Source organism: Protopterus annectens, chromosome 10.part0 (genome assembly GCF_019279795.1).
Source record: "Protopterus annectens isolate FY-2018-M chromosome 10.part0, PAN1.0, whole genome shotgun sequence".
Lineage (NCBI taxonomy): Eukaryota > Metazoa > Chordata > Ceratodontiformes > Protopteridae > Protopterus > Protopterus annectens.
Window position 1 is genome coordinate 1639806784 of NC_056744.1, and position 72089 is coordinate 1639878872.

At 39.9% G+C, this 72089-nt stretch overlaps 1 protein-coding gene across 1 annotated transcript in view; it reads left to right on the forward strand.

The window, feature by feature from the left end:
* The first annotated feature begins 71362 nt into the window (after positions 1-71362).
* Positions 71363-72089, forward strand: part of LOC122814356 — a 608759-nt gene continuing 608032 nt past the window's right edge. The window contains exon 1 of the mRNA XM_044086942.1: positions 71363-71540. Within this exon, the coding sequence (XP_043942877.1) occupies positions 71504-71540 (37 nt within the window). The 5' untranslated portion in view covers positions 71363-71503. The remainder of the gene's footprint in view (positions 71541-72089) is intronic.

Below are 72089 nucleotides of genomic sequence, written 5' to 3' on the forward strand. Positions count from 1 at the left end.
GGACTCATAATATCATTTTGACAACCCTCAGAGATGCACCAAGAGTTGTCGCCATCAACAAGACCCATGATGCATCTTCACAGAAATAGACTCCAAAGATAGCGATGTTAAAATGCCACTGTGGCAGGTCACTGGTCTGATCACAGTTGGAATACCACATGCAGGCCCAATGACTGTTCAGAGAACAGGATATCAGGCACCCAGACAGGATGCAGAGGAATATAATGAGGGTGCCAAATGGAATGAATGGGAAAGAACGTGGGAAAAGACTCAAGGAGTTATGAATTCTTTCACTAGAAAGCAAGAAAGAAAGGAGAGCATGATCAATGCACAGAATTATGACAGGATGACATGAGAGGTTGCATTTAAGGAGACAAAGACTGGGCAGAGGATATGGGCTTCAAAGAGAAGGTACCAGCTTTAGACTTGACACTAGGGAATATTTTTTTTCTTTTCAGAGTGCACTGTAGATACATGGAATGCCTTACCAGACTGGGTGGTTATAAGTAGGGCAGATAGAGCCTTGAGGTGGGCATGGTTTGTATGGGAGCTGGACATGGGTTAATTGGGATGTAGGCATGAGTTGTATGGGAGGTGGACATGGGTTAACTGGGAGGTGAGCATGGATTGTAAGGGAGGTGGACATGGTTAATTGTGAGGTGGGCATGGGCTGTATGGCAGGTGGGCACAGGTTGCATGGGAGATGGATACTGGTAAATTAGGAGGTGGGCATGGATTGCATGAGAGGTGGACATGGGTTAATTGGGAAGTGGGCATGGGTTGTGTGGGAGGTGGACATGAATTGTATGGGAGGCGGGCATGGATTGTATGGTAGGAAGACATGAGTTAATTGGGAGGTGGACATGGATTGTATGACAAGTGGACATGGGTTGTATGGGAGGTGGACATGAATTACATGACAGGTGGACATGGGTTGTATGGGAAGTGGACATGGGTTGCATAGAAAAGAATGGGTGGAATGAGGGGATGAATGACTATGATATCCTAGCCACACTAGCAAGCAGACTAAACAGGCTAATAAGTTCCCTTCTCCCAGCAGAAGACATCTGTGTATGTATGTATGTATGTATATATGGCTTAAATGTTGATAACAGCATATCAACTGTACATTACCTATACAAAATCAAAACATACTACTTATTATGTGACCTCATATAATTCTATGCAACTTTGCTAGAAAGATTTCTATGGGTCAGCAATTATAGTATAGTATAGTTTAGTAGAGTACAGTATGGTGCAGCGTGATACAGTGTATCATGTATACTGCGTAGTATACTACAGTATAAATTAAAAATATTATATATAATGTAGTAACTTCAGCATAGTAGAGCATAGTGCAGCATGGTAAAGCATAGTTTAGTGTAGCATAGTGTTAAGTACTATAGTATAATGTGTAGTATACTACACCATAACATAAAATAGTATATATAATATAGTATATCACAGTATAGTAGAGCAGAGTGTAATGCAGTATGATACAGTGTAGTATACTGTAGCATAGTGTTAAGTACTAGAGTATAATATTGTGCAGTATAATACAGTATAATATAAAATAGCATAGTATAGTATAGTAGAGCAGAATATAGTGCAATATGACATAGCATCGTATAGTGTAGCATTGTGTTAAGTACTACAGTATAATGTGTAGCATACTACAGTATAATATAAAATAATATATATAATATAGTATAGTACAGTATAGTATAGCAGAGTATAGTGCAGTATGATATAGCTAAGTATCATGTAGCATAGTGTTAAATACAATAATATAATATTGTGTAGCATAGTACAGTACCAAGGTATGAATCCTAACCAATTCCTACTTGCATAATGTAAGAAATAGCTTTATAATATAAGAAATAGCTTTGTTACAGCAAAAAGCTGCTTCAAAGAAGTCCCTGGTTTTGGTGGCTCATGGTGGTTATCATGACTCGTGGTGGTTCTCAGACTGAAATATATGGATTCTAGTAAGTGGGTGCCATTAGAAGTGACATACCTGTTCAAATTTCAGCTACACATAAATTATACATGCTTAAACTACTGAACTAGGCCATTTTATGAAACACACCATGAGTGACGTTATACTTTTCTTACATTTAGAGGGTATTCTGCCTTACCCAATTGTCATAAGTTTATCGTATAATTTAAATCTTTACATATGCTCATTATGGTTTGCTAACAATAATAGAGGTATTAGCAGCACAACTACAGAGTCCCAGTACAGAGAGTATATTTTCCTTATTATATCCCAAAATAAGATTTGATGTGTGCTCTACTGCTTTTAGTTAATTTTGCATCTTGTTTTAGACAAATTTTTTGATTTAATCATTATGGAGCAACTGCTTTAAACTGGTTTCATAACAAGTGCAATAGCTGAGTGCTACAACAATTAACATTTTCTCTGGTAAATGGAACATTATAATGTAATGCATTGCATACCAGAAAGCTAAACAGCCTGTATTTCCTGACTGTGTAATAAATGTCTAGGTGAGGTTGCAGTGACATTTGGGTAATTCCCCCCTTTGTGCTGAAGTGCTTATTCTACATTTTATTGCAAAAGCTATTTTTTCTGATTTCTTTTCAGCACTTTGTTGCCTCGGAGCTATCCTGCAGGGATACTTAATTTTAGCTACAGTAAATCTTCTTCTGCATGAAAGCTATTTCGGGTAGTTCTGAGGTCTAAGGATCTTTTAACTTCAGTATCATGTCCTCTTGCTTGCTTTAGTGATTACATATGAAATGTCACTTGGGGTGTGGAAAATCTTATTTTCCCTTTGGCTATGTTTATAAACCAAGTGGTAAGTCAAGTGTCTGTTTTGTGAGTTGCTTTCATCTTCTGTTTCCAAGGAGTTCCTCAATTCTGCTTTTCTGATATCATAGAGCTATATAATAAGGAACTGGTTACATAAGTTTAAAAAGATAAATCATATAACTTTCTGTTAATATAGCGCCCCCAAAGATAATGAGTTAGCTACAGAGAAAAAGCATATCACAACCCTGAACAGTCATCAAAACAGGGATACATTTTTTTTTTCACTTAGTGACGAGTCTTTCCCATGCTAACATTCAGCTATAATAGACTAATGGTCTCAACAAGTGTGTATGTGTGTGTGCGCACGCATGTGTGAGAATGAGTAGGTGCATGAATATGTGTGTGTGTGCAGGTGTGTGTTTGCATGCATGCACGCACGCGCGCACGTGTGTGTGTGTGTGTGTGTGTGTGTGTGTGTGTGTGTGTGTGTGTGTGTGTGTGTGCATGTGTATGTTTGCATGTGCATGGTATTTGCATGCATGTGTGTATGCATGTTTGTGTGTGCATGTGCATGCTTGACTTTGTGCATTCATGCATCTGTACATGTGTGAATAAATGTGTACATACGTGTGTGTGTGTGTGTGTGCGTGCGTGTGTGTGTGTGTGTGTGTGTGTGTGTGTGTGTGTGTGTGTGTGTGTGTGTGTGTGTGTGTGTTTCTAAGCATGTGCGTGCATGATTGGGTGCATGCATATATGTGTGTGTGTGTGTGTGTGTGTGTGTGTCTACCTGCTATCTGTCATTTTGTCATGTTGGTTCTTATTCAGTGCAGCTGAAGACATTATTGTACTACTCAGTTTTGTTTAAATATTTTCAGAAGGTTAACCCACCCATAGTGGTTCCCATATCAAACTTCTTAGGTTCATTGTTCTTTACTAAGCTTACAGCCAAAGGAAAACATCAAGAAGCTCATCCACATTACCCAGTACTGTGAGAGGCTAACACTGCCCCCCCCCCCCTTAAGTAGACTTTCTCCCTCTATCCACAGCAAAAATTTGCAGTCACCCATCCAGTCATCCAGCCTGGTTTTAAAGGTTGCTATGGAAGCACCATCCTTAATAAGAAAGCAAAACCTATTCCAGAAATGGGGTGTACATTGGTGGTGGAGTTGATGTAGTAATTTCTTACCTCTCAATTCATCAAATGATGCCCCTCAAGGATCCATATTTAGTAACTTACTACAAACTATGCAAGCCTTTCCCTGGGTGTGTTGAAGCCCTTGTACTTACCATCATTGTGACAGGGAGGACCTTTTCTACCTTAGGGCTCCCCATCCCACATCTGTAATGGAAGTACATCACAGTACCCACTTCTGTAATGGAAGTACATCACAGTACCCACTTCTGTAATGGAAGTACATCACAGTACCCACACCACAATGTTTACTTCCATCTAGCACATCTGATCTAGCTGAGACTAGTCTTTCATGGGATCCTGCCTTGCTGTCCACCCACAAGTCCACATTTGGTTTACCTACATATAATTTGGGAAATATTATATGTTGATTGTCAAACAAGTAATGTCATCTATTTAACTAGCTGTCCTTCATGCACTTCATTTTATGCAGGTAAAACTAATTGCAAATTGAAACAATGAATTCTACAACACCTTTCAGCTATACGTTTGGAATTAGAACATAATGCTTTATACCAACATATTAGTAATTACAGTGGTCATTCTTTTACTTTTATGGTTTTGCAAGTAATGAATATTAATCCTAGGGAGGGGATCTCATCAATTACACAGAATCTTGTGAAGTACAATAGATCATTGAGTTAAGGGCAGATAGAAGCCCCGGCTTAATTGCAGTTGTCCCATTAAAGGTTATTTTAAAGGGGTGCAGTCAATTTATTTCATTTCTGATTGGTTGCATCTACCTTTAAAAGGTACATTTGAATTGATGCAATTTGTCTGATAAAGGGAGTTTACCTGAAAGCGCTTACCACTTGCATTACTGTTCCTGAGCTCCATTAATGTTTTGTTATTTTAGCCTGGTGGACCAAGTAATTTTTATTGTCAATTTTAAGTTTTACATTTTTTTACTACTATGGACCTTTAGTGCCTACCAGCTTGCTTAAGCATTTTTTATAAAAACAAAGGATCATAATGGGATGTTTGCCATGGTGGTAACAGAATACAATAACATAATTTGAACATTGGTTAACATATACTGGATTTCAGGAACAGGAGAAAAAATGTCAAAAGCATCTTGTAATAATATCGAACACTGTGTAAAACTGGAACAGTCAACCAAATAACAAAATGAGCACAAATGTCTGTTCACAGTCTCCGCATATAAAATGGACTGGCACGTCAAACAATCTCTGATCCTTCAGTTTATTATAAAAAATTAAAACCAATACTCTTATACATATGAAAGTTGAGCGCTTTCATCTTCTCCCATGTAGACTTCATCAGAACAATTCTTTTTTACTACAGCTGGTTTAAATATAATCTCCAGCCAATCTCCCACTTGAACTCATTAACATTTACATATTTTAATTCAGTATTTAAAGTGCACAGTGCATGTTTACCTTGATGAACGCCCTTATGTGACATGCCATATCTTATTATTTATATCATCCGATATTTAGTTCATATGGCTTTAATAATAGAAAACCCAACCATTTAAAATTCTGTATTACTTCCTAATCTATTAGTAGTTCATGAAATTATACATAACCATACAACCTTATGATCCTAACACCATTCTAAAAATATCTCTAATATAATGTATAAAGATATGAGTGAATTTCTTTACAATTCTTGCCATGTGTATAACCCTCAATACAATTCTACCTAACTGCTGTTTTCCAATATAGGTTTAATAGAAATGGTTTCATTAATACCTGGGTGAACGGAGGCATTTAATTTTATCTGCGACCTAGCCTCCTTTTCACACAGTTTTTTCTTTATACTTCCCCCTCTCGGATTCTCTTTTATACACTGCAAGATGCCAAAACAAAAGGAGTCACATTGTCTACTAATGTCCAGGTGCCACCATAGAGCATTTTTTACATCTTTTTTCCTTATACTATAACTATGATCATAGATTCTATTTCTGAGGCATCTGTCCATCTTGCCCACATAAAAACAAGGGCATTTTGTACATTTCGCCAAATAAACAAGATGTGTTGTCCTACAATTACCTTTTTGAAACCTAACTTCTGTCCTATTTTTGTCTTCCAATATTAAGGTGGAACCCTTAATAATTAGACTACGCTGATTACATTTACCACATCTAGTGGTACCAATACTTTTTTCATTGTGATCCTTATTCATTATTTTCCTTTCTAACTCTTTTTTCAAATTACTCCCATTTCTGGATACAAACTTGGGTTGCTCCCCCACCATCTTATGCACATTATTATCAGTTTTCAAAATATTCCAATTATTCACTATTATTTTCTTTATATCCCTTGCATATGGGGCATATTGTAGTATACATGCCCTAGTGAATTCATTTGTATCCTGGCCTTCCACATCCATACTAACACCTACCATTTTATTTGAAACCGTCCCAAGAATGGGTTTATATTTCTTCCCCCATTCTTTCTTCACATATTCCTTAATGTCCGCTATCATATATATATATAGGGTATCCTCTATTCTTAAACATATTCCCTATAAAGTCTAATTCTGTAACCAAATCAGAATAGTCAGAAGTCATTCTGGTGGCCCTTATACACTGGCCTTTTATAATACTCCTTTTTTGGCTACTAGGATGGCAACTAGAATATTGCAAATAAGAATTGCTAAAGGTATCTTTTCTAAAAATATTAGATTTAAATCTACCATTCTCCACACTTATAAGAGTGTCCAAGTACAATATAGACTTCTTTTCCACATTAAATGCTTGTATTTAAATAAATTTTAAAATAATTTGACTTTCTCTCTCATCACCCTTCCAAATTAAAAAAATATCATCCAAAAACCTAAAATAACATAGGATATTTTCTTTCCATTCAGTTTGTAATATATATTCTGTTTCCCAGTCCAATAAAAATAAATTGGCAAAGATGGGGGCATCACTATCCCTTTTCCTTGCATGTAATATTCTCCTTTATATAATATGTAATTATAAATCAAAACGAGTTCCATAAATTCCAAAAGTAGAGATGTTTTATCCCAAATCAAACTACCATATTTATCAATACTATTGTTGAATCTACTCATCCCTTCCTCCTGAGGTATACTCGAAAAGAGGTCCACTACATCTATAATTACTAATATCATATCAGATGTAACTAATCCTGGCACTAGTCTTCCTAGAAAATAACATGACTCTATCACTATGTGCATTATTTTGTTATATATGGGTTTCAACCAGGTGTCAATTACTTTTCCAAAGGGAAAGGTTTTAGATTTATTTCCTGATATTATTGGCCGAAATGGAGGATCACTTATGTCCTTATGCACCTTTGGTATACCTACAATTGTACTGATAATAGGATATTCCACCTTCAATAAATCATACATGTCAACATCTAACCTTTCATCTAATAATAATTCCTCCAAAAATAAATCAATTTTGTGGTATCCAATATTAACCTTGTTGATGGATGATATTTCATAATTTCCATAATTCAATAAAATACTATTGATTTTATTGGCATATTCAACAGTTTCATAGATGACTACCCCTCCCCCTTATCGGGTTTCATAATCCGTATATTTTTATTCCTCTGTATTTCTCTTAATAATTCAAATTCATTATAATCTAAATTATACTTATTATTAAATAATTTCTTTTTATTCCCATAGTCATATATTTCATCTATAACTACCTTCTCAAAAATAGCTAAAGTATTATTCATGGGGTTGTAAAGGTACTCTTCTTTTTGAACTTGTTTAACTGTGATGTCTTTTTTCTATTAAAATGTATGGCTAAATAAACTTCCTTAAATACTTTTTAAAATCCACTATATAATCCACTAAATTAATATCATTTTTAGGAACATATTTCATTCCTTTGGAAAATAAATTAAAATGCTCCTCTTTGAGTTTTATTTGTGTATAATTAAAAATACTAAATTCCCCTAAACTATAAGGTATATTGTTATGCCTTATAATCTCTAATTTCTCCTCCAGTTGTTTCCCCTCCTGTGGTCCGATTGATTTTCCCACTGATTTGTCCTCCACTTTCTCTGACCCCTGTATTGCCACCTGTTTGTGGCCTGCCAATCTGTGTCATCCCCTAAAAAATCAGGATCATATTGTTTCCTTCCTTGTCGTACTAAATTACTATGTTTACCCTGATTCTGTCCATGATTATCGTCCATTTGAAAATCCTGATTGGAATCACGTATATTAGGTCCCCATCTATACTCCTCACCCCTTTCATACTGTTTCATGTCCCTTCTCAATTTTTTACACTTTCTATCATATTGTTTTTTATTTGATTCTCAACCTATGCATATTGTGTATTGAGAAACAATTCACATTCATTAAACAATAAATCATTAGTAATTGTATTATCCAACTGTTATAACTCAGCCATTAAACAACATATTTTTGAAAAAAAAAGAGTTGGAAAGGAAAATAATGAATAAGGACCACAATAGGACGTGTATTGGTACCACTGGATGTGGTAAATGTAATCAGTGTAGTCTAATTATTAAGGGTTTCATCTTAATATTGGAAGACAAAAATAGGACGGAAGTTAGGTTTCAAAAAGGTAATTGTAGGACAACACATCTTGTTTATTTGGCGAAATGTACAAAATGCCCTTGTTTTTATGTGGGCAAGACAGACAGATGCCTCAGAAATAGAATCTATGATCATAGTTATAGTATAAGGAAAAAAGATGTAAAAAATGCTCTATGGAGGCATCTGGATGTTAGTAGACAATGTGACTCCTTTTGTTTTGGCATCTTGGAGTGTATAAAAGAGAATCCGAGAGGGGGAAGTATAAAAAAAAAACTGGGCGAAAAGGAGGCTAGGTGGCAGATAAAATTAAATGCCTCTGTTCACCCAGGTATTAATGAAACCATTTCTATTAAACCTATATTGGAAAACAGCGGTTAGGTAGAATTGTATTGAGGGTTATACACATGGCAAGAATTGTAAAGAAATTCACTCATACCTTTATACATCATATTAGGGATATTTTTAGAATGGTGTTAGGATCATAAGGTTGTATGGTTAAGTATAATTTCATTAACTACTAATAGATTAGGACGTAATACAGAATTTTAAATGGTTGGGCTTTCTATTATTAAAGCCATATGAACTAAATATCGGATGATATAAATAATAAGATATGGCATGTCACATAAGGGCGTTTGTCAAAGTAAACATGCACTGTGCACTTCAAATACTGAATTAAAATATGTAAATGTTAATGAGTTCAAGCGGGAGATTGGCTGGAGATTATATTTAAACTGGCTGTAGTAAAAAAGAATTGTTCTGATGAAGTCTACATGGGAGTAGATGAAAGCGCTCAACTTTCATATGTATAAGAGTATTGGTTTTAATTTTTTATAATAAATTGAAGGATCAGAGATTGTTTGACGTGCCAGTGCATTTTATATGTGAAGACTATGAACAGACATTTGTGCTCATTTTGTTACTTGTAATAACATAAAAGGTTGTTAAATAATGGGGAAGGTAAATGTATTTTTGACAAGACAGAAACCAGTACATCCAAAAAACCTAGAATATCATCTTCAGCAAAGACATTAAAGAAATTGATGGACCTGGTAGATATAAAAGACAGGTCTATATTAAAATCTCGAAGAGGCATTACATCGAATGCCCCTTCAGTGACAAATAAAGACTGAAGTCTGAAAATAGCGAAGGCTCAGGCCATAAATTTTTTTTTCCCAGGGAAAAAAGTTGCTTGGCCTGAGCCGTAACATTGGCCTTTACTCCACTGTAGTGTGATCTCGAAGTTGGTATGTTTAGTTGGGGGGTGGTGGGTGAATCCCATCAGTTATGTTTTAAATAGTGTGTGTGTGTGTGTGTGTGTGTGTGTGTGTGTGTGTGTGTGTGTGTGTGTGTGTGTGTGTGTGTGTGTGTGTGTGTGTGTGTGTGAGACTTGTACTAGCAATTTCTTTCCCAGGTAAAGAAATCACTGTTTTGACTGTTCATTGTTTAGTGTGTTCGGTCTTTATGTGTTGGTGAAGAGGCATTCGATGTAACACCTGTTCGCAATTTTAATATAGACCCATAAAAAACACATTTCAGCAGAGAGATAATGATTCTTTACATTATTTACACTGTTCTTATGCTTAGTCTAGAATTGGCAAGATATTTAATTTCTAAGATAAACATTAAATAAAATTTAAAATAGTACCTTGCCTTCTCAGATCATAACACTTTGACTAAGATATTCAACAACTATAAGAAAATAGACTTGGTTACAAAACTTATAGCATATATAGTCAAACAAGATGATTTTAAAATATTGTTTGAAAAAATGAAACAGATGACTTTATGAAGAATAATAAAGATGATATACGTAAATAATGGGTTGGGATTCACTGAAGATCTACTTACATGGCAGAGTAATAGCTTTGTATAAAAAATTAAACAATAGGACAGTGAACTATAAGTTATACAAAAAGGTAAACAATCAAAGATTTTTTTCAAAGAGGAAACAAGTCCTTTCTTTCTCAAATTATGTCTTCAAAAAGGAATATCAAACCATACTATCACATGAAATGGCTTTAGCTCTAGAAACATTAAACTTATCATCATATTCAATGGTATCCAGAGAGATGCATGATTTAATTACGAGAATATACATCTATCTAATACATTTTATAAGAAGTAATAATATCAGATAATTTAGAAACACAAAAGATAATAAATTAAATACAGGAACAGAAGAAATCCTGATGTAATTTAAAGACTATTTTAGCAAAAGAAATCAGAAAAGTAATGAATTTGAATTAATTTACTGTTACTTTGAGAATTTTGAAAACAAAATGACAAAAACTCCTGAAATAGCCAAAAATAATCTTATTAAAACCACATGCTTTACATGAGTCATAAATAAAATGAAAGAGTTAAACAATAGCAAAATCCTGGAATATGATTTGATTATTTCTGAGTTATATAAAATTGCCCCACAAAAAGAGAAGTTCATTTTTTCCATAAGATTGTAAGAGAAAATCAAAGAAAAATATAAAAATAAAAAAAAAATTAAAAAAATCTCCCTTCATGGAAATATTCACTGGTTTCTGCAATTTTGAAAGAAAACAAATAACTCTCCAATTGCTTAGCGTATAGACCAATTTCATTATTAAACAGATACTGCAAAAATTCATGTCTATGTTTACAGATAGACTAAAATGGTCTATTCTTTATTTTTATTATTTAATTAAAATAATCAAACTAAATTTATATTCAAGAGGAATACCCAAGATAATATTAAAAGATCTCTAACTTTGATAAAATATAGTAAACAACAAGAAACAAGAAACTAGTCTCTAAGCATTGACATTGAAAAAACATTTGAATCCATTAGATAAGACTATAGGCTGGATTCACAAAGGCTTGCACGGAATCTAAGAGTAGTGTAAGACTCCATGCAGCCTTCGCGATCCAGGAACAGCCCAAAGTCCGTGTAAGAGACAAGCTAAAACAGCTCTTACACGGAGTGGGCGTGGATAAGCTAATCCCTCACTTGCAGCCGAATAGCATGCAAATGAGGATGATTAGCGATCCAGGAAGCCCAGAACAGCCCGTGTAAGAGCCGTTTTAGCTGCAGAAATGTACTCAGTTGACAACTGAGTACGTTTCTGCAAAAACTGCAATGGAGCCATGTCAGTTCCAAATAAAGGGTGCATATGTGTCAGGCAGCATGCCAATGGCCAAATATGTGGCCATTGGCAAAGTAACCTGATGCAAATATATTCAAAATATATATTTATTTTCGGCGATTGCCGATGTTTAAACCCAGCGCAGCCCTGCACAAATGGGCTGCGCTGTATAAAACATAAAAACGAAGGTTTTAAACCTACAAATGTAGGTTTTATGCAATACATGGAATGTCAATGCAGGGACCAGCAGACCAAAACCAACATGGCCACCGTGTAGTGGTTGCTAAGGGGGGAAGCTGAGTCTAAGAGATGTAACTAAGCATTTGTAGGCAATCTGATGCAAATGAGTGTAAGGATACTGAATTCCACTGTCACATAGCAAATGAGCACAGTCTGAGTAGTGTAGGAGTTACAGAAGGGGGAGGAACAGAGTAGGAGATAGGTGACATCACAGGGGGAATGGTAGAAAGAAATGCAGTTCACTGGAGGTCAGAGTGACATGACAGATGTCAGACAGATATCATGGAAAGAGGTGTGCCACTAACTAAGCATGAGAAAGTCAAGAAATTCTTGCTGGGCGTGCATGCGCACGTGTGCGCGCCATGAAGCGCGAGTAAGGCAGTGTGCGCACGTGTAAGACAGACTGAGCATGTGGGAGCATGTTGAGAGATGTTTAACACTGTTTGCGCGGATGTGCATGCGTTTTAATCCGAATAAGCAGATTCTGAACCGTGTAAGTATGTGTGCGCGCGTGTAAGCCACTGTGAGCGTGTTTCTGCTGGTTTACACACGGCTCCACCCTGAGGAAACAGAAAGGAAAAAGGAAGCAACAGATTTAATAGGAAGCTAGCAGGGAATACTGCTGGAGCTAGCAGGTGAAAACAATTAGATGCAGGCAATTACACAGGCAGAATAGTAGCCCAGCCCAGCACTTAAAACTCTGCAAACAGCAGTGCAGGATGTTTCTCTCAAGAGACACTGCAAGACAGGAGTTAAGTTATCAGAAGTGAAAATTGAAAAAGCTGAACTCAGAGCAGAAATGTTAGGGGCTGCCATAGCTGTCATAATGAGACATAGGCGACTTGCTGAGGGTGGTGACAATGCAGATGGTGCCAGACAACCCACAGTGAGGAGACGGAGAAGAGTGTACAGGCCCAGGGTCACCTACCACGGGTTACATGAGCTGGAGATAGTAGAGCGCTATAGAGTGGACAGAGACCTCCTGCAGCAAATAGTGGAGCTGTGCAGGCCACGCCTCACACACAGAACCAACAGAGGGGAACTCATCCCAGTGGAAACCAAGGTATGTGTTGGCCTAAGAATACTAGCAACAGGTACCTTCCAGAGACCAACTGGTGATATGATGGGGATATCACAGGCATCAGCCTCCAGGGTACTGCACCAGTTCCTGGATGCCATGTCAGCACATGTCGGTGATCATGTATATTTCCCCAATGCCCGTGAGGTATTGGCCAGCAATATGCGTCTCTTCCAGCAAATAGCGGAATACCCTGAGGTAGTGGGTGCAATAGACTGCACGCACATACGCATCAAAGCACCAGCCAGTGAGCGGGGTAGGGCATACATCAACTGCAAGGGCTTCCCCTCCATCAACTGCCAGGTCGTGTGTGATGCCCAGGGCATAATAATGAATGTTTGTGCGGGCTGTCCTGGGAGCTACCATGATTCCCACATCTGGCATTTGACGCAGCTGTACCAGACATTTGCCAATGAGGACATCCCGCATGGACACCTAGTGGGGGATGCAGGTTATGCACTGGAGCCGTAGCTGATGACACCCATCAGAAACGAAAACACACCTGAACAGGAACGCCATAATGAGGCACACGCACAAACACGTAATGTAATAGAGCATGTGTTTGGGCTGCTCAAGTCACGGTTCCGGTGTCTGGACACATCTGGTGGAGCCTTGCAGTACACACCAACTACATGTACCCAAATTGTCATGGTATGTGCTATGCTACATAATATGATCTTGTGAAAACAGCTGCAGCAGGACCAGCATATGGCCGGGCCAAACAGCCCCCCACCATTGCCAAGGCCATCACAGGCAGAGCATGACTCAGAGGAGGAACAACCTGAGCCTGCCCCAGTAGGCAGAAGGAGGCATGCCCAGTATGCCCTGGCCTTGGCAAAGAGGCAACACATAGCACATACACTGGCTCAGTAGGAACCCTGGGAATGATACCCCTCTCTGACTCACTCATATAGTAACAGGGATGCCTAACATGACACAACCTGCTCTCAAACATGTACAGGGAAGTGTAATATGCACATCTGACAGAGGCAGCCCTGCAGCACCACCTGAGGCATCAATGCTATGTGTTAAGTAATGTAACACCATGTACTATATGCACACCTGAGGACCCTGACTAACATCCTACCCTCACCAAGCATCATGCCACAACATGACAATGAGATGATCAAGTGCAATAATTGACGGAAGTATCGCAGTTAGTCAAAGGGGATCCAATGTGTGCCAGTCTGGGATGACATGCTGAGCATGACATGATGCACCACCTGCTAGGACTGGCGGGCACCTATCAGTGCAGGCCGCATGGATACTGGCAAAGGCTGTTGTTACCCACAGTGTGCCCTGAATAGGTAAGGCTCAAAACACAAACCTATCTCCATAGGTATCAAAAGGGATAAGAATAAGATAAGGGATAAGTCGAAACAGCAAGATGCATGCAGTCTAAACTCACCCAGTATGGAGAATGGTGATATCTGTGCTGTAACAGAAAACTGAGCCAAGGCTCACAACAGCACCCTAACACTACCAGGTTACACCTCATACTGTGTTGTACAGCCTCAAAACATGGAACAAGCTACAAAAGGAGGGTGACTAGCAAGAATTGTCAAGGATAACCACACCCCCATGTTGGTACCACAACAAAAAGCAGCATGGACTAGCCATGGTCAAGTAACAGTGGCTAAAACTGCCCCCCCCCCCAGTTTATAGCCTGCTACAGACTACTGTCCCAACACCAGGAACTGCACCTGGCCCATGCTGGAATACATGAATATATCAAGTCCTCCAAACCACATTATATTGGGTGACTGAAAATACCCAGACATAGACTGGGAGCATTATACTAGCTCCAACAGTGTAGGACAAAAGTTCATAGAATCCATAAACCAAAAGGCCCAGGAACAACGTACCACTCCCACAAGAGGGGTAAGCATACTGGATGTGATAATCAGCAACATGGGTACTGGATGGCAAGATGAGAAGTGTATTGCTCACTGGTAAAACCAGACCATAGAGTAATCACACTGGATATACAAATCCTGACCACAGTCCCTGGCCAGAAAACCACAGTGGAAAACATGTGTTAAGCAATATTTGCACTCCTCCAAACTGATGTGGAATCCATTAAAGGTCCTGTGCAGGTGCAAAATATGGGCCACACCTCAGAACCTGTAATACAGCCATTCCATGAACACTGCCAGGAATGCTTGGATTATGCAATCCTAAATTAAAACGAGACACAATGCCATACACGCAGGAATCTGGCATGGTGGACACCAGCCATAACCAAACCATGCAAGAGAATGAGGAAGCTACTACATGATAAGAGCAAACATAAACAATGAAGTAATCACTGATCAGTAATATGGCAATAAAATCTGTCCACACATACAATCCACTAAGGCCAGCCACAACAAGTTGAATCTGTGAATCCTGAGGCAATGTTACACCTGCCCCAAGTACACAGACAACCCCCAACTCCACCCAAGAAATACAAATATATGTGAGAGATGCAACCATCTATCCAAACTGGAGGCTGAGCTCCCTCAACTCAGTACTCCCAAAACTAGTCAGGAGGAGAAGGTAACCACACACACCACAAACACAGTCCCACATAGACCTATCACAACTGCAAACCAAACACATAAACACAGAAAAACATTCCCGGAGGCACAAATTACAAACACAGCACACCAAGAGAGGCCTCTAAAGCAGACACCCAATCAAACAACCTCCAAACATAGCACATGCAACACATAGTACACAAAGCTGGTGTGCCAAACAGTCACAGGCCAGAAGGAGAAACAACATGCCTGATACAGTTGTAATAGGTGACTCCATAGTCAGACACACTGCTGTCCCGCACACCAGACTGAACAAGGGAAAGGGTACAGTAAGCTGCCTGTAGGCTGCCACAATACGCCACATAACAGAAGTATGCAGGTCACTCCAAAGCAAGTAGAAATATGATGCAGTCATAGTCCATGCTGGTGTGAATGACCTGAGATGTACCTCCCTAGACTACATGAAAAGAGACATAGATGAGCTCTCTGATTATGTAGTCCAGGCCAGTATGACACTCACCGTTTGCAGCATCCTACCCTTACCAAGAATAATGCCACAGTACAAACACGGAATAATCAGTCATAGCAAGTGGCACACTTACTGGTGTCATTCCAAGGGGATCCAATGTCTGTCTGCTTGGGATGTCATGCTTGACAAGCCACGCAGCTGTTCTTGGGATGGCTTGCACCTGTTACCCCTGGGCGTCTGAATATTGGATAAGGCCTTTGCCACCTCCATAGAGCCTTTTGTAGGCAAGGCTGAAAAGACTGACCCACCACCCTAGAAAACATAAGTGGAAAGAAACATAAGGGTAATGCTGACCAATGCCAGATGTGTAAACCCCAATATGCATGCTCCCAAGGCCATCCCCAGTATGGAGAACATCGATGTCTGTGCAGTGACAGAAACCTGCTGCAAGCCTCCTGACAGCACACCAGCACTACCAGGTTATACCAAGTATCATGTGTCATGGCCCCAAAACCTGGAACAAAACATAAAAGGAGGGTGAGTATCCATATTCAGCACAGACACCCATACGTCCAGGTAACTGACAATGCACAAGGCATTGGAGTCCACCCATGTGCAACTAACTGTAGGCAAGACTGCTGTACAGTCTGTAGCATGCTACAGACCACACTCTCACACACAGGAACCCCACCCAGCCGTCCTGAAGACACTGGACAGTATGTATGTCACACCAAATACCAAACAAGGTACCACAAATTACCACATAGGTGGTAAACCATTATGTATGGAAGGAGTAACTGGGGACCTAGGGACACAAGTGGACAGTAACCTGTTATGTGACACCCACATTGCCAATGTGGCTAGGAAGACTGTCTACATTTGACACCGTATCAGGAAAGGATTCACATCTACGTCAACAGAGGTCATTGTGCCCCTATACTGTTCTCTAATCACACCCATAATCTAGTACAATGCCTCATATGGGATGTACCTTACCTGACAACTGCAGCAGTTAGAAAGACCTCAAAGGTATCTCACCAAGAGGATAAAGGGTCTCAAATATATGTCATATGCTGCCTGGCTGTAGACACCCCAGCTGAATGCAGTCACATACTGCCTACACAGAGGCATTGCATGCCTGTTGTAGAAGGCCATGCTCAACACAGGAGTAATGGACATGCTCCACCCCAGAAAACTCAAATCCATCGGAGCTGTGAGAGTGAGAGATGTCAACCTCAACAAATAATGAAATAGGATGTGCTGGTGGGACAGATACATAATCCAGAGGCTCCCCACACCCTGGACCAGAATCCCACTCCATGTTAGGCAGAGCCCCTCACTGACACTCTTCAACAGGAATCTTGCCAAAAGGATGGATGATTGTAGAGTTACACTGGGGTCTTTACTGTGTCATGTCCAGACAGAGGCACAGCAAAGCAAATCATAAATGGCCATAATATTCACATAGCAAGGGGTGGCAAAACCCACACACACTCTGGCTAGGCTAACAAATGCCCTAGGATGGATAGCCTAGTATGAACCTATGAACCTATGAAGATACAAATTGTACAGGACACTAAGGATAATCCCAAGGCTTTCACAACTGATGGTAGGAACCATGTTGGGAATTCACAGATATGCTCTGAATCACACAAATATCACAAACACACACACATATTGCCAACATACATCCTGACAGGTGCAGTGCAAACCCCCGAATGCAGAATATCTATCCCAACAGACTGCTGGCCCCCTGACATTGCAGATGCTGAGGTAACAGCCAACATCTACAAAGCAAAACACACAGCAGCAATGGTATGAGATGGTGTCCTGGGCTTAGTGCAACATGGACTCCAAGATGAATGGAATGCCAAACCACACTACTGCCCAATGTCATCCTTACCACAGAATATGTACCCAAAGAGCAGTGTACAACAACAGTGGTCCTTCTCAACAAAGGTGTTGCCTGAATGGATACTGAAAACTACTACCACAGAATCCTGAGAAGCTCGGTCTGCACAGCTATGGAAAGGATCAGCATGTACCACAGACATAAAGATATTGGGGACCTACTGACATCGGACCCTACCCAGTGTGGCTTTCTTAAGTACAGATCCTGCCCCTAAACATGTTTGACTCAATTGAAACAGTCATTAAGGTCATTGATGAGGGCAATGTGGTCCACACAGCGTAGCTGGACCTTGCAAAGGCTTCTATACAATACCCTACGTGTTCATTATAGATAAGCTCACCAGCTTAAATATAAACCCCTATGTCAGTAGAGGGGTTGCAAACCAGACCAAGGACAGAACAGACATGGTCAGATATGCTGCAGCCATGTCAGACTACAAACCAGATATAACTGGCATCCCACAAGGCTTGGTCCTGGGATCTCCCTCGTCTGGTATATATGTCCCATAGGTACAGGCAAACATGGAAGGACTGTGTCCGAACATGTTTGCAGAGGACTACAAACTGCTCACCACATATGATCCACCAGCTGACACAAGCATCCCACAAAAGGGCCACATAGAAACAGACAACTGGTGCCATAGCCATGTCAGCAAGCTAATTGCAGAAACGTGTATAGTCAACCTCCGTGGATATACAGTAAGTGCCCACCAATTACCACATAGGTGTTAACCCATTATGTAGTTAACATGTAATGAGAGACCTGGGGACACAAGGTGATAGATATCCTGCATTGGACAAACATGTGCTGTAGTGTTTACAGAAACATACCATATACCCACCTAATCATGAAGGCTGTCAGATCTAGATAAGGGGAGGTCATTGTGGCTCTGCAGTCATCCTTCATCAGTGGTACAATTGACTACAATAGCCCCTGTGGGATGTACCTCAGCAGACACCTCCATCAACCGTAAAGTCCCCAACAGTACCTCACCAGGAGTATCAAAGAGCTTGCACAGATGCCATGTGTTGCCTGTGTTGCTGGTATCAATAAACATGCTGCACCTTGTACAATCTGAATGGCAGTGAGCTATGCACATGAGAGACCTGAACCCCAGCACTGACTTACATAGGACAAGCTGTACTGCATGATCCATAACACAGAAGCCACCCCCACCCATAAGTGAACCCCCAGTACAGGCTACCCATAGAGTCACTTATCAATCTTCCTCAATAGGAATCTTGATGAGTGGATGGGAGATGGTAGCTTTATCCTGGGTATCACTGTCATGTCACCGGTAGACAGAGGCACAGTATACTAACCATGACATATGTCATGGCAAACTCCACTTACAATGTGTGTTGAAGGACAAACACACTCTCCAACTAGCATTAGACATGGACTAGGGCACATCGCTAGTGTTTGCAAATGTACACCTATGTTGTGGAATACACAACCAATGTTGGACAAGCCTGGTTTAAGTAGTTCATATCTGAACAGAATGCAACATGGTCAGATGTACACAACTGGCCCCTAACCAGGCTGTTGTGCCCACTATCGAAATGTAAAGCAGTGATAGCACTAAAGCCCAGGATACTGTCCACCACAGTCAAAGTACTACCAGTACACTATACAGTACTACAGTGTTAGGTCAGTGTGAAAGGATGTTGACAACTATATGCAAAGTATCCCATGCAAACACTGCAGGCACAGTATAATCCTGTTGTGTTCACACACAAAGCAGTTGTACAGTAACTACACAACATGACACACAACACACAACCATAAACGGGTGATATTTGTTGAAGTTCACACTCATCCACAAATGTGGTGGGCTGCAGAGTCCAACATATGGAATGCTCACACTGGGCATGCTCACACACTTTGATAAATGAGACATATGTCAGACAACATGCCATAGGAAGGCTGAACTGGGCCTGCTCACACACTTAGGCCAAATTTCAGTTTAGCAGTTGGACACACATATCTGGTATTTTTATGTGTTATTCCAGGAACCAACCACATTACAGCAGTCTGCCCAGTGCACACAGTTAAATGACTACAGAGACATACGTGATATAGTGGATCCCTCCCATATGCAAACATCTTCCACAGATGCACAAGTTGTTCATACAAGCAGGGAATGCTATGGCAATAAAGATGTGCAAACAGTCTATCAGCAACAAATAATGTGCATTTGACAATTAAACATATGGGTGTAGAGGTCAACACTAGGCTGTTTGCCCTAGGGAATGACAGCTTAGCCAGAGTGTGCTTGGTGTCTGCCTCCCCACAGGATGCACAGTCCCCTTTCTAAACACCAATGATGTCAGCACCCTATAAGTACAGCAGGAGAAAAGAAACTTCACAGTAATGTGAATAGCGCGCTCCGCTAATGCGTCCATCACAAGTGTCATAACATAGTTAGGTAGGGGTTTGAATCCTGCAAATGCTCAGTCTGTGTGTGAGCGGGGTTGGTGTGTGTGTGCGTGTAAGTCTGTGGGAGAGAAATGTCCCTTTTGGCAACTGGGAAAACACACTACAGGATGCACATTCCCCTTTCTAAACACCGATGATGTCAGCACTCTATAAGTACACCAGGAGAAAAGAAGCATCCCAGTAATGCGAATAGCACACTCTGCTAATGTGTCCGTCTCAAGTGTCATAACATAGTTAGTTAGGGGTTTGAATCCTGCAAATGCTCAGTGTGTGTGTGTGTGTGTGTGTGTGGGAGGGAGAGAAATGTCCCTTTTGGCAACTGGGAAAACACACTACAGGATGCACGTTCCCCTTTCTAAACACTGATGATGTCAGCACTCTATAAGTATAGCAGGAGAAGGGAAACCTCCTAGTAATGCGACTAGCATGCTCCGCTAATGCGTCCATCTCAAATATCATCACATAGTTAGGTAGGGGTTTGAATCCTGCGAATGGCAAGTGTGTGCGTTTGTTTGAGGGGGGTTAGTGTGTGTGAGGGAAATGTCCCTTTTGGCAACTAGGAGAACAGACTACAGGATGCACATTCCCCTTTCTAAACACTGATGATGTCAGCACCCTATAAGTACAGCAAGAGAAAAGAAACCTCCCAGCAATGCGAATAGCACACTCTGCTAATGTGTCCTTCTCAAGTGTCATAACATAGTCAGATAGGGGTTTGAATCCTACAAATGGCAAGTGTGTGTTTTTGGCTGAGGGGGGTTAGTGTGTGTGAGGACAATGTCCCTTTTGGCAACTAGGTGAACAGACTACAGGATGCACATTTCCCTTTCTAAACACTGATGATGTCAGCACCCTATAAGTACAGCAAGAGAAAGGAAACCTCCCAGTAATGTGAATAGCGTGCTCTGCGAATGCATCTATCTCAAGTGTCATAATATAGTTAGGTAGGGGTTTGAAAGTGTGTGTGTGTTTGTTTGAGGGGGGTTAGCATGTGTGTGAGAGAAATGTCCCTTTTGGCAACTAGGAGAACAGACTACAGGATGCACATTTCCCTTTCTAAACACTGATGATGTCAGCGCCCTATAAGTAGAGCAAGAGAAAAAAAACCTCCCAGTAATGCCAATAGCACACTCTGCTAATGTGTCCGTCTCAAGTGTCATAACATAGTCAGACAGGGGTTTGAATCCTGCAAGTGTGTTTTTGGCTGAGGGGGGTTAGTGTGTGTGAGGACAATGTCCCTTTTGGCAACTAGGAGAACAGACTACAGGATGCACATTCCCCTTTCTAAACACTGTTCAGCTGAAGGCCATGGCTCTGGCACAAGTTGTCTGTTTCTATGATGCCCCTTTGGAAGATGCTTGTGTCAGCTAGAGAGTCAATTATGGTGGCCAGTTCGCAGTCATCTGCATATCTGGTCAGCCACAGTCCATCCGTGTTGGCCTGTACCTCCAATAAATATATACCAAACAAGAGAGGTCCCAGGACTGAGCCTTGTGGGACACAACTCATAACTGGTTTGGAGTCTGGCATGGCTCCAGCAATTCTAACCATGTGGGTTCTGTCCTTGAGCCACTGTGCAATCCATCTAGTGACATAGGGGCTTATATTTAAGCTGGTGAGCTTCTCTAGAATGCCCAAGTGGGGTATTGTTGTGAAGGCTTTTGCAAGGTCCAGGTAGGCTGTGGGAACCACCTTCCCCTCATCAATGGCCTTGGTGGCTGTTTCAAAGAAATCAACCAGGTTAAACCTGGTAGTGCTGGTGTGCTCTCAGTAGCCCTGAACCAGGCATCTGTTACTGCACAGATATCGATGTTCTCCATGCCAACGAGTGTTTTGGATGCATGCATCTGGAGGTTTACACTTCTGGCGTTGGGTAGCATTACTCTTAGTTTCTTATCCCTTGTGATACCTATGAAGGTGGGTTTGTCATTTGAGCCTTGCCTAACATAGGCACTATGGGTGTAGCAAGAGCCTTTGCCAATATCTGAAAGCCCAGGGGTGACAGGTGCAGGCCGTCCTTAGCGAAGCAGGTAGTTCAACAGAAGATGAATATGTGAAGGTGTAGTGCCTGTGATTAGTTAGCAGTAGCATATATGACTGCTCATGTGGACACATGCCAGGTAAGTCATATGCACTGTGTCACAGGCAATGTAGATGTGAACAGGACAAACAGTGACATCCTGTCAAGTGGGACATGGACATACATATAGTAAGCTATGCAGATGGCACTAGAAGTCCACAGAAGCTCTATAACTATGCATTGCAGGTGTGATCAGTATTCCAGGGTAATTGCAAGCAAACATGCATGCAAACAAAGCTACAGTAAACAGGGCTGCATGTAGTCCATTGTACAACAAACAAGCTGTACCAGTTCCAGTAGGTAACACTGCAAATATGCAGGCACTATGCACATGTACATGGAAATACACGGGTCAGATGGCTAGGGTCCAGTCTCAGTGCACACAAGTGTACAGACCATGTACTGTTAGGATGTACAATAACTGGATGGAAACCCATGTGCTCATACCTGCAGTAATACACATGTCAAATAACAGACACTGAGCCTTCACTCAGTGGTTCCATACTTAGTAGGATGTATGCTACTTGGCCTGCCACCACAGTATCCCTGACATATATGGGGACTCTCCCTCCTGTGACAGTTAGTTATGTGTGTTGGGGCTGTCTAGCATGGTATGAGATGTGAGCATGCAGTGCTAGGGTGCTCCTGTGTGTCCTGTACCAGTCGTGTAGTACTGCACACATATCAACATCCTCAAACATCTGCATTGCAGAGTCCAGTGTGGGCAACATGCCACTTGCAATTTACATGTCCATCATTGTGTATTACTACATTCATTACCTTATCCCCTGTGCTACCTATGTATGTAGCCTTCTGTTGACATCATTACCACCAGTATGCCAACATGTGCAGATGATACACTATGGTACTTACCATGGGTGTAGACAACAGGACATGACAATCACACACTTACTGCATCAGGCATGCTGTGATATACCTACAATTAATTCAGCACACAGTACTGTTAACAACATGATACTATTACTACACATCTATGTGGTCACCCTGTGCATCAGCAACATGTTACCCTGTACCTGCACAGTTGTTACAGATTGCAGGAGGTGGCACAGTTTCATCATATGCACAGGGTGTGAACTTGGTATGCCTGAGTCAGCCACCGATACCACCAACTGACATGTATGTGTATGTGTGTTGGTGAGGGACAGCAGTAGAAGGTGGGGCAATGTTGATGTAGTGCGTGCGTGTATGTGGTAGCCCTAGGTGTTGTCAATTCGCATGTGTGTATGGATGCACACAGTTCCACCTCATGGCTGCCATATACTGGTGTTTGTGGACAGCCACAGACTGTACCTGCCAGGTCATACAGATCAGTGACTCTGGCCACGGACACGGTACCTGCGCCTTGCAGGGGTGCTACAGACCGTATCCAGTACCAACCCAGACTGGGTACTGTCATCAGAAGCAGGTGTTCGTTGACTGGACACAGATCCCTGTCGGGCCTGGCCAGGGCCACATGCACGTGGTCTTCTGGGGCGGTCTGATGACAGCACAGACCCAGCATTGCTGGGGCTGCTGCTGGCACTATGGGGATGGCCGCGGCCCTGCTGTCGTCCGCGACGACTGCCAGCTGCTGCTGTTGCTGGCATACGGCCACGTCAATGCCTCAACCGCCCACCAGCACCCTGGCTCATGGACATGTAGTTGTGGAACCGGTCTAATATGTCCCCACAACGTCTGTCTATGACATCAGTGAAATCACGGATGGCAGCCGCAATGTCATGCATACTGTCAGTCATGGCTGTGCGACATGCTGTCAGCTCCCTCAGACCCTGTCTGGTGTACCATTCCATACGTGACTGTGCCTGCATGACAGCCCGAAACATAGCTGAGGTTGTAAGACCTCTGTGGGCACGTCTGACAGGGGCAGTACGCCCATGGATGCTCCCACGAGAACCCCTGGACATCTGTCTGTGTGGTACCATCTCTGGGCCATGCCCATGGCTGCTGTGTGGGGAGGCATGTGCCACAGATACCACATTACCCTGGTCAATGCCGACTGTATGCTGTCCATCACCTAAGGACATTGGTGACAAAGGGTGTATTGGCAGGATAACTGTGCACATTGATGGGGTTGACAGCTGTGTACTGTCAATCGGCCGACCAATGGCAGACCCTGGCATACTTTCCTGTGCCATTACACAGATGTCATCATTATCAGTACCCACGGCACCTGATTCAGGTTCCCTGCTACATGACACCAGAGCAGCAACAGAACCTGTGGGAGGGAAACAGGAAACACAGTTTATAATGTCTACACATTACCAGTGATGCACACATGCACACATGCACAGGTGCACACATGCACACATGCTCAGGTGCACACATGCACAGGTGCACACATGCACACATGCACAGGTGCACACATGCACACATGCACACAGTTTCACACAATTGTACAGTACTCAGTATGCGTGATATCAACACACAGACACAGACACACCTACATGCATACAAAGAGCACTACTAAGTGAGCCAAATAGTACTATTACTATCAACACTATTACAGGAATTGTTAATACACACTCACCAGCATGGATAGGCTGCATTGCTGTTATACCAGATGCTCCTGCAGACGTGAAGAAACTAATGTCAGTGGGCACAACTGTGCCATTGTTACTGAGTATGATACAGGTCAGTGGTACAACAGTCGCCTTTCACAGGTCAGCTGCTAATACTGAGGATATCACACTTGCACATTAAATACTATGGTGACAGCTACAAACCAAGGACACACCTCACACATGCATTAACTACCAGTGTACACAACAGTCAACTATACATATGGCATATTACCTGCATGTTCACTGTCTTGCTGCTGCGTGGCTCCAGCCTCCATCATAATGCATGTCTGCTGCTGTTGTTGTTGCTGGTGGACTGGAGCCACTACACTCATGAGTAGTCCCTCCAGTCTGGTGAGTGGGGATGTGTAGCCACCCCACCACCTGTGGCGACCTGTTGCCTGTGGATATCCGACGCATGCTGACGGACATGTCTGATTAAATCACTGCAGTGATGTCGTACCTGCTCATATGTCCTATTATGCGTGCCTATGTCATTTACCCGACGGACAAGGTCTTGCCACAGTGCAGCCCTCTCCTGCTGATTCTGGCTGGTGTGGGAAAAGAGTATTGCATAATCTCGCACCAGGCTCTGGTGTATCTCCTCATCCTCAGCTGTGGAGTAGGTGGGATTCCGCGGGTGGGCCATGTACCTGAGAAAGAAAATAACCTGGTATCAGCAATATATGTCAGCAGAATTTGGCACACATACTACACATGCTACTCGACTGTTATGATACAACATATCTCACATATGTAGCATCTGTCTGTCTATTGGTGGATACACATGTAGATGGCCAGGTATCAGTGCTCAGCCAGCAACTGTGCAACAGTACCTGGCACACTCCATACGACATACTACCAAACCCCAGCAGTCAGAACACTGATTCAGGTCAAGAGCACCTCCTCACTCTGGGGGTTTGTATATAGGTACTGTATGGCCTACATCAACTACTGTGAGCTGGCCACACACTGATTGCCCTGGATATACATATCCCACCTCCACCACCAGCACAAACGACTATAGTGCATAACATTACAGATACAAACTTTACACTTTGTAACAGTGACATGGTATCCTTTCAGCCCACTGGGCCAGTGGCAGATACAACCCACAATGCTGACCCCTACACAATTGCTTTCTACAGACATCTCCGAGAATGCATGGATCATGCAATCCCATATATGACCAAGACACTCTCCACAAAGGGACAGCATCCTGTCTGGTGGACCCCAGCCATAGACAGATTGTATTACAGAAGATGGAAGCTACTGCAAGACAGAGCATAATTCCATAAAGGGACGGCATGTCTGAACAGCACTAGTAAGGATCTATTTTCCATCATACAAAATCCATGGGCAACTTTTAGAGGGAAATCAAGAGGGACACTACAGATAACCAGAAGGCCTTCTTCAGTTATGTTAGCAACCTGGTCAGGATCCATCCTCTATGCCCATAGTTAGTACACAACAACAAATATTTCACTGACACCACAGATATCGACAACATTGTGGCAGACAGGTTCAGTGCAGGTGTCATCCCGCCCTCTCCCCCAACATAAGACATAGTTATCCCAGCTGACTGTAACCTCCCTGTCATCACAGATGTCCAGGTGAGAGCCACCCTCAGGACAGCAGAATACACAACATGAATGGGACCTGATGGTATCCCCAGTTGCATGCTACATAAACTCTGACAGGAGCTAAACACACATATAGAAGTGATACGTAACACTAGCCTGACTACAGGATATGAACTTGTACACTGGCGCACAGCAGCAGTGGTTCCACTCCACGAAGGAGGCACCTCAACATACCAATACAATACAACACAATACATTACATTACAATACAATACTATACAATATGCTATTGCCCCTGGAACTACAGCAGCGTACTGTTCTGCTACCCTGACCATTGTGACACATGTGGTGTGATGGTACCTGCTGCTGTCACACAGTTACACAGGGTGACTCATATGGCATATTACCTATCTGACTAACATTCAGCAGGGGTATGTGTGACATGTACTCATGGGGAGTCTTGCTTCTTAACACTGTGCGGTTTATTGCAGGGTATGTCTTATCTGTGGGTAGGAACTCTTACCTCCACATGTGCACTCTATTGCAGTGGCATGGACGACACACAGCAGACATTTAGGTTGTGGATGGTGTGAGGTGTTACTATAGTTGTTGGACATCTGTCATGGGTGTGACTTACATATGCAAATCCGGGAGTGGTAACCTCTATGTGGGTAGCATATGTGTACTCTGTGGTGTTGTCAGTCACTGTGCATTGGTAATGTGTTTGAGTGCATTGTCACAGTGTTGTACATGTTACTGTGTCCTTCTCCATATCTGTAGCTGTCATGTGAGGTCCATACCATGGCATCCATTATGTGGTGTGGAGGGGTACACCGACCTACATGTCCATAGCTGACACACCATGTCCGCTGACACATACCATGTGCAGGTATTCCAGGGATAGTGTGCCACTGTGAATATCATTGGGGCCACTATTGTACACATTTATGACCCTGTTCACCCCTGACACATGCAGTGGTGGGCAGCCAATCACATATCTGGTGGTTACTGGTGTAGGTGATATGGAATGTGGTATGGTACTCCGGTTTTGACACTGGTGTTCACTCCATGCCTTTGTCACCAGGCACCTGTTGCAATACATCTGTACACATGTGCCTCACTCAGAATTTATATACATCTCTCTCTCTCTCTCTCTATATATATATATATATATATATATATATATATATATAAAATATATATATATATGTATATAGATATATCTATATGTATATATATATATATATATATATATATATATATATGTCTGTATACATATACACATATATATATTGATGTACATATATTGCTATAGATGTGGAGAGGGGGGGGGACACAGAGGAGGTGTGAGTGACAGAGGGGGTGGGACAGGCTGTGTTGCAGGTCATCATATACAGTCATACCTGTAGATAGTCAGATCAGTCTGTCTATGTATATGTATCTACATATATCTGTATCTGTATGTGTGCATTACATAGATATGTTTGTACAATATTCTATCTACATATGTCTATGTATTCCTACATCTCTCTCTCTATGTATGTATACATATATGCATATCATAAATATATATATATACATATATATATATATATATATATATATATATATATATATATATATATATACACCCATACATATGTTGACATACATACGTATCCATATGTTAGCCAGGTATATCAACATATTTGTCTACCATACTGTATACACACACTAACATACTGCTAAACATACATAACTGTGAAACCTATTTTGTACATGGCACTACAACCTACAATCAACCAACATTGATATGTGCACATAGATGCTGTCACATACAAATGTATGTACAGCCTTCACTGATAGTTTCTGTATGTCCCCTGCCCTTTACACATCTTCATATACATATGGATACAGACCAATGACACATATGGAGGGTTCACAGTATGTAGACCTTTATAGTATTACTTTACATTACCTGTGTTTGTCACACCTGCTTGTGTTGCCGTCTGGTTTTCTGTCCTGCTGCTCCACTTCCCAGTTGTCAGCTTTCAGGTAGCTGTTGCTGAACAATTTGTTTGTGTCTGCTTAATTGCAGTTTTCTCTGTCTCTGTCTCTGTCTCTGTCTCTCTCTCTCTCTCTCTCTCTGTCTGTCTCTCACATCCTTCTCAGGGTGCAATGAAAGTATTGCATGTGTGGACTGGGAGTACAGCATACTTTTGTAGGTATCTGCATATACCCATGTGATGGCCTCTGCACCAATTGTTAACCAGCATTTGCTAATTGCATGCAGCCAGTTGTGTACTGATTGCAGTTCTCACTGTGATTTCATAACAGTGCTATAAAAGGGTATGTGAGATAGGCGTAGCCCTTTCAGATTTTAAGGGCAGGGACCATGATGTTATGCTGTGGACAATGTTCTGTGAGTGTAAAGGTTGGTATCTCTCTCATATTTCCAGGTGTGTTGTAGATTAACATTCTTCCATTCATTTCTCCAGTTTCCTGTACTAACTGTGTATGTACACTGACACCTACAACTACTACTACTGTTAATGTGTGTGTGTGTGCTTTCCTTTCAATTTTGCTTGCACTTTGTTGCTAAGGCTTCAATAGTTGCCCTTTACAGTCACTGCTTGCATGCCTGCTAGGTGTCTTGACTGTAGTGTGCTGCTGTAGCTTTCCTATTTTCCATGTACATTCACACCTTGGAATGCTTGCTATATCTGCTAGGGTGTTACAGCATCCAGTGTGGTCTGGCCATGGTGTGGGCCTTGACATCTACTAGGGTATTTGAGTATGTTGCTGAGCAGGCCCCAGAGACTTTCAGGTTCATCTGTTATGTGCCTCATGGAATGGTACATATCAGTGGGGTACACCCATTAAAATGTCTGGTATGCTGCAGTTGTGACTGTGGGTTAGCATGAGCATATGTATTACTACACTTTTTCTGCCATGCAAGTGATGAATACTTTCAGGACTCCATAGTTACCATTGCATGTGTTACACCTTTCTGCCTACTGTTTGTACATTTCACATGGGGTCTGTGGGGCATCCCTGTAAGTCATTCACTGTTGCTATGTCTAGGCTCTTAACTATTCAAATATGGTGGTGTCAGACCCATGATGTGTACAGATATTTGCAGGTTGTCCACATTTCTGCCTCATATTTTGGTCAATATCTCATGCACACTTTTTTCTGGCAAGTCACTCTGGCCTCAAGTCAGAATATGGTGACAAACATTCAAGTTTCAGACTGCATACCCTTCCAAACATCCCACAAAGTGCAGACCCTGTTACTCTCTGAACTGTCTGCGTTTGTTGTAACATTATTTGTAATGTGTCCCTGGTTTTGGGCCTTTGCTCCACATATTTTATTACTTGGTCCAGATGTGTTCCTGTAAGAGGTTGTGGGGTATGGGCAGTGTTTATCCTGCTGTGAGTATGCGTGTGGCTTGCAAGGTGCTATAGTGACATTATTACCTACTAGCTTCCAACTAGCATGGCTGTTTCTGTTCACACACTACTATTATAGAAATCCACTAGTTTTGATAGTAATTCTAAATGGCATGCTTTGTGTACTACGCATCTATATTCCCTTTACATTCATTCCTACTATTACATGATATATTTATTTTAGCACAATGTTCTTGTATAAGAGTCATGGCTTAGTGGTAAGTCATACAGACTACTGTTTCCAAGGTCCTGGGTTCGGGACTCACAGTGGGATTTTATTTTGCTTTTGAGCTGAGTACAGGACCTGTCAATCAAAGTGACTAAGGCACTTTTAAGCAGTTGTAACTGGGTTAGCGCTGGTTTGCGCGGAGCTCACGCATGCGCACTGGCAGTTAGCTCCGCGCACACCTGCTTACAACCGCTTAAATGTGCTTACTCTTGCGCACACCCGCGCTATTTTCTTTGAAATAAAAGAAAATGGGGAGACAGGAAAGTGGTGAAAAAGGGGTCACAAAGAGGGTAAGACAGTAGGGAAACAAGCTTGGGATGTGCAGGAGGGACGTAGGTAAGGCCCATAGCTGCCCATTTCTTCATCAGCAACAGCTGTGCATATGTATGTAATTTGGTGTGACATTTGAAACCTTCCACCCCTGAGAGAGGTGTCAGGACAACAATAATACTTGTTGTACAGTCAATTGTAATTGATAGGTTCCATGTCCAGTAGACATGTGTGCGGAATGGGCAGCTATGTATGGGGCATAATTTTTTTGTGAGTACAGAGTGCCCTTTTTTTTTTTTTTTCAGGTGAGAGTGGTATGTCAGGTGAAGGAAGTCGGTACAGCTGGGGAGGTAGGTTGGGTAGGTAAACAGACAAGACAAACAAGACGCATACAGGGGTGGTGTATGACATGTGTGGGGGGGTTACACAATTGACGGGGACAGAGGTTTGGATATCCAGAGCCCATGAGCCCACAGATGGCAACAGTGGTACTGATATCCCCACCCATAGGCAGTTGCCACTGTTCCTTCACTGCCCAGGACGGGGCTGTGCTGGGGGCTGTGTAGGCGGGGCAACAGGCATGCCCGTTAGTTGCGCCACCTGTGCCTCGAGCTGGCGTAGGGGCTCGAGAACAGAGTTCTGAATCTCCCTATGCACCACAGTCCGGACGCTATGGAGGGTGAGTGGTGGTCCTCCTCTGGCCAGACTTGCAGAGGGGGGGCGAGCCCCATCCCCTGCAGTGCTTCCACCTGCAGGTGGCACAGGGCCACCGGAGGAGGGTCCGGACTCGGCACTAGTGCCAGGTGCACTCGCCAGCTGAGGTGGGAGAGGTGGGTCCGCTGGAACCCACCTTCCCTGTCGTACTATGTTTTGCATTATGTCATGACAGTTTGGGTTAGTGACATATAATACCATTCACAATTAGTTGTAACAGCATGCATTAGTATTCCCATTAACCAAACACCCAGATATTCACACCATTGAACAGCGTGCATAACACATGCATAATGTGAACAGAAATACACAGTCCAACAACATGCAGGATTAATTGATGGCAACAGGCCATCAGGTGTGGATGTATGAACAGGGCAGATGCATCAACAGACATGCAAATATATATGACCCAACAGGACAAATGTCCAGGGGTGTTAATTGTGATTGCACATACCATTTTCACGTGGAATGGGTTATATTTGGTTATAGGGTGGGGTGAAGAAAGTAATATTAACACCTTCGAATAACAATACATATGCTGTACATTTCTAATAGCTACAGTTATATACACACTACTGTTCTAACTACAGTTTCCTATATGATAACTATTTCAACTTGGTGATAGGACTGTTACTGCAACATCAATATACATTTTATGCTTCTTCATACACATTCATATCTAGCTTTGTTCAGCTACATCATCCTGCTACATTTGCTTTATATAGCTGTAGACAAGTGTGGATGTTTGGTATATCAGACAAACATCCTATCTGCATATTGCAGACTGAGAGCAACATATCCAGATTTTGGGATACACATTCCAGATGCAGCAACACTTTGAACAGATTTTGCTGTTTGGTTTTGAATCTCACATGCATTTCATTCTGTCTTGACTGCAGTATACTTTATTCAGGGGTTATTACTACTGTATTGCTGGATTCATGACACTTTCTCACACTCTCTCACTTGCTTTCATTTTACTATTCAGGATGCTACTTCTAGGCTTTATTGACATGTTTTACCAGTAGTTATTACAATCCTTTCCAGCAGTCTCACCTCTGTCATGTTTCAGTATTTCCACAGGGATATATTTCACACGTGATTTCATCATCTTCTGCAGCTATACTTTTCAGCCTGCTGCAGGTTGTGTACTATTTTCTTACAGGCAGGGCATTTTTATTTCAGAATATATGTTGGACAGTTTCATTTTTAGGTTAAACTTACAGGCTGAAAACACTTTTGTAATCAAGCAATACTTGCATACACTTTCACACTGTTACTTGCAGATTTTATTCCTTACTGACTACACTGCACTCTTTTGCTGTCATACTTTTATATTTCTTTACAGTTACTGGTAGTGGATTACTGACCTGCCTGGTGGCACAACCACACCAGCCTATCGCCATAGGCTCTGCGGTTCGCAGAACGGACACCTGCAGCTGTAATATAAATGAAGTAATATTGGAATACACATCTCCATAATATCAGTTAGTTTAATTTCTTACATACATAATTAAATGTTACTTACTCAGTAGTGGGGCGTTGGGTGTTTGCCGGGCCTCCTGGATCCAAAGGTTCAGTTGGTCCTGCTTGCGTCTCTTCAGGTCCGCATGGTGGTGACAGACCTGCTCACCAGTCCTTGGAATCCCTGTGGCACTGGTGAGATCATGAGCCAACCGGTCCCACGCCTCAGCCCTGTATGCTCCCCAGAGGACCTGGCCCTGCATGAGTTGGGCCTCATGATTATGGACTAGGAGCCAGACCATGTACCTGGACTCCTCAACACCTCACCTCTGCGCTCGAAAGTGACTACCCTCTCCTACTCCTGTCATTCTGCCTGCAGGTCAGTTCTACAATCGTTTATGCTGTGTATTCCCGCCTATGGGGCTTATATAGTCCGTTTTTCCCACACATATCTGTGATTGGCCATTTTGGAATTTTATCAACTTCAGTAAACCTGCATTGTCATGCTCTAGTTTGTATTCATTCCTATATATTAGCTATTATTGCATTTACAGGTACTGCTGTCATGGGTTAGTGGTTCTGTACCTTGACTATGGTGTATAGTATCCTGGGTTTGAACCTGGCCACTGCTTTTTATTTTTCATGACTGTCTAGACATGCTGAGGGGTGTGTCTGTGTAAAGGCAGTTTTGATATGGCTTGCTCAACGTTGCCCGTGGGTTAGCTCATTTGCGCGGTGCGCAGCTCCGCGCAAACGAGGTACACTGCTTTAAGCCTCATTTGGCTATCGGCATGCATATTACACTCAGCTCAGTTAGGGGCACATAGATTTAGCGTGTTAAACCACTACTCAGCTACGGGCACTCATTTTGCGCCAGTTAAACCACTGCTCATCTACGGGCACATGCACTCACTCTGTTAAACTGTAGCTCAGCTATGAGCACATCTGGCATTTTTTCTTCTTTTGTTACCTCACATGTCTTCAATATAAATGGGCTATTTCATTACATTTTACATATATTGGGGTTTTATGTGTACATATTTGTCAGGGACTTGTTTCCTGCTTATTTTGACAAAAAAAATTGGTGTTGTGGGGGCTCGAACCATGAATGCCTGCTCTTCAGCCAACATCTCTACTGCTACACTATTGCTTCCTGGCTTATTTTGCATATTTAGTTCTTATATGCTTTCCCACTGACTGCTAACTGTAGCTGCGCTATGGGCACGCCCGAGCAAACGAGCACACTCACAGTTAAACATCTTTATAATTTAAAAAAAATATATAACATGTTCATTTATATATATTTTATGTTCATAGTCTGTGGGGGCATGTGTTGTGTTGTGTTTATTCACATTTCCGTGGACTCTGTTGTGGGTGTTTACTTTGGGCACTTTTACACTTCTGGGGGCGTGTCCGCTTGCAGGGCTCAGCCTACGGACATGCCGCCTACTGTTTTACATGGACCGTGTTAGACTTAGGTGTGATTCAGCATGCTCTCATGAATATGCAAAGCATGCTGACATCACTCCGTTTAACTGCAGCCTCCGTGTAAGAGTTATAACTCTTACACGGAGGCTTCGTGAATCCTGGGGAATATATTTAGAATTCTGGAATTGTATGATCTTCCTGTTAATTTTGGCTCTTTAATAAAAAACACTATGATAATAAAACCGATGCAAAAATAGGCAGCTTTCATATGTTCCCATAGAAATAAAGAAAGGTATACAATAGTAGTGGCCTTTATCTCCTCTTTGATTTGAACTGGCACTAAAAAAGTTGACAATTGCAATAAGATCAAGCACAGCATATATGGAATAAAATTTTAGAAAATCATGACTCAGAAATTTTTCTGCAGAAGTCTTTGGATTAAAATAAGACAAACACGCTTAATATCTGAGTTGATTATTTTATTCAAATTATTTTGAATCTCTACTTTAACAATAGGAAAACTATTTTTTTTTCATTTTAAACAAAATATAAGAAAAAATGCTAGCCCTAGAATGCAATCCAGGACATGAATTGCATAATTTAAAATAATTAGGAATTGTATTGAAAAAATAAGATGAGCATGGGACAAAAAGTATGAAAAAATGTTCTGAAGAAATAAAACAAGACTGAAACTTGGAATAAACAAATTTTTTACTTTTGAATATAGACTCCAACTTATTGAACTGATGTTGTTACCCACAATATTATATACAGTATAACCAACAGATCTAATTCCAAACAAAGTTGATTTAAAAAGACTTAACAGAACTTAAATAAAAGTTCTACAGTTCCCAAACAAGCCAATAATTGCTTACAAATATCACTTTAGAACTTAAAGTAGAGGAGGTATTAAAATAAATGACTTAGAAACATGGGCAAGACTATGGGCCAGATTCCATAAAGTTCAAAGAATCCAGAGCATTACGAGATGTTAATGTATGACAAGAAGCTCAGAATAGCCCAGCACACAATGGAATGCCACAGTTATACTGGTGCACTACAGAAAGAAGCAAGTAATCTGTAATTAATAAGAAATGGTTGTCTAGTCACCTTGTACACTACCAAAGTTATGAAAAGATGACCACAGTCCAATAATCCTGATAGTTGCATAGAAATATAACAAAACATGTACAGTAACGTTAAGGACAACTATGGAATGTAACTGACTCCATTATGATAACAAAAAGAAAAATAAAAAGCTAACTACCCCAATGTAATCCATAACATAAAATTGAAGGAGTAGACACAGAAACATCTCAAGCAACTATGAATATTTCTGTATGTCATTCACTAACTTGTCTCTCTCTCTCTCTCTACATATATATATATATATATATATATATATATATATATATATATATAATATTTACATCACTCTTTACAGTAAACTCAGAGGCAACTCGGGATATATACAAAATACATGTTCCACTAAAAGATACTGGCTTGGAATTACATATTCTGATGGAATCCATAAATTTTCAAATAAAAATTTAGAAGCAAGAGCAATCATAGCCACATCAGCATAGCTAACTTTTGCTATCAATAGGTTTGAGACTTGTGTGGGGAGAAACAAGTAACACACACACACACACACACACACACAAGGAAAGTGGAAGATAAAAAAGAAGATGTGGGTTATGGGTGAAGAAGAGGGACACACAACAGGGATGTCAGAAGTGGAAAACCTGAGGGAAAGTCAGTGGGGCATAGGCAATTTTTTTGGTGGGAATAGGCCCCATTTTTTAAGAACAGAAGGAAAGGTAAACATAGGGGAAAGAGAAGGTGAAGGTAATCACAGTAGGTATACACATGGAATAAACAGAACAACACAAGACAGGCAAGGGTTGGAAGAAAACATTAAGGATAGGTACATTACACAGACAGCATATTGTACATTATGGGCAATGAAAAGTTGACAAACAGGAGGGGATGCATATCAGCCATGATGAAATGCAGAAAAACATATTTACCTATGCACTATCACATTGTGACATATCACAGACTGTGTGGCAGTCATACCTGGATTTGTACTATGGTACATGTGCATTCCAGAGTAATAAGGTACATGTATAAGCCAAGCAATGTCACAAATGAGCAAATGTAGGTCTAGCAATAGTAGATAATTCCAGAGGATAGAACCAAACCTATAACCATGCATGTGAAAGGCAAACAACCAGAGTGCCAAACAGAAGTACTGCAGGAGAGCAACAAATACATAAATGGAATGTACGTGAAATCAAATTCAATACACATACATACACTAGTGACTTGTAATAATATCTTCAAAAATGTAACAGTACAGCATAATGAACATAGCAGGTTGTGCACATAGATGTGAAATAAACTACATGGGGTATCACACAATTATAATGAGAACAAGGATGTCATGCAAGCATTAGCCAGCAACTTGTGTGCACATGTCCTGCATTGCACAATTCCCATACATATGTCACATGTTCACTGTGTCAAGTTAATAAATGGCAATGGACAGCAGTTGCAACAAAGGCAACATACCTGCAAAAAATGATAGGGAAATATGAAGATGGGAGGGAGGTGGACAACCTGGGCCTGTATCAGGGTAAAGCAGGGCAGGGTAAGTTGAAAGAATACAAATTCATGTGTAAAGCACACAAGGTGATATAGAAACCATCCAGACATGCCTTTAACCAAGTGGAAAATGTATGTCAAATGGCCAGATGGATTGCTGATGTCCACTGAACTGGACTTGATAAAACACACATACACAGTAATGTGCAATCAAGTCACATCAACATGCATAGGTAAGCAAGCTAAAAATTATAAGTTCATACACATATACTGTTATGCAAACGTCAACAAAAGAAATGCAGGTGTATGCCAACTACCCTGTTCATTTTGGATTAGAGAACACTCCTGTGAGTATCATTACAGCATATTAGCAGTAAATCACCGAATGCTCACATATCAAAGGTATATTTCTGTGCCAGTATGTATCCGACTATGCGTACACACATGTACAGTCATTTAATGTGTATAACTATTTATGAAATGTGTTGCATCAATGCCACTACATTATGGGTGTAGAAATTCTACATACAACAAACATGGTGTAATGTACTGTGAAAGGATATGTTATCTGTAACAATGTGTAGAGATTAACATTATATTGCTTTTTGATGTAGTCAGAAAAGGAAGGCTGCAGGTAGACAGAATATACCTGTGTACAATCCCACATGGCATCAGTATTGCCAAGCATACCTCTCAACCCGGAAACAATGCTGATTAACATAACATTTGCATATGTCCTGAGACGTACCTCCCTGGACTACATGAAAAGAGACATAGAGGAGCTCTCTGATTATGTAGCCCAGGCAGGTATGACCCTAACCCTGAGCAGTATCCTTCCTTCACCAAGAATGATGCCACAATATAGAGACAAGATGATCAGCTTTAACAACTGGCTTAATGTCTGGTGTCATTCAAAGGGGATCCAGTGTCTGTCTGCCTGGGATGACATGCTTGACAAGCCACGCTGCTTTGCAAGGGACGGCTTGCACCTGTCACCCCTGGGATTCCGGATATTGGCTAAGGCTCTTGCCACCCCCATAGTGCCTTTTTTAGGCAAGGCTCAAATTCTAAACCTACCACCCTAGAAAACAAAAATGGAAAGAAACTGAGGGTAATGCTGCTAAATGCCAAAGTCTAAATCTCAAAATGCACGCACTCGAGGCCCTTCTCAGTATGGAGAACATCGATGTCTGTGCTGTAACTGAAACCTGGTTCAAGGCTTCTGAGAGCACCCCGGCACTATTAGGTTTTACCTCATATCATGCGTTCCGGCCCCAAAACCTGGACCACACCACAAAAGGAGGGGGTGTATCCATATTCATAAAGGATACCCACACCTCCAGGTTGGTGGCAATGCACGAAGCTTCGGAAACCATCCAGGTGCAACTAATCATAGGCAAAACTGCTCTACAAATTGTAGCATGCTACAGGCCACCCTCTCAAACTCAGGAACCCCACACAGCCTTCCTGAAGACACTGGAGGGTATAAATGTATCTCTAAACACCATCATATTGGGTGACTTCAACTACCCGAATATAGACTGGGAACATTACTCAAGCCCTAACTTTCTAGCCCAACGGTTCCTGGAGTTCATAAATTCAAATGCCATGGAACAGCTAGTCACTGTTCCCACGAGAGGAGAAAATATACTAGATCTCATTATCACAAACATGGGGACAAAATGCTCCACACGAAGTATATCCCTCATTGGTGAGATCTGATCATAAACTAATCTCACTGGAAATCCACATCCCGCCCCCCCAAACAAAAGACCACAGTGAAGAACTTCTCTAAAGCAAACTTCACACTACTCAAGACTGGTGTGGTATCCTTCAAGGCCCCTGAGACAGTGGAAACCACAACCCAAGCTGCGGAAGCCCTTACAAATGCCTTCTATGAACACCTCCAGGACTGCATGGATCAGGCAATCCCAAATAAAACCAAGACTCTTTCCACAAAGGGCAACGTCCAGTCTGGTGGACCCCAGCCATTAACAAACTTTACAATAAGAGGAGAAAGCTATTACATGATAGAACAAAATCCATAAAAGGGAAGTCAACCCTGATCATTATTAGTAAAAAATACGAGCACTCATAAAATCAACTAAGGCCAATTTTGAGAGAAAAATTGCCATGGATTCAAAGGACAATCATAAGGCCTTTTTCAGCTATGTTAGGAACCTGGGTGGAAATTCCCAGATATGCTCAGAATTAGTCCAAAATGATACAAAAATCACTGAACCCACAGACATTGCCAACATACTGGCAGACAGGTTCAGTGCAAACTTCACCCCCCCCCAAAGGAGAGATAACTATCCCAGCGGAGTGTAGCCTCCCAGACATCTCAAATGAGCAGGTGAAAGCTGCTCTCTCTAAAGCTAAAAACACAGCATCAATGATGGTGTCCCCGGCTGTGTGCTACACGAGCTAAATGAGGAATTAAACCCGCACATAAGGCAGCTGTTTAATCTCAGCCTTACCACAGGATACATGCCCAAGGAGTGGTGTACGGCAACTGTGGTCCCACTCCATAAAGGCGGTGCCTCTATGGACCCTAGTAATTACCGCCCCATAAGCTTAACAAGTCTAGTCTGCAAAGCTATGGAGAGGATCATAATGGAGCTCATAAACAAAGATATAGGGGTCTTGCAGACATTGGACCCGACCCAGTTTGGCTTCGTCAAGGGAAGATCATGCCTTTTGAACTTGGTCGACTTCTTCGAAACAGTCACCAAGGCCATTGATGAGGGAAAGGCAGTCCATACAGCCTACCTTGACCTTGCAAAGGCTTTCAACACAATACCCCACTCAGGTATTGTAGAAAAACTTACCAGCTTAAATGTAAACCCATATGTCACAAGATGGGTTGCAAACTGGCTTAAGGACAGAACCCACAGGGTTAGAGTTGCTGGCGCTATGTCAGACTCCAAGCCGGTCATAAGTGGTGTCCCACAGGGCTCGGTCCTTGGCCCCCTATTGTTCGGCATCTACTTCTCAGAAGTACAGGCCAACAGGGGAGGACTTTGGTTGACAAAGTTTGCAGACGACTGCAAACTGGGCGCCATAGTGGAAAGTGCATCGGACACGGATATCCTTCAGAAGGGACTCACGGAAACAGATAGCTGGTGCCAGAGCCATGGCCTGAAGTTAAACGCCAAAAATGTATAGTCATACCCTTCGGGAAAAACAAGGTAACCCCAAGCTACCATATAGGTGGCAATCCACTAAGCACAGAAGAGGTTATCAGGGACCTGGGGACCCAGGTTGACAGTGGCCTTTCTTTTGACACTCACGTTGCTAAAGTGGTTAGAAAGACCTTCTACATTGCCCACCTGATCATGAAGGGATTCACATCCAGATCTAGTGAGGTCATTGTTCCCCTGTACTCTTCACTTATCAGACCAATGATCGAGTACAATGCCCCATTCGGGATGTATCTCGCCCGACATCTGCAGCAATTGGAGAGACCCCAAAAGTTTCTCACCAAAAGGATAAAGGGACTCCAAAATCTGTCATATGCTGCCAGATTGAAGAAACTCCAGCTCTATTCAGTCGCATACCGTCTGCTCAGAGGTGACATGTGCCTGACATACAAGGCCATGTCCAACCCAGAATTAATGGACATGCTCCACCTCAAAAAATCCAAATCCACCAAAACCACTAGAGCAAGTGACTTAAACCTTACCACGGATATAAATAGGACGTGCTGGAGGGATAGATTTATCACTCAGAGGCTCCCTATGCTGTGGAATAGAGTCCCGGTCCATGTGAGGCAGAGCACCTCACTGGCTCTGTTCAAGAGATATCTTGACCTGTGGATGGGAGATCGTAGGTTTACCCTGGGAATCATCTCTGTGTCACTGCTGGACAGAGGCACAACAAACTAATGGGCACAGTATTTTTTCATATAAGGGGTGGCGTAAGCCACAAAAATTCGGGCTAGGCTTATAAATGCCTTGGGGCAGATAGCCTAGTATAAACCTATGAACCTATGAACCTATATATAATTATGTAACCCCATCCACCCCAGTGGAATTGTGGGATGCCACAAACTGGTTTGGGGCTGATAACTGGTGGTACGGCTGTTAGTGCTGCATCTTGGACTGAAATTCCTAAAGGAAATGGAAACATACCAAAGAAAACATTAAGAAGTCAGAATAAACGCCGATGGCAACTTATTCACTAAAAGAAATGAGTGATTATGGCTAAAAGCAACTAAGCTGCAAGAAATAAAAGAACACATTTCCTAACGCTGTGAACCAAGCTAAGAATACCATCAACCTCACATGCATGGTGTATGTAATACATAAAACAGAAACTGATACACGTATTGGTGTGCCAAACTGCAGACCTTTTGGCATATCCTGTAAATGATAGTGTACCGCTAAGCTGCACATCAAACATACTGCTATTTTCCATTATAGATCTGTACTGACTCAGCTTCTATAACGCAGCACATTATTTTGTGGTTTTAAGTTTCATACTGAGCTTAATATGGTTCTGCAGCTCATTGTACAGGAAGGGGTGCAGCAGTCTTATATATATTTATTTTGTAAACTGAAACACCCCACCCCCCCAAGGAAAGAAAAAAAAAGGAATATGCAAGTAAGCTAAAGAACCTCACTCCACAACATACAGACTTGGTAAGTAAAGTGAGAAATGGAAACATAACCACTAATGAAATACACCATTATTAAATTTGCCTAATGAAATACATCATTATTAAATTTGCCTAATGAAATACACCATTATTAAATTTGCCTAATGAAATACATCATTATTAAATTCGCCTAATGAAATACACCATTATTAAATTCGCCTAAAGAAATGCACCATCATTAAATTCGCCTAATGAAATACACCATCATTAAATTCACCTAATGAAATACATCATTATTAAATTTGCCCAATGAAATACACCATTATTAAATTTGCCTAATGAAATACACCATTATTAAATTTGCCTAATGAAATACATCATTATTAAATTTGCCCAATGAAATACACCATTATTAAATTTGCCTAATGAAATACACCATTATTAAATTTGCCTAATGAAATACATCATTATTAAATTCGCCTAATGAAATACACCATTATTAAATTTGCCTAATGAAATACATCATTATTAAATTTGCCTAATGAAATACACCATTATTAAATTCTCCTAATGAAATACACCATTATTAAATTTGCCTAATGAAATACACCATCATTAAATTCGCCTAATGAAATACATCATCATTAAATTCGCCAAGCCTGCTCATGTTGCACTTTACACTGGTGAATGGACTGCACCCCCCCCCCCCCACTCTAATTTTGTAGCAAAGGGTAATGCACATATTCAGGCAAGCCAAACTTTGTAGTGGTTTAAAGAATGGATCAATTGGTCTACCTGTCCATTTAAAGTAACCGCTAAGTCAGTTTTCTACACCCTTTCACACTGCCTGCCACATGTTTAAGCCTTTTCCCAATGTGTATCCATCACTCCTTCAGACACAGACAAATAACATAGTTATTATACCACGGCACTGCTGTCCTTGAGGACATGGACCTAGCTCTACTCAAGTTAGCAATTACTCAGCTAATCAAAAGATCTGTTGTGCATTTTTTACCATATATGTATACATTTTATATATATATATATATATATATATATATATATGTATCAGTCCTTTATACTGAGAGGCTGTAATGGAAATAATGAATGCACGCACGCACACACACACACACACACACACACACACACACACACACACACGCATGCACGCACGCACACACACACACACACACACACACACACACACACACACACACACACACACACACGCACACACACACATCAAAATGGAAAGTGCTGCTCAGGTGACTAGCAGCTCGCATGCTTAACAAGTGGTAGCAAAATAATACAGGAAGTCTGACGTGACAATGACAAATGTTAAAAATGCCCAAATAAAAGCCACCTGACCTTCAATGATCTCACCAAAGATCCAAGGAATGCCTACTGCTTAGGGCTACTGAATCATTTAAGACAAGAGTAAAAAATATCATTATCATTTTGTATTGGAAGAGTATAATTCATGGCTCTGACTTCACAATCTGTTGTTGCTGGTTTTGTTTGAAAAAACGAACTAAACAAAAAACACTACGTAAGTGTGTGAACTATGAACTCCACTCTAGTAGTAGACAAACTCATTAACCCATTTCTTTTGTGTTTGTAAAAATAGAACATCTAAACTTACAACACAAAAACTGGCTTCACTAGTTGCAGATAAAGGAGTAATTCATGAGTTTAGTATATCTTTTAAAATACGGACATATTTATTTCATAGAACTCCACTTAAAAACAATAAAAAAAAATGTATGTGTAAAGTGCTTTTCAGTTTTCTTATTAAAAATACTTCATCAGACTTTTTTAATAAGAAACAAAAAGCTGTTGTTTGTGTCTTGGCAGCAACAGTTCAGGAAGAGCAACGTGCTTGATTAATAGACAACCAAAATTAAGATTATTTAGACAAATGAGCACTATACGGAGAGGCAGCAGCATACAGACAACAGCAGGGAAAATAAAATGTGTTAGCTCTCAAAGTCTCAATATAAATATTCAAAGCAACATGAAATAGCATGAATTTTAAGAAGAAAAAGAAGCCAGTAACTGTAAATAATGTCATTATTTGTTGATCACAATCCATCATCTTTTTTTCAGTCTTAGACATTTTAGGAAGGAAAGAGGAAATTATGAGTCAAAACAGTGATGGTTGAGAGGAATGATAAATGGGAAAAGGACCCCACCCAGCATCCCAACTTTGCTGCTTTATCAACTAGACGTGGAGAGAGGAAACGTCTGTTAACCTACTGCTGCTCTATGGCACGGGTTCTGCAGTTCACATGGAGATACCACCGCTGTCCACAGGTCTCCCTCTGCTTGTAACCATACCTTCCAGCCAGGACACCATTTCTGTAAAGTTGAAAGAAATGGGTTTCAAAGATAGTTTGACAAGCTCGGTCATACAGGTGGTGATGAGCTGCCTACCAGCCTGCTACAGTACTGCAAATCATAGGCAGGCTGCTCCTGTAAACAACTTTATTTATTTATTTATTTTTAAATCTCGCAGTCTCACAAAGCTGGCATCATCACGCACGCCCCTTGCAAGTTGATGATGTTGTGGGATATGTGGGTGATGATGTGATGACGTCAGCCATGCTTTAAAACTGTAAGTAAAATGAAAAAACGAAATCGGGAATTAAAGGAGCCACTTGGAAATTCATGGCACCCCATTATCTTTACCTCAAAACTGGTAAATTTTGAGGAATTTGGCACGGTTCAGAGGTATGTTGCCAAGCCGTGATACAACACCACATCACAACAGTAGAACGTCATGACAACTGTCATCCAAAAATATGCCTATATGTTGAACATACCTATTATGGAAAAACAAAAATCCAAGGCATATCACACTGGCATATCACACTGTTAGTGATGGAGTCTGGGCAACCATATGTTGCCTGTCAGTCACCCCATTAACACACATGTTTACTGGCTACCTCTTACATCACTAGCTGCAGGTTAACTGCCACAATGCATGTGTGTGAAAAGTGCAATGTGTTAATGTGTGTCATGTACACATTAAAACCAAAGTAAATGTCACATGGCAATAACACATAAGCATGGTATGCATGCAGAAGAGTGCATATACAGTCCAATCAATGAAATGGCAATCACCATGTTGGCAGCACAACACAAGAAGAGCACGCAGATGATACTTACTGACCAGGGTGATGGGGATCAGACTTCTAAATGATCTCACTAGCTATCAACCTGAATAAATCCCGCATAGCCCATGCCATATCCTTAAAGAAGCTTCCCATCATGTTTATCATCCGTGCTCAGAATACATCGATCATGACCTCCTGGATGTCCTCCAGAAAATCATCTCTGTCCCAGTTGTATTGACATCTCCTCTGGAGTGTATGTGGGATATCTCAGGCAAGAGGGATCCAGGCTCCTTGGCATCATCCACATCATCATCCATGAAAGAATTGCAAAACACAACAGAAAATAAAAGCAAGTGTCTATTATGCAGAACAGTCCCATGAATATTGTAGTACCGCACAATATGATTATGATGACAATTTACACAGAGACGGAGACACATCCATTATTAACAGAGTTACCTATGGCACTATATATCGTACTCCTAAGAAGGACAATAGTATTCTTTTCTGAACAATTCTATACACTTAGACACACACACACACACACACACACACACACACACACACACACACACACACACACACACACACACACACACACACACACACACACGCAATCACACACACACACACACACACACACACACACACACACACACACACACACACACACACACACACACACACACACACACACACACACACACACACACACACACACACACACACACACACACACACAATCACACACACACATACACACACACACACACACATGGATCATTAGCTTTGTAAAAATGTATGACTGCTCAAATCAACATATTGTACTGTCTATATTCAATGATTTACATGAGCAGAGGCAATGTGTCATTTTTAAAATGAGGGGAAAGTGATCTGACAATATTGTGGACAATAGGCAAGGCATTTGACAAACTTTTGAGACAGGCAGCATGATATCTGACTGAACACACCTCAGTATAATGAGTACAACACTAAAAACTATGTGATATGTTCAATCAACACAACTGTTGGCATATGAGAATGTCATATATCTGTTACTAACAGTATTGTATTTGTACAACTGTATGCATTATCTACAAAAACAATCAGCAATCAGTAACTTGATAAAACAAAACTTAGGGAATATTCTTCCCGATACTGAACTGCTGGAATCAAATAGTATCTGTCCAACCCGGAATTAATGGACATGCTGCACCTCAGAAAACCCAAATCCCATCGAGCTACGTGCTCGAGAGACTTGAACCTCAGCACTGAAATAAACAGGACATGCTGAAGGGACAGATTCATAACCCAGAGGCTCCCTTCACTCTTGAATAAAATCCCAGTCCAGGTTAGGCAGAGTCCCTCATTGACTCTCTTCAAGAGGAATCTTGATGAGTGGATGGGAGATCATAGGTTTACCCCGGGTATCACTTGTGTCACTGTTAGACAGAGGCATAGTATACTAACCTTGAAAAAGGGCATAGCAAAATTAATTTAAAATAGGTGGCGAAAGCCAAACACACTCTGGCTAGGCTTATAAATGCCCTAGGGCAGATAGCCTAGTATGAACCTATGAACTGTCAGTTAAGCTAGGCTACAACAGTTTGTTTAAATAAACACCCAAGGGGTTGGAGACGGACGCAATACCAGTGTTGACCTGCAGGGTGCACTGAATATGAACTGCTGCAATCAAATGGGTATCTGCTCAACTGTCAGTCAAGCCACACACAGTCTGCAAACAGCAGCACAAACACTGACACAGCAGACACTCAGGCATTCTCTAAAAAAGCAAAAACAGTCATACATACAAGTATACCAAACCATACAGCATAAACACTGATTAAGGCACTTATACTTTTATTTAAAACATCCTCTTTAAACGTTTGCGACAGATACACTAAACCAACTGTCATTTAGGTTGTAGAGGTTGCAGAGTACTTTTAAAAAAATGTGTGCTGAAAAAAATGACTCAATAGCTCAAAGATAGATAAAATAAATATCAACATTGTTCAGTTTTATCCATAACTGTAAGCATAGCTACCGTGTGATGATTTTACTTACCTTACGGATGCATTATGGGTATTCCTGAATTCTAATCAACAAACTTGTTATTGTGAAAAATACAGGCCTGAAAACAGGGGAATATGCATTTCAGTTCATGAAATATATAAAAATAACATAACTCTCTCCTTCCACTGATCCTCAAGCCTGTGCATCCGCTTGATGCACATGGTTCTGTTCTGACTGTGATCCTTTCACCTGAAATAAAAAAATAGAATGTATGAAAAATGTACTCTTCATATATTATGACATACATTTCTCACCACAGTTTGCAGACATTGCTTTCTGAAGAACATTAGAAAAGCACAATATATGGTTGACATTTTTACTTTCAGGTGCTACCACCTTTGAAAACAGATTGGAGGACATGAGATTTAAATTTGCGACCACACTCTAAAGCCAAACTCCAGCTTTGGGAAGTTATCTGCTTACCCAACACATCTTAGCTGAAAAAAGCAAGTTTTGCAGGCAGTGAAAAAAATTTATGTTATGACATCATCTTGGCAGGGGATGCCTACGAATAATGATTAATTAGGATTGCAAAGTATGAGCATGTGCTGCTCACGTAGCTAAACAGCTGGAAAATACATTAATGTTATTAGTGTGTTAAGATACATTAATGGTAATGGAGAGCATACATTCCTCAAGAAGGGTGACAGTGTCATGTAGCATACAGCTTCTGTGAACAGAACCATACATATTACTGTATGTTATGGACAGAGAAATGTATGTGTGAGGACCATTGTTCCTTGTTAAATTGTACATCACTAGGAAAATACAATTATTTTCCCTGTTCTTCATTTCAGCCGTTAAGTCTTCTCATGCCAATCCCGTAAAATTTGAGGATGACGTTATTCTACTAGTGACTTTAGTTCTTCATGAGAAAACAGACCTTCATAACATTTGTACAAAGTACACAATATTAACCAAAAAATTGCTCAGACATAACAGGATTTAACAAAATGTACTGCACCCGCAGTTAAATGACTCATGTTAATGGAATGTTATGGATTATGGCTGTATTAGCAAGAATTTGATGAATAACCAATTTATTTGCAACATGCTCAAAATATACATTAAGATCAATAAGTGTAATATGCTTCTATGAATAAATGCTAGGGGTATTTTAAAGTAAAATAACAGATTCGGATATATGCATCACCTTCCAGAATACAGCACGCAGCACAGTAAAAAAGAAAACAATTTTAGGTATATGTATCTATCTTCCAGATCTGAACACATGGCACAGTGAAATATAAACATGCTGGCCTGTTTCCTTACTAACTGAGCTAAGAAACACCACATGCAACTCTTAAACAAACAGGTGCTGCTTTCTAAACACTGTTGTTCAACAGCCGATGCTATCAAAGCATTATGGATTATGGCCATATTCATAGAAATTCAAAGACTAAATCAGTGAGTCATTACCATGCAGAACATAAACCTTAAAATAAAGTATTGTGATATGGTTGTTCCAAAAAATGGTGTGGGTGAAGTTAACCAAGGTAACAGGTACAGATATATGTTTCACCTGTGTGGTTTAGAACCCACAACATACCAAAATGTCGACATGCTAGCTCATTGCTTTATAGCCAAGCTAACTTTCAGCATGGTTTTCTTTCTAGAAAACAGACACTGCAGGTGTTTATTAGAAATCCTACAGTAAACAGATAAATATGGAAAATGCATATAATTCTTGGACCTTTCATAGTAAAGAAATAACAGCTATCAACACATAATTAAAAACGTGCAATCATGTGCATTACTTTTTAAGTTAAATAAATGTGTCTGTGTAATTGTTTAGGAAGAATGCTTTAAGAAAGTTAAATACATATTTGTATTCCAACTTGTTATGGTCCAATAGGTGATACAGTGGGATTATAATGAAAAACTACAAAATGCGCAGTCATTTGTGACCTAGGCACTATAGGTGTCTGTGAATCACATGAGCAGAGCCTATGTGAAATTATGTTGTAAAACATATGCACATCTACAAAGGACATACTTATGGATATTATACACATTATTAAATAAATTAACAACATGGATATCAAACCCATAGTTACAAAGACAGTATTTACCAAGAACACTTAATTATCCACATGAGTTAATTATCACAGCAGCTAATACGTGGTTATAGAAAAACCTGTCTGATATATATGGTACAGAGAACTATCTATCAAATCTGTAGCAATGCTCAGGAATAAGTACAATACTAGTGTTTAATGTAGGGATCTATGGACTACGTCCACAACTTGATGAACCTCCTTCAAAGCTCCTCCATGTCCCTCCAATGCAGATCACACCTCAGCCTCCTCAAAGTAGCCATCATGATCCTCAAGTTGAAGAAAACTGTAAAATACAAAAACACAGAAATGCTCACTGAGGTAGCACTCAGTCTGTATTTAGCACTGGTCTGATCAGTAGATGTATCAAAATCAATATTTGAAAGTGGTGCGTATGTCACATTATCAGATCATTGGATAATACTGGACACGTGCTACAAATGGTACCATTTATCGATACCTATTGGGTGTTTACATTATACACTTGGGTGTTTTGGTGCATAACAGCAATTTCCACAGATGTGTGCAACTGGGATTCCAAAAACTTGAACTTTTAATTAACCTCATTAATTATGTATGGCGCAAATGGCACTTAAAGTTGGGTGCACACAAGGTGCATTTTGATTTTGTGACTCAGAGTGAGAGGTACATTGGCAATTGGTAGAATTTCTGCTGTAGTGGTTAGTAAATCTGTTAAAGTTACTCATTTCAGAAGGTACATGTTTAAATTCATATTTACTCAAAATGGTAATTTTAACAGAAGTTGTCATAAGTTACGGGAGTGATGCTGTCTTGAACTTGTCTGCATACAGGTGTTGTTCTTCTAAATAGTTTATTTCAGTCCCATATGCAGTTGTATAGACAGACTTCCATTGCAAATGTTAATAATATGTGAAGGATTATTTATAGATCATTCACAATTATTATTGATAATTCCTTGCACTCTGTGGTGGAACTACAGAAGGCTACGGATTCAGACACTATCCATACTTAGTATGTGATGTTGATATTACAGATCTTTCTTACTTCATGTCTTCTAACAAAACTGTTATAAACAAGTGCTGTTGCTGTTACACTTATGTCTTCAATACTCAAAAAAGATTCTTTACAAAATTATTATCAGTACTGTCTCAATATACTACGTATCCATACTGTCTGTGGCCTCGCTATGGATCCTGAGGTTTACCCACGTGTTCTGTAAATTCTTCAGACTATTATATGTTGTAGTATTTGAATGTGGCATGCAAGCAGATTCATGTGGCAAATGCTGTCATTTTCTACCTCCATGAAGTATATATATTTTGTCAGGGGTTCTAATCCCACTCACAGACTGTAAAGATATTATATATTATGTTGATTTTACCAATGTTATGTATGAAGGCATTGTTATTACTTGTAATATGTCACATTAGTATTCATCACATACAGTGTTATATAGGCATTTTCAATCCACTGGAATGCATAGTGCTTATGTTGACATATGCTGTTCACAGAATGAAATGCATAAATGGGCTCAAACATAAATATTATCGTGTGTGTATCACTGTCTTCCAGATAGCTCATCATCTTAGGGTGACCACCTCTCCCCAACCCAGGAAAATTACATCATAATTGATGGTCTTCACCAACATAGAAGGAGACTCCTAGGCCATTCAGGTAATACCATTTGGAAAAATGAAATCTGGACAGACCTCACCAACATGATCAATGCAGCTGGAGACCACAATCAATCCCGTGAGGCCTGTAGATGATGCTGCTTGGACATGATTCTTCATGCAGCTAACAGAGTGACAAGTTATGAGAGATTGAGGGATGGCACTTTTGGTGGATCTCCACTGACCCACTGATGACATCACAATATTTCTTGGCCTCACTGCATACAGCAAGAGAGGAGCAATGCATCCCTGGTGGTAGAATTGAAGCTTCGGCTCGGACACAGAACTCTTTATTTCCTGTGTGTATCACAACTCACACACCCAGGAATGAGGAACACACTCCTGGCTTGTGTGCCTTTGAAATGATTTGTAGCTAGTTAAATTTGTTTTAGTACTTTTATACTTGCAGCTAACTAAGGTGGGTTTTCACATTAAGAAGACTGGGACTGCATTTCTAGTGACATAAGAAGGATAGCTGGGTGTGTGAGTTGTGATACACACAGGAAATAAAGAGTTCTGTGTCTGAGCCGAGGCATCCATTGTTTTCACCATATCGGAATATTTACTTGTATTACGTTGTTTCTACATTTTGGGACTTTATAGAATTGAAGCTGGAGTTCCATGATGAACATGTATTTATTTATTTAATTCCATTACAACAATGTGTATTGAGACAATCACTGCATATTGCTGTAGAATGCATATTTATTTATTGCTGTTTTTGATTTACAGCAGCAGGGTTGAACCATGAATACACATCCACACAGGGTGAGGATGATGAACATAAGTATAATTCCATGTAATAGTGCATCTAAGTTACAGACAAAGCAGTGCAAACAACATTTGTAAAGCTGTTTGCATTAATAGTCACAGGTCCATCTACTTTGGGCCTACACCAGGGACTGGCAGGTAAGTGCCTGTCTACTTTTACTGTGACCACTACCTTGTTTTTATCTCCACCTCATTTCATGGCACTGCTGTTTACTGTTATATTGTTGTTTCCCTACCATTGTAGACTACAGGTACATCCAGTGGGGGCCCAAGCCATGCATTTTCAAGTACAGACAGACCAGGTATGTTACAGCAACATCGTCATAGCTTTCAACAATGTGTAGCACACTTAATTTGTGACTTTTTTTTCAATATTTGTCAATGTAGGCCCATCTGGTTTACAGTTGCAAGGTCCATCATGTGAGTACCTGCAGCCAATATTACTGTGTTGTATATGTAATGCTGTCACTATTCATTTTGCTAAATTCATGACTGTGCTGTCTTTCTCCTTACTATCCCACTGCAGGATCAACAGTGCAACCCACAACCACTACACATCATGACTTTCATTAATACTAATTATACAATGACCCTCCCCCATTAATATTTCAAAACATGCACACTTATTGGCCAGTATGCCCGTTGTAAATCCCACAATATACTAACAGAAAAAGGTCTGGTTGCCCGGACTTTTTTCCATTGGTATAAAGTGTCCAAAACCTTAATAAATAAAAAAAAAAAAAGAAAAAAAAAACGGAGCAACAGAAACTTTCTTTTCTCTGTTGCTTCTGTTTCAAAACATTGATGTACTGGGTATGCATAGGAACACAAGTTCCATACACATGCGCAGTACATCAACACAAGGAAGCAGTATACCACCATTGGTGCATGAACAGTAATGCACTGTTATACAAAGACGTTATTTAAGAAAAGTAATTTTTTTTTTCTTAAATAATGTCATTGTATAATAGCAATAACTGACTCCGCGGTTGTGGTATATTGAAATTTCCCCACGGTTGGCTTTATTTAATCACTCAGACTTTGCCCTCATGATTAAACCATGCCAACCGTGGGTAAATCTTCACTATACCACACCATATCATGGGTTATTGCTTAATATACGACATCACGTCATCAGTTATTGCTTAATACTACCATTCCTAGGTCAGTCTGCATCAATGTCCTCAAGAGCACATATGAGTGGCATGTCTATGTCATACATTTTGTATGTTTTAACTGTGTTCACCTGGTTAATGGTATAAATGATGTGATCAGTAATGCTGTTTTTTTTGAGTTGAGGTTCATCCCAATTCAATACCACCATCTCCCCATGAGTGTTTTCCAGGTGTGTTTTTTAATGCATCACATATATCATGTATGTTGGCCATATGAACAGATTATATACTTATTTTACGTATATCCCATGAAACATAATACAGTAGACTGCAAGTGAAGTCATTATTATTTGTAACATTGCAGTAAGCTATACATTCCTTATGTCTTTGATATCCATGATGTGGTGTAGGCACGTTGTCCTGATCTGTATCTTTGTATCTTGTACCACATCAACTGTTTTTATCATCCAGCAGCCCATCCAGTGATCATGATGTTGTTCATGATGTGTCTCAACATGGTACTATGGCCCCTGTCACAGAGGACCTTGAGTTGTTTGGTGAGTCCATCCATGAGGTTAACAGTGATGTTGCAGCAGATGTAGCAGATGTAGCCTCAGATGTGGAGGTCTGCTTCTCTAGCTATTCAGAGGTTTCTACCACAGTGGATGCTGAACAGGATAATGCTGGTGACAAACACTCCACCGCTGTGAGCACTGCTGCTGGCAGTTCCACACAACAAGCAGAAACAGGGCACTGAGGTAGATGTAGGCAAGCAGACATTGTGCATGGTCAGATGTCAGAAGGTGTCCACTCCTATTGCAGGCAAATGAACAGTTACAGCAATGGCATCGCTCAGATGCCTGTGCACTTGCCTATGCCTCAGATCACGTGGTACACCAACTACATATGATGCATGAAGTACAACAGCACAGACATGGTGAGATTATGGCTGCATTGGCCTGCACAGAATCAGATTCTGCTAGCTGTGGCATGGTCGGCAAACCTTGACCTCTACTGTACTGTAACAGTGTTTTACTATCAACAGGATTCTTCATTCCATGACTGTGCTTAGCAGATTACAACCTGTGAAAGGCAGGACATCTGTCTGCAGAACAACCATTGGCCATCAAGAATCACTGTGTGTAGTCCAACCTGCACATAGTTCAACTGCTGGCCCATCTGCTAAGGTCCTACCAGTCACAGGGTCTTTAACTCGCAGTAATGCTCCTTCATCTCAACATGATGTTGTACTCTGATCCATTTTGTTGTGGAGACACCAGGGCAAGATGTGTCTGTACATGGTCAGGGCAGGGTGATCTGTAGTATGAGACATCAATGTGGTAGGCCAAGACTGTGTTAGAGTGTGTCCAACAGTGTAGTACACATAGCTGGCGTATATTACTGCAATACCACTTTACGGTGATATGTGACTTTTGAAATTAAAATTTCTGCATTATGTCCTGCATGAGTTCTCTTTTTTCATGTTATCATATTGTAGAGATATATATTTGTAGCACTGATGTGTGTCCCTTATTGTTTACTATACAGTGATACAACAATCTGAGTTTGTGCATACTTGTGTCAGTTGTGCCCCTGAGTTGATGATCTTGGAATATGTTCTATGTTATGTGTGAAGCTCAAGTATATACATCTAATGGGTGCTTGCCATTAGGTGCAATATGTGTTTCTGTAGTGGGGCAATACCGGAACATCAATGTTTAATCTGTGTAATCATATACATGTAGCTTGTCATGACTCAAATATTTGGATCAGATGCTGCTGTGTTGCCTGGGCCTGAACTTATGGTCACACCCTACATTGCTTATGTCTGTGACTTCTGTCCCTTGTGATCTCCTGCTCCTCCTCTGATACCTATGGGATGTCATCTTTAGAGATTTAGGGTTCTCGGGGTAGTTTACCTAGACCTGCAGCTGAAAGACTTCTATGTGTATATGTTCTGGTTAGTATGGTGTGCAACATGGCACACACTGTTATCATCTGTGCTGTCTTCTCGGGTGTTTATTGCAGTGCACCCTGGATGTGTCCAGACATCTGAATCTAGCTTCAATACACCAAACACATGCTCTGTGGTACTTATAGTTGTTACACGTGCTCTACTGTAGGCCTCCTGTGCAGGGTTTGATGATTCACGGTACAGGGTCATTAGCTACAGTTCAAATGGATAATCCCGGTCACCCTGTTGTGGGGAATAAAAACACTTTTGGTCATAATGGATATTGTTGAGAGGGGTATCCTTAACTTGCATCCTAGCTGTGTTCCTGTACTTACCCAGTAGCAGTCCCTCAAGAATTATACCTTGCTGGAATGCAGCCCTGAGTCCACTTTTCCTCCAAATTGCAGCATCCTGAACAGTTCCAGGGTGTGTTAACATGATGTCTGTTGTGCTGACATCCCTTTCTATTTATGTATTGGTCTGCTTCTGGATGTACTGGTGTCTTGATACATATCTGTGTAAATCTATTGCAGTGGCTACATGTGGGAAGTTTGCCATATTATGGAACTGGTGCATTACAGTTCTCCAATATATGGGGGTGGATGATAAGTATATGTAGTCATCCACCTTGCTGCATATTGCTCCCAAGAATTTTGCTAGGATATGACTGGCTCCTGTCTGTGATACTCCTACAGCATTCCCCAATGTGTCTCTGGAATATACCAAATGCAAGTACAAACAGGCTGAGACATGGTGTTTCCTTACAGGGTCTGCCCAGACGTGTGGAGCACACATTTTGCAGACAGCCTGCACCAGTTGTCTGTCTAGACGGTATCTGTCAATTATTTGCTGGTCTGGCAGCTGGTTTAGTTCCAGCCTCACTCTTACTCTAGCTGGCTGCCTTCTAGGTTGCACAGCCAAAGCCTCATTTTTGGCTAGTATCACTGCAGCTTGTTGCAGTTCATTATAGCAGGTTGTATTTTTATATGATTTTTTTTTTTCAGTTTTGCTACGAATTTTGAGTTGCATTGTGTGTAGATGATGTGTTTTGGAATCAGACTGCCATGTGCAGAATCCCTAATTATCCTATACTGAATAATTCAGTACTCTATCTACCTTCAGTGTGGCTTCTGGAACTGCATCTGTGGCAGGTGCACTGAAGTCTTCATTCAGCATGCAAATGAGGTTTGGAACAGACCATTTTGTCCTGGGACATCTTCAAGTGGTGCTAGATACATAGATTAGCAGGAATTAAGAGAATACAGGGAGGATAGGGTTAAAAGGAATGGAGGAGTGTTTAGGAGGAAATGAGATAATGGTAGGGAGGGGCTTAGAGGATTTTGTCAAGTGTGACTGAGGTAGAAGCCATATTTTTGGCGTGAATTTGCTAAGGCAAGTACCACGTCCTAGATGACTTGTGGGTATTTCAGCAGGTAGGCCTTGGATGTGAGCGGGGATATGGTGAGTGAAATTCGTTTTGGTTCTATGGGGTTGCAAGGTCATTTAAGTAGCAGTATGGAAATAAGGTGAGCGGTCATAGCAAGTACCAAAAAAAAAATCTTACCTAACTACCAGAGATTTGCTTGGGTGAAACAAGTCAATATTGGGCCAGTTGGGGGTCATTATTTACTGGCTTGATGACCATTTGGAGTAAGTTGTGAAGGGACATGTGTGGATGGCTTTACTTGTGGTGCTGCTGTGTTTTACGACTCCGGAACATTTGATCAGTATGCCTTTAAATGGTACAGATTTTCACCAACATTCTGCCTTATAATTGTGGTCTGTTCTTCAAAACTCATGTCCCTATTCTAGACTGTTGCCCCATCTTTACTTGTCGCTTTTTCCAGGCTTCTTGTCTAACAGTGTGAGGGGTGTGACAGTATCTGTTTTTGGAAGACGCACTTAATGGTATTAAGGGCAGCAAGGTATGACACAAGTCCGAATCAGACCTCCTTTCACTCTTTCCACCCTCCCCTTGTGGTCTGAGAATAAGTTGGAAATGGAGGCTGGCGAAGAGCTGACTTCAGATTTCTGAACAGCCTAGTGTAGAGTTGCCACCTTTTCAAATGGCCAAAGTGGGACATTTTTGGTACAAACATCAGATTTTACAGGCCAACACATCCCCACGGACAGTACAAAGGATAGAACTTAACTTTTTTGCCTAAATAAAAGCTTATTCTTGTAGCATTTTAGTTGCTTATTCTGTTTCTTATAACATTTAGGTATTTTAGATACAGAAAACTGTTTTATGCAACTATTACATCAAATATAATAATTTTGTCCTAAAATCTCAGGACATTTGCCATTTTTACAATTTTTTGTCAGGACACAACTGCCCAAAGAGGGAATGTCCCTCACAAAGTGGGACAGGTGGTAACCCTAGCCTAGTGAGAAAGTGAACAGCGTTGAGCTGTACATTAGAGAGTACAGAATGTGCTGGGTTTTCCATGGCAGCCCTTCTGCTGCTTCATTTATGAGTGTGTCGGTATCGGTTCATTCACTGTTTATATTTAACACTATGGCGGTCATTGCAGTGCTTTGCATGGACGTATGTGTGGAGAGCATCTCTTCACATCAGGCAGGGGGAAAGATAAAAAAAAAGTGCAGGGGGATTTCCAAGTTCAGTTTGTATTATGATGCAGTTTCTGAGGATGGCACTGAGTGGTGCGGGCATGTGTGTGAGTTTGGACTATTTACTAGTTGCGTTTCTAAGGATGTTTTTTCCACACTGGGAAGCTGAAAGGACTAGGTTTCGCGGGCACTCAGGCTCTCACAGTAATGACTGTGCTCTCTCACAGCAGGTTTAGTCATGATTTCTCCACAGAGTGGAGGAAATGCTCAGTAACTGTTGATCTTGCTTCTTTATCAACTTTCTTAGTACTTCAGGGTTACCACCTTTTCAAATGCTCAAAGTGGGATATTTTCTGTAGAAATGTCAGATTTGCAGGACAAAACATACCCATGACCAGTACAAAGGATATAACTTCACCTTTTTGCCAAAATAAAAGCTTATTTGTGTAGCATTTAAGTTGCTTATGCTATTTCATATAACATTTAGGTGTTATTTTTTTATCTGAAACAGCACACCACAAAGAAAACTTAGGAAATATTTCCGTACAAAAATCTCAGGACATCTGCCATTTTTTCATTTTTTTTCGCAGGACACAACTGCCCAAAGAGGGACTGTCCCTCACAAAGTGGGACAGGTGGTAACCCTATAGTACTTGGAGCAATATTTGACAGTTTCCTTATTTATAGCCATCTATCTCAGTTTTGTTGGTGGCTTCCCCCAGTTTTCTTGCAGCGACATTTGACGGGGAGGCTTAAGGTTGTGAGCTGCACTTTAGCATCATATGGGATGGGTTCTTGGACAGACTGTCCACGATGTTCATTTAAAGGGCCAGTTGCTGGTATTTATTAGGTGCAGGAGGAGATTTTGAGCAGGCGAGTTTGTAATTTGTTTTGTTTTATCCAAGGCTGCTGTTTTTTTGGGACAGAGTGCATTTGTGGGAAAAGCATGGCAGTTGAGTAACAGCGTTCCCATGCAAGTGAGTGGTGAATTTTAAGGTTGGAAGGAGCTTTATTATTCATGATGGCAATACTAGGAATAAGTTCACCGCATGAGGAATGGCATTTCAGTTTCAGACTTCATATGGGTAGCGTTACTTCAGAAAATGTGTAGTATCTGAAGCACACTGCCCAACTGCCCAGATTTTTGCAGAATGTCCAGATTTTTGGCTCATATTTTTGGTCTGCTCCTCATAAAATTTGTATTTTTCTGATAAATCACTGAGATGATCTGAGGATTTATGTCTGTAAATAATGATATACATTTCAGTTTCAGACTTCATATCCTTCAGAAAATATATGCTGAAACAAACTCTGAGCAACTTTCTAAGTTTATAAGAGCAATATTTAAAATATGTCCTTATTTTTGGGCCATTGTCCCCCCACTTTGACAGGCTTTGTCCAGATTTCTTGCACTAAGAGATTGAGAGGTATGATCTGAAGAGTGTTCTGTTCATACAACAAAGATGCAGATTTTGGTGGCAGCCTCTTGTAGTAACAGTCCTTTTGTATAACGTCTTGGAATGCGAACTGGTGGGCCTAGGGCTAGAAAGCTAGGAAGCAATGTAACTTTATTTTGAAATGGTTTTGTTTGGGAGTGGATTACAGTGGGAGTACGTTGGTTACGGGTGTGGGTTTATACTGTATTGGTACCATAGGCTTAATACAAAATGGGTTGCATCTTTTAGTTTGTGTCCCTGGTGTGTGGTAAAGTAAAGGTTGGTGGATGGGCGCTGTACAGTGAAACACCTTCATTGTGTATATAATATTAATCTAGTAAAGCCATATTATGTTTTTGGCTTAATGTTTACCGTTATATGAATGGCAGGCATGCAGTGCAGTTAAACTGAGTCTGCTCTTTTTAACACCAATGTACTTCATTGCAGTCAGAATTGGGATTTCAGTTATCTAAATCGATTCACGGATGGGTTGTATTTCCATATTATTTTGTGTATAAAAACCATGGGATTTGCAGCTTTTAAAAAGGATGCCAGGAGCCTTGCTCCAGCATTTGCCTCTTGTTTGGTTTCATTTTCATGATGTTCTGATTGGCGGGCAAATTACTGGTAAATCATTAAGGACTGAGATTTGAGGGCGGTTGCAGATGCCTGAGGCTTCCTACTCATTCAAGTTGGTGCAATGTATATAAAAAAAAAAATCCCTGGCCTTTGTTGAACAAGGGCATGGTCACCTTTGTTTGAATGTTTGTATGGGGAGGGTGATATGTCATTAAGCAACCTACATATAAGATTCTATAGGTATGAAAAGTGTACTAATTGGTTTCCCAACAGAGTAGTTGATGCATGGAACAGACTATTGAGGTAGATTAAGAAAGTACCTGTTTAGATATTTCAAGAACAGCATGGACACTTATGGGAACAAGATTTGGTATATTGACAAGGTAGGAGGGCTTAATTGCCCATGCTTGATCAATTATAGGTATGTATGGCTCATGTGTTCTTTCCCACTACTTGTGGTGAGCAGACATTGTGATTGCCAGAGGTGTCCGAATTGATGAGCATTTGGGTGGCGCACAAGGAGGTCAGAGTTGGGCGAGTAGTGATCAGTGCCTTGATAAAGTGTTTTTTTGCAAATAACTTTAACTTAGATAAATGTATAAACAGACTGACCATTTCCCTCATAAATGCTCAGTCTGGCTGCACTCTCAAAATGGCACTGATGCTAGCACATGCTTGCTATTTATATGCATATGCCTTCCTGGGAAATGCTTCTTAAAGGTACAACACACACACATAGTCTACGTCCTCATTGTTTGAGAAATGAATCATACTTCATCGATGACAATGATTGGCATGCAATAAATACAAGATAATTCTCTGACATGCAATCACACAGAACTAAATACATGTAGACAATCATGTCCAGGTTGTTGTGTATTTCACACTAGGTCTAGACATATGATCAAATCATGTGACATAAAATTTAGAATCAGGTTTAGCAACTGGGACTGTCTCTGCTGAATGTTCAACATCTGGAACATCATCAGGAACAGAAATTGGAGTTAAGACATGTTCTGCAACAGGAACATTGTCTGGATTGCTCTGAGATTTAGAATCTGTATCACAGGAACAATGCTGCATATCTGTTCTGATACAGGAAGATGTCCGCGATTTCTCCTGTACTCCACACCCTCAGATTTTACAAAATAGTATCTCAGCTCGGCACATGTACCTGTTACTTCACCAATCTGGTCAAAACCTTTTGCTGTTTATATCCTTACTATCTGTTCTTTTTCAATGGATGAAGAAATCTGCTCATTTTCTCATAACGGGACTTTTGGAAAGAACACTTTCTGAATAGTTGGGCTGTAATTGCTTTGTTGTTCTTAGCTTTAGGCGTTAACAAACTGGAACTGATAGGCAATGTTGTGCTGATTTGCCTAGATAGAAGTCTCTGAGCATGTGCGCCAAGTATCTCATCACGGGGTATGTTTCTGAGATTAAGTAAATTCAAAAAGACATTGGTATTGCCAAACTTTGACTTCTCTAGCACTCTGTGCTGCATGTTCAGCTGGACCATTTTTGTGGGTATTCAGGATTACTAGTAACATGTTCAAAGTCCCATTCTTTTGAAAATTTCTGAAACAATTGACTGGTAAATTGAGTACCATTGTTAAATATAAGCTTATGTGGACTACCATGGACTGAAAAATTATGTTTCAATTTAGTAATAAAAGTAGTGGAAGTTAGGTTAGGCAACAAATCAATCTCAAACCAGTTTGAATAAGAGTCGACCAACACTAAGTAATGCTGATTGTTCCACTCGAATATGTCAGTGGCTACCGTTGACCAAAGTAGTTCAGGAATTTGATTTAGCTGAAGTTTCTCTTTTCGCAGATGAAGTTTAGTATTATTGCATACTGAACAAGATGAAAGCACTTTGTCAATGTCTTTTGCTAGAAAAGGCCAAAATACTAGTCCCCTCACCTTTCCTTTGGTAGATTCGTAACCTGGGTGGCCAGGATGCAAAATTTGGATATATTCATGTTGTTAGGAAACAAGAACAACAACTTTAGGACCTTTGAAAATAATGTCATCTTCCATCAACATCTCAGCTCTGTAAGAAAAATAAGATTGCACTTCGGGCGGTACACTAGATTGCTTTGATGGCCATCCTACTTGGACGTAGTGGTTGAGCTTTTGCAAAACAGGATCAGTCTTTGTATTATCTCTCAGCTCATCAACTCTCATGGGTGAAAAAAATTATGCACTTCCATGACATTAAAGTCAATATTTTTGCATCAAGCTACTCTGTTGTGGTTCTGGGTGACCTGGATAAGGTATTAGCCAGATAAAGAAGTTTGCCTTTTGTATAGATCATTTTGAAGTTGTACTTTTGTAATTTGAACATCATTCTTTGCATACTTGCTAGAGCTGCATGCATGGGCTTCTTTGAAATAATAACTAGAGGTTGGTGATCAGTTTCAGTCTGGAGATCTCGGCCATAAATATAATCATGGAACTTGGAACATGCAAACACAATTTCCAAAAGTTCCTCCTTAATTTGAGGACATTGCATTTCAGTTTGGGTAAGAGTTCTAGATGCATAGGCTACTGGCCTGCCCTCCTGAAGAATAACTGTGCCAAGACCAAACTTTGAAGAGTCACAGGAAAGAGTAACTGGTCTATTGACATTATAATACCTTAGTGTGGGTGAAGTGGCTATTTTCTGCTTAAGGTCATCAAATGCTCTCTGGTGCTGTTCTCTCCAAGACCATACAACATTTTTGCATGTCAGCTCTCTTAAAGGTGCTGTCAGTTCACTGAAATCTGGTATAAACTTGCTCAAATAGTTAATCATACCAAGAAAATGCAGTAGGGCTTGAACATTTTCTGGTGCTGGCATCGCAAGTATAGCTGGTTGCTTGGATGGGTCTGGTCATAACCCAGTACTAGTAAACAAATGACCTACATATGTAAGTTATGGTAGTCTGAATCTGTACTTTAGAGGATTGAGCTTTAAGCCTACTTCACGTGCTCTGTCTAAAACTTTCTTGAGGTTTCTGTCATCCTCTGCTTCACCATTGCCTCCAATCAATAAATCGACTATTAGGGCACAAGGATAGCCTCAAAAGATCTGTTCCATTACACACTGAAAGGCCTCACTTGCAGAATTTATACCAAATGGCATCCTGAGAAATCTGTATCTTCCAAATGGGGTACTGAATGTAGTCAGTAGTGAAGATTTGCAATCAAGCATTACTTGCTAAAGTGAACTCTTTGCATCCAAGAAAGAAAATACAGTGGCATTCGGTATCAGGGCTGTGACTTCCTTGACTATATGCAAGGGATGATGAGGTCTCTTCAAAGCCTTATTCAAGTCTCTTGGGTCGATGCATATTGTAAACTCATCTGAGCCTTTTTTATGAGTTGTTACCATAGACAACACCCATTCAGTTGGTACTGTGACTGGACAAACCACACCTTGTTGCACCATTCTATCCCACTGAACTTTAACTTTTTTCTGCATATCTATTGGTTGGAACTCTTCTTGCTGGTCTGACCACTGGACTGACCATGGAATAGACAACTGGAAGCTTGCCTAACTTGTCATTGAAAACATCAGCATATTCTGAGAAAATAGCAGCAGTGAAGCTAGAACTGGGACATGTACTTATATGATGAACCTCTTTAGTAAAGGAAAGCAAGTTAATTCGCAAACTGTCTCTGAGACCTAGTAATGACTGCACAGGTCTTCAAACTATGTAAAAAAACAACTTGTAACTGTTCCCAGCCAAATAACATGAATGCACTACTGAGCCTTTGGATTGGATTTCTTCACCTCCATAGGCAACACGTCTCACACAACTAGCCACATTAAGTTGTTCTCCAGTTCTTACTTTGGCAAATGTTTCTGCTGACATGACATTACACTTTGAACCAGTGTCTACTTTGAGCTCGATGGGTTTGCCATGGATCAGGACAGTACAAAACACTTCGCCCATTGCTAATAAGTTTACTGCATTAACCTTTTCACCAATCACTGATACACCATCTACATGTGATCTTTCTTTGCAACTGAGTGAGGTTTACTTGATTTGCAAAACTTTTGGAAATGATTTCATTTTTTACACTTGTGACATTGCTGACCAAATGCTAAGCATCTTTCTCTTTTAGACACATGGCTTGAGTTTTGCTGATTCACCCTTGTGCTGTACTGACGAAACACTTGTTCTGCATTGAGCATGCTCCTTTAACTGAACTAGTCTTAGAAGTTGCTGGAAAACTTTGGGTTTTCCCTGCCACACCCGCAGGGGCTGCAACTGCCACATGCTTAGGCCTGTTTCTGTTTGCCACATGCTGCGTGCTGTCTACATTTGCTCTGGAACCTGCTGAAACCATACTCTTGTCACTTGCAAGCATACTTGTATGCCTTTCTGTAACTTCATAGATTTGACAAATCTAATAGCCTTGCTCAACATTAAATCTCTGTCATGAAGCAAAATCTTTCTCACAGCGGCAGTATTAATACCACACACAAGCCTGTCCTTTATTAGCTCATCTTTTAAATCACCAAACATGCAAGTTTTAGCTTTGTTTCTCAAGTCAGTAATATAATCTGCAAATGTTTCTCCTGGCCTTTGGTCTCTTGTGTAAAACAAATGCCACTCTAATGTAACATTGGTCGGGGGGTTACATGTTTCTCTGAATTTACGCTTCAAACACTCGGGGTGTTCCCTTGATTCAGCCTGAACAACAATGGTGGTTTTCACTTTCATCCTCATACACTACTGGTGCATACACAAATGAATGCTCTTTATCAATAGCCTAGCTAGGATTAGCAAAATGAATGCCCTGGAGCATGCAATTTTATCTGAGTAAGCTGCTTGTATGAACATATCATACTCTTGCTTGAATATTCTCCAGTTCTCTGCAATATTCTCATTAAATACAAGTGGACCTGGTCTATGAAATGCCTCTGCCATATTAACACATCAGTAAAGGTTTTTGCAAGTTTGCATTAACACACAAACACACACACACACACATATATATATATATATATATATATATATATATATATATATATATATACACCAGAAATTTATACTAGTACTTGTAAGTATGCCCATTAGCACGCACAATACGCCTCTGAGTAATTGAACTCTGTCAAATACTTTGCAAAATAAGTTTCCCAGGTACTGTAATACTCCTGAAATTATTGTACCATAAAGTCATTTATCATTATTTCAAGAAACATTTCAAAGTAACTGCACATTGTGAGTAAACTGGGCAACAGAAGAAGCTCAGAGTAAGAAACATTTTGAAGTAACTGCACATTGTGAATAAACAGTACACAGCACACTGAAATGCTTCTAAAATGGCGGCACATTGCTAAGTAAGTCTTTACAGTGCAGAAAACACTCTGCAATGTCGGCAGTTTGCGAATAGACACATCCAGTACAAGAAACTTTTTGACATGGCTGCATTTGATAGCATTTCACAAAATAGTTGCACTTTGCACGCAATAAATTCTTCAGAATAAATGCAGAGTAATAAACACACACTGTAAGCACTTTTACACACTTTGCGATGTTTTGAATAACTCTAGTTATGCTGTTCAGGGCTTTAGATAATGCAAAATAACTGTTTCTGCCAAAACACTGTAATTTGCCAAAAAACATGCGGTCACCTTGCTTTATTTATGCTTAATATGCCACTTATGCTCTTTATTATATTCATTTTGCCCTTTTAATCTCTTTTCTTGTGCTCATTTTACTCCAAACATGCTCGTTTAGCAATTCCGAGGTGACTCTGAACCCCCTATGTGTTTTTCTGATAATTGTTTTATCAAATATCTTAATTTCAAATATTTTGCTTAATTAATGAACTTTTATGCCTTTTATTTGCTTAATAAATGTTTCTGTGCTATTTGTTTGCTTCATAACGCATTTTGTGCCCTTGTAATGCTCTGTTTTATCTTTTTTAATAAAATAATCATTCATGCAAGTTTTCATTACCTTTAGCTTGTTTCTGGACCTTTTTTGCTCTCATTTCTGTTAGTCTGCCTTCACTGTTGATTCTGCACTTCGTATCTCTGAAAAGCAGTCTCTGGAATCCCGGTTCTGACACCATGTCATTCGTCTTGTCAGGATGAAAGAGACGAACATGCATTGGTTTTGTTCAAGCAACTTTATTATGTATAAACACATCAGGATTGAGGCAAATAACTTTAACTTAGATAAACTTATAAACAGACTGACTATTTCTCTCATAGATGCTCACTCTCTGCCTGCACTCTTAAAATCACTCTGAAGCTAGCACATGCTTGCTATTGATATGCATATTCAATCCTTGGAAATGCTTCTTAAAGGTACAACACACACATATTCTACAGAAAGTTAATTAATTGTTGCATTGTGAATGGATAAAATGCTTATTACTTTGAAATGTTCAATGCTCATATTTCTAGAAATGTCAAATCAGAACACCATTGTCTTTTAAGGAATATTCTAGCCATCACAAAAAAAATTAATTACAAGAAACTGGAAAACAAAAGTTGCATCCCAAAGCCTAGTGATTTTCTTCGTCTCTTGAAGCAAGTAAAAAATAAAGACAATGACATCAGTAGTTCGTAATTAAAGAGTCCAAAATATGTTAAAATGTTCTATGCCTGATAGTGATTTTGGATTCATCCAGTGATTCATTATAAGTAACAATGACAGACTGTATGATTTCATATTTGTTTTCTCCATAGCAAGTTAGTAAACCTGTGAGAAAAATATAAAATAATTGTCACAGACATGACATATAGATAGTGTATATATTTGATTTGAATTGTTAGGTTTGGTTTTATACATTTGAAAATAGTTGCAAATGAAGATGATTGAGCTGTAAACTAGGCCTGGATCAGAAATGTTATACACAAATAATGTTCTCCATCGTATTAAAGATACTGAAAAAAGGACACAATAATATTAGGGTGCATTAACACAGTCTGGTCCGTACAATTCCAAATACAAACATCAAAATGACAGAACCAAATTATAAACCTTTGCAGCGTAACTCACCTTATTTCAGAACCCACAAAATATCAGGTAAAATGTCTACTGGACTAAATTTAACTAACACTATCAACCTGACAAAAGTAGGATTATTTCCTGTTTACACTGGCAAATATAATCCAATGCACGCAGATTGGAACCAAACTGAAATACAAAAAAAAAAAAAAAAACATGATGTATAACTGGATATAAAATGGAACAAATTTCACAGTAGAACTATTTAGCAATCTCCTAGCATAATGTAACTGGATACCAATCATATGACCACTGCTCAATGACATTGGGCCCTTTTTTAATAAAACATTCATGGATAGTCTTATTTCTGTTGCCCTATGCATAGAAAAAAGTGAAATGTCGACAATCCCTTTGGTTAACAGTAAGTACATAGCAAGTAATACCTTTAAAGAGCAAACAAATTAGATAAAGCAGATCCAGCCCATCAAAACATGTAAAATTATGGAATATTTTAGAATAAATCAAAACATGTTATATACAGTGGCATATGAAATTAACATATAACTCCACTCCAAAGCAACCCAAAACAATGCTAGAACTCTGCAAATAAACTACTCATGTATGGTAAACAAATCCAACCACACCCACAACTCACTGAAAGCAATTACACCACTACTTGTAAAATAAATTCTCATTTTATTATGCATACATCTCTCAAATACATCAAAATTACACACCACCCACACCGAGGCACAAATAATAATAAATATATTTTTTCACTCTCACCTTTGCACCCTGTTCCTTAGCACCTAACAACATCCACTTGGAATACTTACAACAGCCAATGCAATTGCTTTCCCTGTTTCAGTTCTAATTCTTACTCTAGAAATAAGCTTTCATTACCCATCCATACAAAGTAGGTACCACCACAACTTTTTTCAGTCAACCTACAGTCATTCTGTTTTCTCTCTCAAAAGTCTTGGAAAAGTGTATTCATTAACAAGACAGCAAGTGGCACGACAAAGGTAATCTACTCTCCCTGTATCAACATGAACTTCGATCTGGATATAGTACAGATATGGCTTTGATAGTTTAGCAATAACCCATGACTGTGATTTACCAGTGGTTGACATGGCTTGATCATGTGGGTGCTTACATTCATTTAACTCCTAAAATTACTCCCCCACTCAAAAAAAAAATGCACCTATCAACACTACATCTTTAAGTAACATTCCCTTAGAAGAGGTGTTCCACAAAAAACTTTTAGGGGTTATTATTGGCCAAAATCTACAATTTGGCCATGGCATAGACTATATTATAACTACATACAGAAAAAGCAGGTATACAAATCAAATTCATATCTATTAGAAGCATGTGGCTTCCTGCTACCAGACCTGTTATATGCATCAGCATTTCTAGCACACTTTAAAAAAGAACAATGTAAATTGAAACAATGTTACCTTACAACAGTGCTATTTGCTGCTAACTTTCCCAACACAACTCATCACTGCATTCGTCTATAGAAAATCAAATAGTTTAAAATTGTAGAATGTATTAATTTCCTTTCAAGTAAAATAAATTGATTAACATAATAAATAAACCTAGCAAATGCCCTACCATTAATAATATGGTTAGAATCCACAATCCAGTAAGGCCTCACAGATCACAAAATCAAAATCAGGTATGTATAGAAATATGTTACTTTCACTTTGGCATGTCATTTGATTCTGTATATGTAGACGTGATATAGAACTGTAGCCCCTATGGCATAAGACTTTGAGCAGAAAAATAAAATGTTTCTAAATAAGTTAAAAGAGTATGTGATAAATCTATTGCTCGTGTACAAATATAACATGAAAATTGCACTAATGACAACTTTGCACTCACTGATGTACATATATACACCACAGATAATCCTAAGCTTTTCAACTGTCTTCCAAAAACATCTGCAATCATCACATCACTTACTTATGATTTATGTTTTAAATCTGTTACCTTATTTATCTATAACAACTTTTTTTTATAAAAGTGTCCTACTACATTAATTCATGCTCTTTATGTTTATAACTAGTATATTTCTAAGCACTAATCTTCTGTGACTGTACTCAGAATCTGCTAAACTGTTGCATGTACTAAAACATAATAAAAATTGTTATCTATTGTGTATCGCAAAACTCCTGACCTCTAAATACAACACTCCCAAGATTGAACAAATGTGGAGAAAAAAGTGAAGTAATAAAAACGTCTCACCTTTTCTTCTAATTCCATCACACATTTTGTGAATTTATAAAAGTAGTTAGAAAGACAAATTGTCCATAATTCTAATCACTGATATTCTGAAATAGTACTAAACAGCATAGTCAACAAAGTAGGTATAGTGAGTGTCAACAATTCAAGATTTCCCAAAAACAAATGTGAAAAATCGTGTGTTGAAAATATGGTGCCCAGCAAATCATGGCATTCCTGCCTGTCTGTCTATCTATCTATCTATCTGTTGTGTGTCTAAGTGTATATATGTGTGTATGGGTCCATGCATGTGTATGTGTTTAATTCAAGGACATGGGGAGTTAGATCCTATCCTAGTAAGATAGAAACCAATCCTGATGCAATGCCAGTCAGATGCGTGACACATACATACTTATATGCCAGCATACACAAACATAAAGGCATTTTGAGACTTGACTGTTCATTTGTAAACATATGTTTGAAATGTAGAAGAAAAAAAAAACAAGTAATCTCCATGGTATCCTCAATGTCTCAAAACAACCCACTAAACAAGTATAGTGGGTCCAAAAACAAAACAGTGCAAGAAACTTCTCTGTGTGGATGATTTTCAGTCCATATATCTCTAGTTAATCACAGTATATTAATCAGATCAGACAAAAGTAGTAGAAGTAGAGAACTTAAACTCTAAAAATTAGACAAAAAGTAACAGACTTAAATTATTAAGTATTTGAAAGTAATCCAAGCAAGCCAGGTAGTCTCTGAGAGACTTTGAGACTGCCTGCCTTGCTTGGATTACTTTCAAATACTTAGTAATTCTGTACAATTATATATTTTTATTAATTTATTTATTTTTTTTACTTAAGACGACTTTAAGTTCACTACTTCTACTACTTTTGTCTGATCTGATTAATATACAGTGATTAACTAGAAATATATGGACTGAAAATCTTCCACACAGAGAAGTTTCTTACACTGGAATGTAGATGAAAATCCACAATCATATTATATTCATTTACTTATACCTGCATGAATCCATTAATTACTTAACGTTTCAACAAATGACTGATTCAGCAACCACCTCATAAACACTGAAAATGTGAAAAAACAAAATACCAGCTGAATCACAAGAATGCTGTCTTCCTGTCACTACTGTAATTTTAGATGTTTTAGGAGTTCTTGTATATTCCCAATAACCCCCAGTAAAACAAGACATGGAATCTTATCATGTTGTTGTTTGTCTTTTGGCTTTTCCCGGTTAGGGGTCGCCACAGCGGAACTCCGGTCCACTAATGATTGGCAGTGGATTTTTTACGGTGCCAAGTTGCCAGCCCGACACCCAACCTTCAAAGAAGGCACACCCATTCATGCATGCACCTACCTGCATGTCTTTAAATCTCACTTGACCACTGGGAGGACATGCAGACTCCACACAGAAGGTGCTCCAGCTGAGAATCGAACAGGAGAACTTTTTGCTGTGAGGTGACAATGCTAACCGCTGCATCATCGTGGCCTCTCAGGACATGGAATTTCACCATAAACATGCAAATATGAAGGTTCTACTAAGACATAATGAGTGGCAAAATACAAAGCAAGTAAAAAGCTGAAAAACAATGTCCAAAACACAGAAGAGTGATAATGTTAACTGCTGGTGTCCACAGGGAGCAAGGCCCTCATGCACTTCCCAGTGTGGATATCAAGCCCACTCCTATCTCCCTGTACTTATTTATTTGTTTATCTTAGATAGCTAGATAGATGATAGATAGATAGATAGATAGATAGATAGATAGATAGATAGATAGATAGATAGAGCCACACAAGCTTAAGGAAGGGGAACTTCCTTAAAATGGGAATCACTGCCAGAACACACTTAGACATCATCCAACTGACAATGATTTCCTATGCAAAATGGCAATCAGTGTTTTGTTCTTTAAGTATTTTGGGCTTTGGGCAACTGATGCTCGGGAAATTTCAACTCAGCCACCTGTGGAAATACCAAATATAATAAGACACCAAAACAGCTCATGTAGTGCTGAACTGATAATGGGGACCATAAGGCAAACGTTTCTCAGTAGAAAAATCAAAGGAAACCAAGCAAATCTAACATATCCAAGTGCAGTCGAATGTAAAGAAATAATAAAATAGCCATGAGCAGTTGCTGAACTGAAGTTTATTTTACATAAAAAATAAATAAAAACTATTCTTTATTATTATTTATTCTTTATTTTTATGTTTGCTTGGTTTCCTTTGATTTTCTACTTAGAAACTTGTGCCTTGTGGTCCCCGTTGTCAGTTCAGCACTACATGGGCTGTTTTGGTGTTTTGTTTTGTTTTCTTCTTAAGGTCTGCACAGTCACACATTGCTTTTTTATGAAATATCAAATATAAATAGTAATATGGCTCACAGAAAGATGTGTGATCATTAAAGCATCAAACACTTATATAAAAATGCATTTGTAATACAAGATTTTCACAAAGGTCATTGTTGGGACCACTACTGCCAAATATTTATTTTACAGAATTGTCCTTTCCTTGTAGTGCATGTCATACAAATTAAAAATATATATATAGTAGCTTATCTCAACACAACTATAGTAATATGATATCTTGTAACACCTGTTGGAAATATAAATAACAAAGTATATGATTCATGCTCCAGAGAAAAGTAAAAATATGTTGATGTTGTTTTAGGATCACCAACTGTACTTTATGTCACAAGACCTAAGCATCTACATAAACAATGAATTCATTTTGTATGGCAATTTCTTACAAACATCAAACAAAGCCAGAAAGATTCAGTGTTCCTGTATATGTTAATTTAAAGCCACTGAAATCATTATTTTAACTGCACCTGTCTGAAACAATTTCTTTATTTATGGTGTAACATATATTACTGCCAAACTGAAACTGCAAAGTACTTTAAACAGCGAGTCAGAGGTACAAAGGACTCATTATATTATCACATACCTAAGGCCTTGAACTCACACTGTTTACTTTTCATAGTGCTTGTACCAATGCATTGTTGGTCACACTAAATGAATTCAGTCCCCACACAAGTGGTTTTAAGATGCTTCAGATTACATATGAGGGACCAGAGATTCTAGAAATACAGGGTTATATCTGACGTTTAGCTGTTTTATTGCTGCATTTGTTTTTAATTATAAAAAAAATAACAGCAAGGGAAATAAATGCACCACATGAGCTACGTTTCTGATTTACAAAGCAATATTTCTTGTAAAGAATTTTGTGTGTGTGTGTGTGTGTGTGTGTGTGTGTGTGTGTGTGTGTGTGTGTGTAAGTGCATTCACACATGCTTGTGTGTTTATGTATGTATATGGTGATAAAACAATCACAGTGAAAACATAAGGTGAAATAAAGCTCAGTATGCAAAGGAATAAATTGCTTAGGAGAAATAATCCAGCTTTCCCTTCTGGGTATGTAAGTATTTCCAAATTTTTACTGCTTCAGCTTATTCTAAATATAAACTAAAGATGTGAGTCATTTTGTAATAATGCTCCACATGCACAGGGTGGTTTACTTTCTTGAAATACATTACTGGAATTTTTCTGCTGGTTCCTCATGCCTTATTCAGAAATAGGAAATTAAGGATGATACTTCACAGGTTCAGATCTTGTTGCCTGTTTCACACTCTCTCCAGTCGTGTGATTCAAGGCAGCCATTAGCTAGGAGTGTGACAGCTGGCTGCAGTTCTGGGAGAAGCAATCACTTACACTCTTGGTGAGACTGAAAATGATACTTTGTACAGTGGTCATGCTTATAGCAGTGGGTAAGTTACTAAATTTCACATCATAACAGAGTGATGCATTATTTGTGACAGTGGAGATCACTGTCTATTTCTTGAATACTTATTTATTGCAATATTTAAGTTAAATTACTCTTATATATATATATATATATATATATATATATATATATATATATAATATGCAGCCTTGATTTTTATTTACTTAACTTATAAGAAACCTTTTTCAGACATGATCTAACCATGCAAGTGACATACGTAATGGTATTAATAGAATGTAACTTAAAATATTTCGCAGGTCATACTGCAATAATAGCACATTTGATGGTATACATTTAAAATAACTGTGGTAATGCTTCTTAAAAATGATGATGAAAAATAATTATGGGTTTTATTTAAATTATTGGTGATGAAACTAACATAGTTGTCCTCCAAGGACATCAGGAAAACTTTACCTGTAGCAAAAGGTACCTCACAAATGAAAATGATTATGTTATAGGTTAGGCAGCAAGCTTGGAATCAGGATTCCTTTTGTGTGCAGGAGGTATAACCACATACCAGCTGACCAGTGAT